General features: G+C 39.8%; 3 protein-coding genes and 1 long non-coding RNA gene across 4 annotated transcripts in view; 3 read left to right on the plus strand and 1 right to left on the minus strand.

Moving 5' to 3' along the window:
• Positions 1–9,609: 9,609 nt before the first annotated feature.
• Positions 9,610–14,148, plus strand: LOC308092261 (nuclear factor 7, brain-like). Its single transcript, XM_080438109.1, has 4 exons — positions 9,610–10,281; positions 10,619–12,182; positions 12,225–13,145; positions 13,620–14,148. Exons 1-2 carry the CDS (start codon positions 9,924–9,926, stop codon positions 11,716–11,718), a joined length of 1,458 nt encoding a protein of 485 aa, XP_080294235.1. The 5' UTR covers positions 9,610–9,923; the 3' UTR covers positions 11,719–12,182; positions 12,225–13,145; positions 13,620–14,148.
• Positions 14,149–25,407: 11,259 nt separating this feature from the next.
• Positions 25,408–32,192, minus strand: LOC308092262 (uncharacterized protein; the record flags this gene model as incomplete). Its single annotated transcript, XM_080438110.1, has 10 exons — positions 25,408–25,542; positions 25,913–26,011; positions 26,380–26,439; positions 26,719–26,760; positions 27,055–27,114; positions 28,363–28,452; positions 28,659–28,718; positions 29,074–29,241; positions 31,785–31,922; positions 32,165–32,192. The coding sequence occupies 10 exons, from the start codon at positions 32,190–32,192 to the stop codon at positions 25,451–25,453; spliced, it is 837 nt and encodes a 278-aa protein (XP_080294236.1). The 3' UTR covers positions 25,408–25,450.
• Positions 32,193–54,167: 21,975 nt separating this feature from the next.
• LOC308092088 lies at positions 54,168–57,207 on the plus strand. The gene is made up of 3 exons (XR_013933770.1): positions 54,168–54,304; positions 55,254–55,388; positions 56,222–57,207. It is a non-coding gene; the product is annotated as an uncharacterized lncRNA (long non-coding RNA).
• Positions 57,208–62,092: 4,885 nt separating this feature from the next.
• Positions 62,093–72,089, plus strand: part of LOC308092263 (uncharacterized protein) — a gene marked incomplete at its 5' end in the record, with an annotated part of 14,276 nt that continues 4,279 nt past the window's right edge. Inside the window, 2 exons of the mRNA XM_080438111.1 lie at positions 62,093–62,346; positions 64,655–64,837. Of these exons, the coding sequence (XP_080294237.1) occupies positions 62,093–62,346; positions 64,655–64,837 (437 nt within the window). The remainder of the gene's footprint in view (positions 62,347–64,654; positions 64,838–72,089) is intronic.

A 72,089-nucleotide genomic window follows, 5' to 3' on the forward strand; every position in this document is an offset into this window, starting at 1 on the left:
TCAGATGAAGAGTGAAGATCAGCCATACGCACAGAAGTCTGCGTTGGGTTGGAGCATTGTAGGCTATAAGAAGAATGCAATGTGTCGACAAGGAAGATAAGTTGGTGGTGAGTCCTCGTATCATCACAAAGCAAGTTATGTCAGTTAAGTTAAAAAAGTAAAGGCCACTGCAAGGCACAAAAGTCGTGCAAAAGAAGCAAAAGGCATGAAACAAGATCCAATGAAGCTGAAGAAAGAAAAGTTGCTGCAATCCATGATGTTCAACACACGCGCACACACACACACACACAGTTTGAGTAAAAGGAAAAAAAAGATGATGTAACTAAGTTTTTGTTTACTACAATGTGCTAAGTGTGAGAGTCACACAAAGTATGACTGGTGGGAGTGTTACTGCTGGCATCAGGTCAGTGCTTTTATTTTGTGTATTTGTTCTTCTAGTGATATGTCTCTTGGGGGCGCTCTAAGTGTGTTCTATGTGTTGGAGGTTTTCAATTAGGTGTCACTTGTTACAGCTGTGGTTTTGTAATCAAGTTTTGTTTGCTGACACCTGTTGTGGTTGAGAGGGGAGCAGCAGTCTCATTCCACTGTGGGAGAGCAGCCAGGAGGAGAGTCTAACAGAAAGAAAGAAATTAAAGTAAAATAGAAGAAAGTAAAGCAAAGTAAATTAAAAGAATGTAAAGAAGAGAAAAGCAAAGGTTCCACGGAAAAGACTGAAGTATCCAAGTCGACCCCCCCCCCATTCGTGTGCAAGCAGGCAAAGTGGTCAGTAATTGTTGTTATTCTTATTGTGAAAGTCACACTTTTTATGTGAATTGTCAGAATGCCCAAATTGATGTTTTGTTTTTGTCTTTTCTGTATGTACTGTCAGTTCTACGTTGTTTTGAAGTGAATAAACACCAGTAAAAGGAACCCTGAGTCTTACATGCGTCGGATGGGAGGCACAAGTATATTGTATAGTGTCAAACACAGTGCTGGGATGGGCAACAATTCATCAAAAATGATGGTTGGCTTAGAAATACAAATACAAAATATCCCAATATATTTATCAATATAAATTACAGTATTGTAATGATGGTTTCAGACTGGAAGGATTAGTAATGATTAAGTCTGCAAAAGGGTCTGAAATTTTTCAGCACATTCCTGGAAAAGTTCCTAAATTTTCAGAAGGAACTTGGGAATAATGTGAATTTGCTAAATGTGCAACATTTCTAAATGAAATGATACCTTTTAATAATTAACTTATTGAAATGCACATACAAAGCAATAGGTCTCATGGCATTTTTTGGTTAAAAGTACAGTATGTCCATTTAAAGGGAAAACATCACCGATATTCAACCTATACCATAAATCCCATTTAGCGAAGAAATAGCGCCACCAGGAGACCGTTTTTTTTTTAACACTTAATATTACAGATTTTGTCCAAACAACACGCAAATTGAAATCGATACATATTTATCTCTATAGTCATGCGATCAAAAAGGATCTGTTTGATTTTTCATAATCCATCCTGTTCTGATTGGCTAAGATTGGCATGTAAGGTTTGCAGGAGTGGCTTGTTTTGAACAAAATGCCTCAAATCATAAAGTCAGCGTCCAAATGCCGTGAAACATGTTATAGCGCCACAAGGACGTCCGATTATTCTTCTTAATTCTTAACAAATTATTGTCTCCGCCAGGCCGAAAGGCATGGCGAGAGAGTATGTTTTACCCTCCGTCCGTGTGTCCGTCCGTCCGTCCGTCCGTCCGTCTGTCACCAGCTAATCTCCGCCACCGTTGGCTTGATCGCAGCGAAACTGTGCACACACACTCCCTGGATGCCAATTCCGAACTTCTGCCCCAAATTTTTCACATGGGCCTTTTATAGCGTCACCAGGAGGCCAATTTGTGCAAAACATATTTTTTGACAGTACTCCTACAGATTTAGTCCAAAAATCTCGCAAATCGGTACACAGTATCTCTACAGTCATTAAACAAAACTTGTCATTCAGATTTTTCATATTCCATCCTGATTGGCTAAAAATGGCTTCCAAAGTTTGCAGGAGTGCTCCATTTTCAACAAAATGCCTCAAATCATGAACACAGCATGCAATTTCGGTGAAATTTTGCACGCATATTTCCACTATGCCGAGGAAGAAATATCGCTTTAAAATGTTCAAATCAGCCTCATGGTGGCGCTATAACAGGCCGATTCATGTTTTTACCTATAACTGCACCGATCTGTGTAAAACTTTGTATGCGCACTCCCTAGAGGTCAAGGAAAAACCTTTGCCCTGCATTTTTCCCATCTGCCTTTTATAGCGCCACCAGGAGGCCGACTTATGTAAAACACATTTCTTTATATTACTCCTTCCGATTTTATCCAAATTTCACGCAAATCGGTACACATGATCTCCATAGTCATGTGATCAAGACGGATGTTTGATTTTTCATATTCCATCCTCATTGGCTAAGATTGACATCTAAAGTTTGCAGTAGTCGCTTGTTTTGAACAAAATTCCGCAAATCATGAACGCACCGTCCGATTGCGGTCAAACTTTGCACGTACATTCACACTATGTTGAGGAACAAATGCCACCCTTTTAACATTGGCCTGTTATAGCGCCACCAGCAGGTCTAATTTAGCAAAAAAAAAATTGCACAAAATGCCTCAAACCATGAATGCAGTGTCCGATTGCCGTGCAAGGCCTAAGAACAAATGGTACCCTTTAAACATTGGCCTATTATAGCGCCACCAGGAGGCCACAATAACCTACCTGACCTGGCGGAGACCTGTGCTCCGAGGAGCACTTTTTCTAGTTTGATATGAGTCCTACAGATTTTATCCAAACATCACGCAAATCGGTACACATTATCTCTATAGCCATGTGATCAAGACGGATCTGTCTGAATTTTTCATAATCCATCCTGATTGGCGGGGGCTGGCCCACAATAACCTACCTGACCTGGCAGAGACCTATGGTCCGATGTGCACCTTTTCTAGTTTAAGTATAATATAGGCAGGGTTTAAGAAGTGGTTCCAGTTCCAGTTAGTTTCACACATAGTTCCAGTGAGTTAGGTCGAGACTAGGGATGGGAAGATATGAAATGTTCATGTCACGATTATTGTGAGCAAAATAATTGCGATTTACGATATTATCACGATGTAAATATGCTTAAAAATCTTAAAATGCCACTTTGTATATCTTAGATATCTTAGAAGGGGGGGGGGTGAAGATGAAGAAGATTAGATATTCTAGAAAGACAGGAACTAACCATGTCCTTGTTTATGACTCTTAACAGCTGCTGGGTAGAAGCTCTTCCTGAGCATCGAGCCTCAAACTCTTACCAGTCCACAAACACTCCGTTTCCAAGGTGTTGTTGCTTTTCTACATCTCTGCATATCTGTCTGCGTGTCCTTATCTCGATGTGCCCAAATATGGATGACTGATGTCATAGTACTGGTGTCATAGTACTGACAAAACACATCTTATTATTAGCACATTTCAGATTATAGATTTAGCTAAAGTGGCCATTCACTTTGAGTAACGCCATTAGCTATTCCATAATAATGATGTCATCTAGGAATGACATCACACCATCGTCATCACATTCAACATAATTGTCCTTTTAAATGTTTTTATTCTACTTCCCAACACAACACCATTCAGAAACTGTTAGCAACACGTTGCCCTGCCTTCTAACCTCTTCTGTAAATTAGTTGCACTGATTCACAGTGGTGCTGGTGTGTGAAATGTTTCACTGGACGATACATCTGAAAGGAGGACATAGGCTTTCCTGCTGGCCGGCTGCTGTGGCAGTCGGACACAAGCTGTACTCTTTTGAAGGTTACAATCACGGTTGCAACCACAATGATTATATCGATGTCCACATCTTCAACACATTGTCTTTACGCTGGATGAAGTTGACCACAGTGAAAACTGGAGGAGGAGAACATCACCTTGAGGTTCCCTGCGTGCGCGCGGGCCACACAGCTGTTCTGGTAGAAGATATTGTCTACATCTGGGGGGGATATCCTTACTGTAACGTGCTTCGTTCATTTGATGTTGACAACCACAGATGGTCCAAACCCAATATTTCTGATACCGTTCCAGAAGGGAGGTGCCACCACTCAGCCTGTGTCTTGAGGAAGGTCATGTATATTTATGGAGGAATCACCCAGCTGACTGGACGCACTAATGACATCTACAAGTTGGACACAACCACAATGGTCTGGTCTTTAATTAACACCAGAGGCACTCCACCAACTGTTTCATCATATCCCTCTGCAACCATCATCGGGACAAAGATGTTTGTATTTGGGGGCAGGGGGGTCCAGGGGTACGTCTACAACAACATCAGTGTGTTTGACACAGAGACCAACTGCTGGCTGAGCACACCTTCTCCACAGCTTCTTTCAGAAGGACGCGCGGGTCATTCAGCCTTTACCTACAATGGAGAGCTGTACATATTTGGTGGCAGCAACTCAAAGCAATTATTCAATGATCTGTGGAAATTCAATCCACAGATCCTCTCGTGGAAGAAGGTTGAGCCCAAAGGGAAAGCCCCATGTGGTAGGAATTTGATGGGCTGTTGCATGGTGGGAGATCGTATCATCCTCGTTGGAGGATACAACATACCGGTTGACCTACATATCTTAGATTTAAATCCTAATCTGAAGATGTTATGCAAGCAAGCAGTTATTCAGTACGGTGTGGAGCAGTCTGAACTCACACATGACATCAGGTGGGAACTGGCGGCCATGACTACCAAAAATAACTGAAACCATAACATAGCCCTATAAAAAGAGAAACAAACTGTGATCCCATTTAAAAAAAATATATAATAATAATAATAAATAAATAAAAAATAATAAACAAACAAATGGCAACGGGGTCAAAGCATATCAGAGAAAGATGATGAAGAGGAAGATGATGGCCCTCAGGAGAAAATGCAGACGAAGAGGAAACATAAAAACATCATGTGGTTCACAGTGACATGTGTAGACCAAGGACCAGTGGAGATTATATCCAGAGCTAAGTGGATGATGTCGGAAGACGGATTCTCATCTGGAACTGTTACCTCTGCGACCCTCTGGATAAGTGGATGAAGAGGGATGGCTGGATGGATGATGGATGGATAAGTGGGTGGATGGATGGATTCACCAAATTAACACGTTGCCTGCCATGGACGCATAAAGTCGTTCTATTATCAAATTATAGTTTTTTTGAAAATTCCACAAGGGGCACCCTAACACAGCTTTGGGATGATCCATCGTCACTCAGAGAATAAATATGTGGATGTGACGTCATTCCAAAAAACTTCACATCCATCCACCCTGACTATGCGATTTTTAGAAAAACACTCCTAACTCAGTTTCTTTTTTTTTGCATTGAAAACCACCCGTTTTCAACGGGCCATAGCCCCAAAATGGCCGATCGGCGTTGGAATGTTATTGTTCCAATGGACACACGGATCCCTCCGCCTCCTCACAGGGCCTTTTTTTTGTACACAATCTGGCTTCCACTGCGTTTCAAAGATCGTCGGATTAAGGTAATTACGCTGGCAAAGGGATAAAAAAAACTATGTTTAACATCTTGGCAGGTAATGTTAAGACTAGAGAGAGGGGCGTGTCTGCTAAAATTAATATATATATATAATATCTAAATACTGAATCAAGCAACTGTCCGGGCTGCTCCCAAAAGCCTGATAATTTTCGCGATAATTATAGTACCCTGCGATACCGTTATCATGGACGTTTTTTATCGCGATATCCGATAATATCGTATATCGTCCCATGCCTAGTCGAGACCACAAACATTTCACACACAGACCGACGGGTCCTCGTAGCCCCGCACGCAACAAAGAAACCCTCTGTTCTGCCTCGGTCTTGTCTGTGGGTAGGCAGCCTAGCCTACTGATCATTCCCACCAAGTTTCATGAAAATTCATCTGTTCTCAAGTTATTTTGTAATGTACACAGACAAAATTTGTACATATTTTATTTTATTTTAATTGTATTAAGGCTCTGGCAACAGATATACGCTATGTATGCAAATGTGTTCAGAAACACTATTCAGTAGCTTTTTTCTTAGCTTGTTTCTCTCTCTTATGGCTTTCACTAGGTGGGTTTCGAGACCTTTGTTGAAGCGCTTGGCGAGTTTCATCCTACATTTATGTAGTTCAGAACACTTTTTGTTTCTGACTTACTGACCTTGGTAGGTAATTTCTTCATTTCTATAAAGTGCTATACAGCAGGGCAAGGGGAATGTATAAAGTGACTAAGAGACCAGTGGTGGAAAGTAACTAAGTACGTACTTGTACTCAAGTACCGTACTTAAGTACAATTTTGAGGTACTGTACTTTCACTTTACTGGAGTATTTCCAATTTGCAATACTTTTACTTCTAATCCACTACATCGCAGAGGCAATTTTTGTACTTTTTACTCCACTACAGTTACTTGAAAACTTTGTATATCTACGAGAGTCTTAGCGACCATCCCCCAGAGTGCCCTGGACTTTCACCAGTAAAGCCCGTACTTCTCCGTACAAAAAAAAAGAAAAAAAGGTGTTTACCCGGTTGCCCCAAATGTTAACTAGGTGTCCGGAGTCTTTGTGCAATGTATTAGTCCGTATTTTTCAATAAAGAAGTGTTTTACTCCCGTCTGTGGCCGATTCTGTCGGAAGTTTCCAATGGGTGGTAGTGACGGGGCGCACCCGGTGAAAGTCGGAATTACACTCACAGGAAGTAAACGAGGGGGGGAAATGGCGTTCGGCCACAGACGGGATTAAAACACTGCTTTATTGAACAATATGGACTAATACACTGCACAAATATACTCCGGACACCTAGTTAACATTTTGGGCAAGCGGGTAAGCACCTTACATTTTATCCAGTCTGACGTTTGCTTTCGTATCTATGATATCTATGATACGAAAAGCAAAAGTCAGACTGGATAAAATAGCCTAATACATCTATGATTGTCTTGATCCAAGGCTAAACTAGCCCTAGAATGGCTAATATAAACATTGACATTGTGTGATCATTTTAATCACAAAACGCAATGCACCTGTTGTTGACAGGTACATTGTGTATACACGTTGACGTGTGTTTACATCAGTGGTTCTCATTCTACTCAAACGTTTTCTATTCGTGGCAAGGACCCCCAAAATTATATGTATTTGGCTGAGGACCCCCATCTCAAAATCATTCGGACCACCAGAAGCAAAGATTTGAGTTAAAAATGTTTACTTTAAAAAATATATATATAAGTTCAAATATGTGCACAGATGTTCACGATAAAAAAAAACAGATCTACAAGCTCATAGCGGGGCACCAGGTGACACGCTATGAGCTTGTAGATCTGCTATTGTTGAATAGCCAAAGTATAAAATATGTGATCATATTTGAACTGGGGGACCCCCCAAGCTCACACCTGGCGTTGTGAGCTTGTAGATCGTCTATTTTCACAATTTCTTGCCTCTATCTTTGGTAATATTTGACAATTTGGCCAATATTTGACAGTTTTTATAGCATAGTTTGTTGATTACTTTTGATGCAGTAATATGCTTATTTATTTATTTATTTTAGAGGTATTAAAAAGGTCTTCAAAGCTCTTAAATTGTCACTTTAGAAATGTGCGGATACCACATGTACACTGTACGCTATATTCTGTATGTTGACTTGGTTTGTTTACTGTTGAGTGAGAAAACAACCTGGGAACCCCCCAAAGTAATTTGGGGACCCCCAGTTTGGGAACCACTGTCATAGATGACTCATGTCACAGGCTGGCAACATGATGTCTGAGATCCACATTGGAGCCACGCTGTTCCCACGCGGATCCCCAGATCCACATGATTCCATTTGTTAGTGCATCACAATTTTAAGGACTTGATTGTATTGAGTAAAATTGTTTTGTCTTCTAAATCTTAAAATATAGAATCACTACATTGGATGAAGTAATTTCCAATGAAATTATAGATCTGTAAAATAAATTGTACTTGAAGGAAAGATGTTTAATTTAAATAAAGGTGAAACAAGTTCAGTTAACATAACATCACATAACACTTATCTGTACCTGATATACAGTATAACGTTTCATATTATGTTAGTTAGCAGAGTTTGACATTTTAACAAACCACTAACTACTAGGCTTGAGGTAAACTACACAAAATGTAATTGACACAAGGAATCAGCATGCTTTATCATAGCCCTTCACCTCCATTAACCCATGCATTTTCTTTCGGACAAACCAATACACATACACATGTGTATTTGTAATCTCTCAAGACTAATCACACCCAGTGTGAAGAGAGCGGTGCCTTTCATGAGTTCATTTCATTAAGCTATTTTTTTTAGCTTAGACTGCTTTAAAATAACTTTATATTGGCAGAAACATCTTATTTTAATTCTCTTAAGTTACTTTTAAGTACTTAAAGTAGGTTTACTCAAATTGTAGATCGGTCGTTTTAGTGTGTGTGTGTGTGTGTGTGTGTGTGTGTGTGTGTGTGGGGGGGGGGGGGGGGCGCACGAGTGAATGTGCGTGTGCAAGTATTTGTACTCAATTTAGTAACTTTCAAGTGCTTTGACTTAAATTAGTTACTTTTTACAGACTTTGATGACTTTAAAGTATTTTTACTCATTTTAAGTACTTTAAAATGTTTTACTGACTTTTACGTGTTTTTACTTATTTTAACATTTATTTATTTGTGTGTGTGTGTGCGTGTGTGTGTGTGTTGCACTCCTGTTTGCATATAATTAGTGTAACTGGTTGAATCTTTGTGTTGCAATCAGCCGCAGCTGTTGAGGCCAGACACAAACATGTTGAGGCCGTCCGCAAACATATGGACGGACGGACGGACGGACGGACAGACAGACAAAGTCAGTCCTTGGAGTGGCTAGCACCACTCAAAAATAATAACCGAATGGGTTTCCTTATTGGTGTATTTGTAATGAGAGATACAGGGTGCTGTGGTACTTTCAGGAAATGCTTGTATGTACTGTACTGTTCCTTTAAGAGGCGCCGAGGCAGTTGAGGGGAGATAGAGGAAGAGAGACAGGTTTAACTTGTGTGTGTGTGTGTGTGTGTGTGTGTACTTGTATTACTATACTTGTGAGGGTCAAATGTCCCCACAAGTATTGTAGCGTTTGAGAAATACACAATGTGAGGACCATTTTCCTTGTCCTCCCAAAAGAAAAGGATAGTTGTATTGTTAAGACTTTTTTTTAAGAGTTAGTTTAACAATTCAGGAAAATGTTCAGATTGGGGTTAGGTTTAAGGGTTGGAGTTATGCCTGTTTCATAATGTCATGCACCAAAAGAATTGCAGCATGTAGATCGACTTATTTTTTGGCTTTAGGGCTAGGTTTAAAAATACAAAGACAGCATTCCTAAAAAATGTTGAAGTCCTCACAAGTAATGCTAGTAACACGAGAGAGAGAGAGAGAGAGAGAGAGAGAGAGAGAGAGAGAGAGAGAGAGAGAGAGAGAGAGAGAGAGAGAGAGAGAGAGAGAGAGAGAGAGAGAGAGAGAGAGAGAGAGAGAGAGAGAGAGAGAGAGAGAGAGAGAGAGAGAGAGAGAGAGAGAGAGAGAGAGAGAGAAAAAAAACTTGGCAAGCCAGTGCCAGACTTGTCTGATAAGAGTTACCTTCAGATCAAACAAAGATCTTCCAGTAAGAGACAATATTATATAGCTCAATGGGGAGGATTATAGCTCAACGGGGTGGACAGACTTGTCACTCTTTCCACAGCTACAGGAGGGAATTACTGACCCAGACCACTTGAACCATGCTGCATGCTGGCTGTCAGCTGAATGGACTTTAACAAAGACGACAGCATTCAAAGTGAAAGTAAACTTTCAGGAAACGTTCGAGAGGAGGGAGTGTCACCACGACTCACTGACTGATTTCCTGTATTGAGTGTTTGTACTTGTAGCTTCACTCAGGGACAAAATGGCTTCTACGTCGTCTCTCTCAGAAGAGGATTTTTGCTGCCCTGTGTGTCACGACATCTTTAAGGATCCTGTTGTCCTGTCATGCAGCCACAGCTTCTGTAAAACCTGCCTGAGGGAATGGTGGAGAGAGAAGAAAATGAAGGAATGTCCGGTTTGTAAGAAAATGCATCCAAGAGGTCGTCCACCCTGTAACCTGGCTCTGAAGCGCCTGTGTGAGGCCTTCATGCAGGAGAGACTTCAGAGAGCTTCAAAACGTAAGAGAACTTCAAAAAGGTCTGAGGCTGATCTTTGCAGTCTGCACGCCGAGAAACTCAAACTCTTCTGTCAGGAAGATCAACAGCCAGTGTGCGTCGTAAGTAAGTAAGTAAGTAAATTTTATTTATAAAGCACCTTTCGAAACAGTGTTACAAAGTGCTGTACAATGGAACATAAAATACATACAATTAACAAGATAACAACAGGGTATTATAGTACAAAAAAAAAATTGTGAAAAGTACAAAACAGCAAGGATAAAAACAAAAGCATTGACCTATGTGAGTCAGGTCTTCAAATGACAAAGTGCTTACGAAACAAAAGTGTTTTAAGCATTCTCTTAAAACAATCAACCGACTCAGCATTTTTTAATGCCAGGGGAAGGGCGTTCCACAGTGTGGGAGCAACTACTGCAAAGGCCCTGTCACCCTTTGTTTTTAGATTGGACGCGGGTATCTTCAAAAGTCGTGTGTCGAGAGTCTAAGAAACACACCAGTCACAGATTCAGACCCGTCGATGAAGCTGCTCTGGACCTCAAGGAGGGAGTCCAGAAATCACATAGGGATTTACAGGAGAAACTGAAGGTCTTTACTAAAGTTAAAACATATTGTGATCAAACGGCAGAACACATTAAGGTCCAGGCCTGGCGCACAGAGGTGCAGATGAAGGAGCAGTTTAGGAAGCTTCATCAGTTTCTACAAAAGGAAGAGGAGGCCAGCGTCGCTGCACTGAGGGAGGAAGAGCAGCAGAAGAGTCAGACGATGAAGGAGAAGATCGACGGTCTGGACAGAGACATATTAACTCTTTCAGACACCATCGGAGCCATAGAGGAGGAGCTGAGAGCTGAACACGTCTCATTCCTGCAGAACTACAAGACCACAGTGGAAAGACTCCAGTTCACACTGCAGGACCCACAGGTGGTCTCGGGAGCAATGATAGACGTGACCAAACACCTGGGCAACCTGGCCTTCAGAGTCTGGGACAAGATGAAGGACATCGTCTCCTACACTCCTGTCATTCTGGACCCCAACACCGCCCATCCGGAATACGTCCTGTCCTCCGATCTGACCAGTGTGAGACGTGGAGAGAGACAGCAGCTTCCCGACAACCCGGAGAGGTTCGACTGCTGTCCCTGTGTCCTGGGTTCCGAGGGCTTCAACTCAGGGACTCACGTCTGGGACGTCGAGGTCGGAGACAACACCTACTGGATACTAGGCGTGTTGTCAGAGGCCTTTCAGAGGAAGGGAAACAGACTGGGTCAATTCTGGAGAATATCTTTGCGCCAAGGTAAATACACAGCATACTCCACGATGGGGTCAGACGCCGACCTCTCAGTGGACTGGAAACCCCAGAGGATCCGAGTCCAGCTGGACTGGAGCGAAGGAAAGCTGTCATTCTCTGATCCTGACACTGACACACACATACACGCCTTCACACACACATTCACTGACACACTCTTTCCCTACATCATCACTCCTCATACTCTCCCCCTGAAGATGTTACCAAGGAAGGTCTCTGTTACTGTGGAACAACTTAGTTAGACATCAGTGGTGGAAAGAGTACTCAAATTTCTTTACCCAAGTAAACGTACAGGTATCAATACCGCAATGTAGAATTACTCTGTCACAAGTAAAAGTCTGGTATAAAAAATGTACTTGAGTAAAAGTACAAAAGTATTGGCATCGAAATGTACTTAAAGTACCAATAGTAAAAGTACTCATTATGCAGAATGTCACAAAAATCTTTTGAAAATAGCAGGCTATTTTCAAATGGCCGAAATGTATATAGGGCTGAAGTGGTTACTGAATGTTTTGTAATAATAATCAAAATCTACAAAGTAACTAGTAACTAAAGTTTTCAAATAATTGTAGTGGAGTAAAAGTACAATATTTGCCTCTGAGATGTAGTGGAGTAAAAGTAAAAGTAGTACAGTATAGTAAAAATACCTCAAAACTGTACTTAAGTACAGTAATTGAGTAAATGTACTTAGTTACTTTACACCACTGTTAGACATGATTATGAGGAGGAGGAGGAGGAGGAGGAGGAGGAGGAGGAGGAGGAGGAGGAGGAGGAGGAGGATTGATGTCAAGACATTGTCAATCAATCATGAAGAAACTGAACAATAGACACAAGCAAGCCAGACGTTAGGAGTTATGGACAGGGGGATGATACAAATTTTGCCCCTCATCCACACACACTCCAGCACCACCACCCATCCTTATTTCTAATACCAGCACGGACAATTTCAAATAAGCTCTTGTTCATTAGTCAAGTACACATGACTGTGTGTGTGTGTGTGTGTGTGTGTGTGTGTGTGTGTGTGTGTGTGTGTGTGTGTGTGTGTGTGTGTGTGTGTGTGTGTGTGTGTGTGTGTGTGTGTGTGTGTGTGTGTGTGTGTGTGTGTGTGTGTGTGTGTGTGTGTGTGTGTGTGTGTGTGTGTGCGTGTGTGTGTGCCGTGAAAACTGTCACGAGAAATGCATTAAACTTGTAGGGTTGTTCTACTGTAATTGTAGGAGTTGAGGCATTCAATTTAGTTTGACTCGATTCCACAGATAAGTATTGTGAAAATAACTGTGAGGCGTTGTGAGCTTGTAAATCTACTATTTTCAAAACTTTCTTATATTATTTGACAATTTGGCCAATGTTTGACCAGTTTTTATGGTACAGTTTGTTGATTACTTTTGATGCATTAATGGTCTTTTACTTTTTTTTCCTTAATTGTTTTTCTTTACGTATTAAATAGGCCTTAAAAGTCCTTAAATTGACACTTCACTGTCATCTGGGGACCGTCTCAAAATCATTTCGGGTGTCGGGGTCCCGACCCACAGGTTGAGAACCATTGGCCTATGCAACCACACAAATTAAGTAATTTTAAATTACCTTGATTCTGTGATAGGGGTTGCTGACTGGACCAGATTATTAATTGACATTTCCGGATTGGCTTGTATATAAAAAAATCACACCCTGTGTGAAGTGGGCGGTGTCTTCCTAGCTAACCACAATACTGAATGGAGTCAACCAATATATATGCTTTGATCTGAAAGAGCCACTTAGTGTCAGCATGTGTCTTGCTAGCTAATCACAATACTGAATGGAGTCGATCAATCATGTACAAAAGATAAATACATTTATCTTTTGTAAAACACACTTTATGATGGACAAAACCATAACTTAAAAAAAACAATAACTTGGTTTTTTTTAAGTTATGGTTGCTTATATAGGGCTATGCACATGTGTCATGTGACACTGGCCAATCACATAGGGCTATGCACATGTGTCATGTGACACTGGCCAATCACAGTCCTGAATAGATTGTGATTGGCCAATCACAGCGCAGGATAATTCTACAAACTTTTAGGGCCGGTTTCACTGCCCAAGATATTTGTACATTTTTCCAAATCTCACTTATAGGGGCGGTTTCACCGCCCAAAAATAAAAAAAGGATAAAAGAAGAATACAGGTCAACAATGGAAACGCAATGATATGAAAAACACTTTTAATACTGTTAAAAATCAAATGCATAAATGACTCTCTCTCTCTCTCTCTCTCTCTCTCTCTCTCTCTCTCTCTCTCTCTCTCTCTCTCTCTCTCTCTCTCTCTCTCTCTCTCTCTCCATCCCTTCTTAGTTGTGTGTGGATCTGGTTTCATGTATTCTAAAAGAGAGAAAAGTATAATGTGAAAAATACAATCTACTGTAAAATATCTTATGGGTAATAAAATGTTATTTTATTACGGAATATTTTAGGATTCTGTAACCTAAATAATTACAATTACATGTCCTTAAAACACAGTGTTGTTGTGGGTGGGGTATTTGTCTGCTTCATCTAGGAAAGATGCAAGCAAATGCTAGTGTTAATCAGTTTCCATGAATGTATTGATTAATTGATTACATAGGACCACAATGGAAACAAGTCCCTAGCACTTGTTTGTGTTATCCCTTTAGCCTTAATGCCTGATTATGCTGTTTACATTTCTGACTAATAAAGTATTCAATCAATCAATCAATCAATCAATCAAATAAACCATCTCCATCAGTTGTTAGTCAACATCTTCAGTTGATGTTTTTGTTCATTTTCAAAGAAATATTAATCGATGTTAAAGTGTATTGTATTAAATGTTAGTTAAAAGTGTTGAAATACTATAACATTAAAATATTGGGTAAATTTCATTTTTTTCCATTTAACTTCTATTCAATATTATTATTATAATTATTATTAAGTAATCCAGACCCATACTTCATACTCCCGTGGCGGTATGCACCTGCAGTAAAAGCAATGGTTGCAACACGCCATAATTCATGGGTCTTCAACAGGGGGTCCGGGACCCCTAGGGGGTCGTCAGAATGACTACAGGGGGGCCACCAAATATTTGTGTGAAAATAGCCCATCTACAAGCTTAGGCGTTGTGAGGTTGTAGATCGGCTAAAGAAGGTTGGCGTAGAGCAGGGGTGTCGAACTCATTTTGGGGTCCGGGCCACATTGGTCAAATGGTGACCCTTGTTGAACCTTGAACCTTGAACCTTGTATATCACTTTTTTTTATGTATTAAGAAGAATAGCTACTTTAATTATTTACATTAAAAACAAACAATGCAATTTGTAAGGAGCCCCAATAAACCATTTTAAGTAGAATAATTCAATTTGAAGTTAAACAATACCTGGTAATGTGTGTGGGTGGTTAGGTAACGATTACCATGTTTTAAGCCACGTTTTCACTACAGTGCCAGAATTTGTCCAGCAAAATACTTAGATTTATAGAACAACAGTGGTGTAAAGTAACTGATTACATTTACTCAAGTACTGTACTACTAATTTTTTTTTACTTTACTAGAGTATTTCCAATTTCCAGTACTTTTACTTCTACTCCACTACATCTCAGTCACTGCTATAACTACAGTATATCAAATTCTTGATAAAAAAACGAATATAGGAAACACTTCGCCGAATGGCTGGAAATTATTATTTAAAAAAAAATATATATAAATGTTTTTAAATATTATTTTGTACCATTGCTGTCATGGCTATGCCTCTGTTGTAGAGCTACATGATTATATTATAACACTTATCATAACTATAATCCATATTTATTTGTGTAGAATTATTTATTTACTATTGTGTAGTAATATAATACAACGTCTCAAAACATTAGCATGCCATACAGTTGAATTATTGCAAATTAAATAAATATGATTTCAAGAAATTAAAACTAATATTGAATAGCCTAACAAAAGGCAATATAATGTCTGCAGTTTAGTTAGGGAATTTTAACAAGATGTTTGGACCATCTGTGAAAAAATTTACTACCAATAGCTTTCTTCACCAATGTGTTCTTATAGGTGTCTAGAATCACCTCTCAATTAATTTAAACCCAAGTCCTCGTGGAAAATCCTGGAGAGCCAATCAAAGATAAGGAGCCCAGAGGGCTTGGGTGAAAAATATGAAAAGAAATAAAAGTCTTGTGAGGTGTCTAACTAGGGGTTTTCAGGGGTGCTAAATCCATTCCAACCATTATTTTTGAGTAAAAATGTCTCCCTGGCCATCTAATATTGGTATATTGGTTATTGTTCGTGTATAATCAGTGTATAATCAATGGTAGGGGATTGGGGTGTTATTGAATTGATTCTATTCTGAAAAATAAAATAAGAAAATATTGCTAAACACTTGATAAGAGTGTACACCTACTGTGCACATGCTCAGTGGGATACACTGTCTGCATGTGGGGAAGGAGCGGGAGTGTTGCATCCTGGAAAATATTTCTGGACGATTTTAAGGTACGGTAGTTTATCTACTTTTTGGCATTTATTTTCCTCTGCTGGCAAAACTTTTGATTACTGTGAATTTAGATGTCAATTTTCTCTAGCCTATTGCTTACATTGAACAACCATTAGTTAAACAATCATGACACTTGTCTTTTAGTAGACAACATGGAAGAGGATTCTGTAGCTTGTGGCTTAAGGTGCTTCATCTGTGGTGGTCCTGAGACTGAGATTCAAAAGCTCTCAAAAGTCACCCAAAAAGGCTATGCACAGATTTTGTCTTATTCTGAGAGTGTGGATGATGCCGCATTAATCAGAAGACTACATGAGGACTGGAAAAACTGAGATGATCCCAAACTAAGATACCATTTGGAATGCAAAACCGAGCTATACAGTCGTGCAAGAAGTATATCCACTGGATATCGTACGTTTTTTTTTCATTGTGATGAAAGTTGCCACTTGCAGATTTCAATCCTATTCTATGTTGTGAGTGACATCATAATTTAATAAAAACTTTAAACATAATCTATTCTTTAGAGCAAGATGAGCAAGACCAACGGCCAGACAGGAAGAAAAGACGCAGGGCATTGTCTGGGTCAAGTAGTTCAAGTGTTAGCTGGCACACTTGATCTACCATAATACTTGCATCCTTTGCAATGAAGGTATCAATGTTGGCACATTGAAAATAAACCCTGGTAAGTCTTTTGTATGTAAGATTCAAATGAATTTTGATAATTGTTTTTCTTGCTCCTCATTGTAGGCTTCCACTCAAAGTAAAATAATGTAATCATGCACATACTGTATGTGGCTACCTTTTATCCAGACAGAGCTCGGCAGTATCGTGCACCTGATAATGTCTACCAGGACCAACTGAAAAGGAGTTTGATGCAGAGAGCAAAGCGACGAGGTGATGACTGGGGACGTGAAGTCGCTGGTCGCCTGTCTGGTATTATAGATTTGGTGGCAGAAGAGGCAGTATATCATATTCGATGAAGAAGAGACTTTGAGAACCCTGTTACAAAGTCTAAGGTAACATTATATGGATACACAATACAGCTGTACAATACAACTCACATTTCTTATCCTTTATTAGTCCCCCTCATTCCTGGACCCATATCAATCTTGCAGAATAAATGATGAATGAAGTCAAAGGTTTCACTATTAAAAATTATATTTCTTCCCTCAGGATAAGAAATGTGAGTTGTATTGTACAGCTGTATTGTGTATCCATATAATGTTACCTCAGACTTTGTAACAGGGTTCTCAAAGTCTCTTCTGCATCGAATATGATATACTGCCTCTTCTGCCACCAGGCGACCAGCGACTTCAAGTCCCCAGTCATCACCTCGTCGCCACATACAGTATGTGCATGATTAAATTATTTTACTTTGAGTGGAAGCCTACAATGAGGTAACCTCACTCCGTCAAATGGAAGAAGCTTGCGACACACATTTTGTTTCACAGCGTACTTGCATCTGAGACTCCGGCCGCAGAATCGATGACAGACGGAGTTTCATTTTTTCAAGCTACTAGGCAGGTGATTGGATGATCCCGCCCCTAGCAGCCGCTGATTGGTTCGGATGCGCAGCAGTTCGGGCAGCTTTACTCTGTGAGCAATCCCAGACCCTCCTTCCTGAAACCAAATGCAAATGAGATTTCCGGAGGGAGGGGGGGTTTACCAGGCTAACAATGAGGAGCAAGAAAAACAATTATCAAAATTCATTTGAATCTTACATACAAAAGACTTACCAGGGTTTATTTTCAATGTGCCAACATTGATACCTTCATTGCAAAGGATGCAAGTATTATGGTAGATCAAGTGTGCCAGCTAGCACTTGAACTAATAGATTATGTTTAAAGTTTGTATTAAATTATGATGTCACTCACAACATAGAATAGGATTGAAATCTGTGGCAACTTTCATCACAGTGAAAAAAACGTACGATTTCCAGTGGATATACCTCTTGCACGACTGTATAGCTCGGTTTTGCATTCCAAATGGTATCTTAGTTTGGGGTCATCTCAGTTTTTCCAGTCCTCATGTATGTCTTCTGATTAATGCTGCATCATCCACACTCTCAGAATAAGACAAAATCTGTGCATAGCCTTTTTGGGTGACTTTTGAGAGCTTTTGAATCTCAGTCTCAGATGAAGCACCTTAAGCCACAAGCTACAGAATCCTCTTCCATGTTGTCTACTAAAAGACAAGTGTCATGATTGTTTAACTAATGGTTGTAAGCAATAGGCTAGAGAAAATTGACATCTAAATTCACAGTAATCAAAAGTTTTGCCAGCAGAGGAAAATAAATGCCAAAAAGTAGATAAACTACCGTACCTTAAAATCGTCCAGACATATTTGCCAGGATGCAACACTCCCGCTCCTTCCCCACATGCAGACAGTGTATCCCACTGAGCATGTGCACAGTAGGTGTACACTCTTATCAAGTGTTTAGCAATATTTTATTATTTTATTTTTCAGAATAGAATCAATTCAACAACACCCCAATCCCCTACCATTGATTATACACTGATTATACACTAACAATAACCAATATACCAATATTAGATTAGCCTGGTAAACCCTCCCTCCAGAAATCTCATTTGTATTTTATTTCAGGAGTGAGTCTGGCATGAGGGCCTGTTTGGCTTTTTGGCTGTGGGCTGGAGCTGGGTGGGAGTAATGTAGCTTTGATGTCCAAGTGGCCCTTTGATGTCCAATTAAGCCACTTTAGGCTGCAGTGATTATCACCAGGAGTAATTGGTTTGTCTCTGATGTTAACGAGCAGCTTGTATGAAAGGTGTATTGATTAATGATGTGTGAACCACTCGGGTTCCACCTGATTGGCCTACCTCCGCTGTCAATCACAAAACAATGAGCGAGGACGCTGATTGGAGAGTCCATTTGGTGGACGAGCAAGAAACGCCCAGATAAGCCTTCAGGCCAGACTCACTCCTGAAATCAAATGGAAATGAGAATTCCGGAGGGAGGGGCTTTACCAGGCTAATATTAGATGGCCAGGGAGACATTTTTACTCAAAAATAATGGTTGGAATGGATTCAGCACCCCTGAAAACCCCTAGTTAGACACCTCACAAGTTAATTTTAGACTTTATATTTTTCACCCAAGCCCTCTGGGCTCCTTAACTTTGATTGGCTCTCCAGGATTTTCCACGAGGATTTGCAGCCGCTCTACTCCTCCAGTATACTTCTCCATACAACAGTGTTTTATCGGATTTGTGATGCTGTTGAAAAATAGTTCTCTCCAGGTAGAGTTGAATGAACGGCATGTTTGACGACGTAAGAGAGGCCATGGTGATGGTATGTATGCTGTATGCTAATAATAATAATAATAATAATAAACTTTATTTGTATAGCACCTTTCATGACATGAAATGCAGCTCAAAGTGCTTTACAGAGCAAGAATACAATTACAGTTAGAACCAATTTAACAATAAAGCAAACAAAAATAAAATAAAATAAAATAAAAGCAAAGGCATAAAACAACATTAAAATAGGCAATACAGTGAGGAATTAAAAATCAACCAAAGAATCAGCTAAAAGCAAGAGTGAAGTAATAGGTCTTGAGCTGTGCTTTAAAGCTATCGACAGAGGCTGCCTGTCTTAAGTGTAATGGGAGTTTATTCCACACTGTCGGTCCGTAAAAGCAGAATGCTGCTTCACCGTATTTTTTATATGTCATTGTAGGCACCTCGAGCAGGTCAGCACTTGAAGACCTGAGGGCCCGGTTTGGAACATATCTCTCTAGGCAGTCAGAGAGGTAGGAAGGTGCCAGACCATTTAGAGCTTTATAAACTATTAAAATAATTTTAAAATCAATCCTAAAAACAACCGGGAGCCAGTGTAGTGAAGCTAGAACTGGAGTTATATGTTCTCTCATCCTAGTTTTAGTTAAAATTCTGGCTGCCGCATTTTGAACAAGTTGTAATCTGTCAGTTGTTTTCTTTGGCAGGCCAGAGTAGAGTGCGTTGCAGTAATCAAGCCGAGAGAAAACAAAAGCGTGGATCAGCGTTTTTGCATCGTCTAACGACAGATAGTCTCTAATTCGCGCAATATTTCTAAGATGAAAGAAAGCAATCTTGGTGACATGATTAATGTGTGTATTAAAATTCAATTCAGAATTGATAATAACCCCCAGGTTCTTTACTGTGGTGTTACTTTCTACAGCCAGGTTACCAAGTCTACTTGTTATTGATTCTCTCTGCTCACTGGAGCCAATTATGAGAACTTCTGTTTTATCCTCATTTAGCTTAAGAAAGTTCTCACTCATCCAGCATTTTATACTGGACAGACAGGTCAACAATGGGTCTAGAGCGCAGGTGTCGTCTGGAGCTACTGAAAGATACAGCTGGGTATCATCAGCATAGAAATGGAAGTTCACTGACCTTGGCTGTGGCTTCACGGCTTGGCCATTGTTCTCATAGAACAAGTTTGTCCAGTATTCAAACCCAGCCTCAGTGCAGCTGGCAGCGTTTTTATTTTTATTTATTTTTCTCTCTCGTTTTTTTTTCCATTAAAAGGTAGTATTAAATGGCATTTTCTAGCGGGCCAGATTTGACGAAACACCAGTTTGACACCACTGGTTTACATGATATTAGCTAAAGTACAAACTCACCAAATATGACACCATAGCAGCATGGGCCCACAAATACCATACCATGCCATACACACCCCATACCATACCATAAATCTGAACGCAATGCTATTAAAATTATTTCCATCATAATGGCCAGTATGGGGACTATGCAAAACCATTACAGAGTATATATAAAACAATTGTTGCAAGCAACCATTTCAGCAGCTTAATGATCATAGATCAGCAGTTGAGGCGATAAGCAATTATGTGTAATATTAATTATCCTGAGCCAGGATCAAACCCCAGTACATTAATTATGAATTCAAACAGAATATGATTAGATTTTTATTTCAAAATCCACAAACAAAAGTGCAGAACTCTCTCTCTCTCTCTCTCTCTCTCTCTCTCTCTCTCTTCTCTCTTCTCTCTACGTCACACATTACCCATAATAATAATTTTAATATTATAATTAAGACTTACCTTTAGAAGAATGACTTCTTCTACTGCCATCAGAGAGAGTGCAGACAGCCGCTGCTGGCCCATAGTTGTCCGTAGTTCATTCTTCACTCTTTTAAGAATGTGTGCATATACACATTGTACCAGTGGTGAATTGTAAACAGTTTTATTTTTGTTTGTTTTTTAAAGAATTGCCTTAATCATGTGGTGTCCTCATTGGCTGGTGCCCTGGGGTACTCACCCCCTACGGCCTATGGACGATCCGGCCCTGGTATAATCAGCTGGGGCAGTGTGGGCGGGCGCAGGTCATTTGTTGAGGGGCAAAAGGCCAAACTGAGGGGCAACGGCGACCATGGCCTCCATCATAAAATTCCTGCCCTGTGTTCACCGCTTCTTTCCATAATTATCATTTGTTGACTAAATTGTGGAACGCACACCAGAGCAGTGTTCAGTTCACTGAACGACCACTTGAGGTCAGGGTTGCTCTAAAAGTAGCCGCCCTATTATGGAAGATAATATTGGACTTTATTATCTGCAAAGATTTTTGTTGGTCAGTCGTATTTATCCATCTGTCACTCGTATATTGGGTGACATCACAAATATTATCCATTGTTCACTCGTATTTATCCATCTTTCACTTGTATATTCGGGCACCTCACAGTATTTTGTAGTGTGGTCACAAAAAAAAAAAAGATTTGTAAATATAAAATTGACCTCTGTAATTACGAGAGTTTTTTTTACATTCGTGGTTCACTTTTTACAAGTGGACCACGAATTTCACACTTGCGCAATAATGTCCAATTCCTACCTCTCCAACTCTGTAATTTATACATTGCAAATCAACGTTATGGCTGTAAGTGGAAAATGAATTCACAAATGTTTTTACTGTTTTGGTAGTGTTTTCTGGTCTTTGCAAAAAAAATAAAATAATTGTAAATATAAAATTGACCTCTGTAATTGCGAGTTGTTATAATTTCACATTTGTCGTTCGCTTTTTACAACTGAAGCGCTAAATTCACATATGCGCAATAATGTCCAATTCCTACCTCTCCAACTTTGTAATTTATACCTTGCAAATCAACGTTATATCTTGTAACCGGGCAAAAAATGCACACATGTTTTCCGTGGTTCACCTGTGTTTTGTAGATCCTGCAAATGAATGTGTGCATATCCACAAACATAAATAACTTCTCTGTAAGCACGGCATCTGATTTACACGGTTGCGGATCCTATTTCTACACTTGTGACACTTCTTTTGAGCTTGTGGCCACGTGACATTTGTGACGCATTTTTGTCCAGTGTGAGGCTAGCGTCATGTGTAGAACCTGAACGTCGCTTGCAAAAGCAGTATGTCGCGTGTGTGTAACCCCCACCCCCCCTCCTCCTCCCTCCGGGTGCATTTATGACACAATCCAGCAGATGGGGCAATTTCCCCAATTTTAAATACGTTTTTTAAAATCATTAGGCCTACAGCAGCTGAGAAGACTTTCCTTCTTAAATCAATAACTGTTTAGTTTTTTCTCTGCTTGAATAAATTAGTTATCATTCTGACCACCACTTAGGGGTTTTTAATCGAAGCAGTGGATGAGCAGTTCAGTTCTTAAATCCCTGGCTTATAGGCCTAAATGCACTATAATTGCCCTCTATAATTATTAAGCTAATTCACTTATTAATTCATAAGAATGCTAGTTCTTTAGTTTTGTTTCGGTTACATTAAAATTTTAATGTATTTTAAATGGTCAAATGACACCAACTTGCAATGTGAACTATGAATACAATTAAGAAAATAATTATTTCTTAATTTTCAATTGTATTAAGGCATTTCATTATACCTGTAAACCCATTTTGTAACTGTAAATCTCATTCGGATTCTAAAAAGTTGTTCTTAATATACTCCAACTCCATACGAATCTGTATCAACCAAGCAAAAAAGTAAATTTGTTCTGCATCAGAAAACAAGTACACCACATGCCTCTATTACCATACACAGCAGGAAGAAATGTATGAATCTCAGGTAATATTTACTTTGTGCACCACAGTTTACTTCATAAAGCAGAGTGAATTGTATTTTTGTGGTATGAATTGTATAAATGTTGTAAACCCTTACGTCATACAGTAGCCTACTTACATTAAAGTAAGGACAAGTTGAGTTGAAAATGAATTTATTATTAGTACCAGACCTATCTATGGCTAGTTTGACCAATTCCAATACTATTTAATTAGCCAAGCTTGTAGAACCTCTCTCTCTCTCTCTGGTTCTGAAGAACGGCATGAAGATGTAATGGCAGCAGAACAGATGGAGACTGTTGCCGATGTCTCGCTGGTTCTTCCTCCAAGGTGTGCAGAATGTCATGGAACCACCGGCTTCGAATGCTATAAGCCTTACTGTAGTGACCTGCCTTTGCCAGGAGTTTGACGGAACAGGATCTTTGCCTTTCTTGAGCAGAGGTGATTCTTGACACTATTTGGGAGTTTGGGAATTGGGACCCAACCTGACAGACTGAATGAGCCCCCTGGAAGCACTTTACCACCTAAAACTAAGCTTGTAGATCTGCCATTTTCCCTGAATCACCTATAATGACTAACATGACTAAATTAATGTGGATTCATGTGGTTAATTCTCTGAGCTTTATTGTGCATTTTACCTGTTCATAAACTTTGCCTATGTGTGAACTTTTTTTGATGCTGGGGTTAAAGTGGTTAACAGTATGTATAAGTCAGACCAAATGTATCTAGACCCTTTGACCTTTGGGCCTGGGTCTGGGCCCTAGGAGTCCCTTCCACTTCAGCCTGTGTGTGGAAGTCACACCTACCCTCCCTTTCCAGCTCAGTTTCTTCATAGCAACTGTAGAATCCATTCTCCTAAATGGCTGTGAATGCTTTTCACTTGAGGTCTCAGTTCTGCCCAACAGAAGCCCCTGGATGTGTGCTAAACATTAATGCTATTGAACATGGTGTACAAAACATCAACTCGGATGAGCATGCTAGCATGCTCGGATGAGCATGAGCCAGCAAGCTTCTGAATTCTAGGCCACAAGACCTTTAATTTGGGGCACTGAGCCTGTCCACTGGAACTCAGGGTCTGGTGGGTGATGGTTCATGTTGAGTCAGCATGCACTCACAACAGGATGAGACCGGCCCAGTTGTTCAGTTTATTATAGAAAGATTGGGAATATATATACTGTTGTACTGGACATGACATGACAAGAGACAGATATTGTGCACAGGCGTCAGCGAGTTCAGAGAATGCCATGAATGATTTATGAGTTTTATTGTGTCAAATAGATAGTCTCAGACCAATATTCATAATAACCATAACAAGTGAGTGAGAAGTTAGTTGGCAGGACATTGAGCCTGGCTGGTCACCCAGTTGCGACAGAGTAAAATGGTAGTCAATCCAAGAACAAAACAATGTGTGAGGGCTTGGTTGTGGTCACTTTGTCTTGATGACAGCTTAAGGTGCTCCTCAACCCTATTAGCTCATCGTGGGGTTCTTCAGAATTGCAGTCATTGCATCCATCCACCTCCACATAACCCAGCTAACCTCAATTCTGGACCTCAGCTATTGAGTATATATTAAACATATGAAATCTGTTAAATGTGTTTACCATACCCCAATATTAAACCAACTCAGTCTATCACTCCCATGTACAGAATATATAATGGTGTAATCCAAAATTTTCATCTGACATCTGACATTACATTGTCCCCATTAGGTGCATTAAAAAAAATTTAGGCCCCACACATTGGTATGGGTATTTAAGCTTCATGTGTTGCTTGTTACCTTATACATTGTATAAAAATCTTTCCCCCCCCCACCTATGAATATGCTTCATAATTTCACTTGGTCTATACCCGCATAATAATCTCAATACTTTGCTTTTGCATGCTGTAACAATGCATTTGGGACATTTAACTATTTTAAAAGAATTTCCAACACGGTACTTCACACAATTCCATTTAATGGAGAACAATGAAAAACAACTATTAACGATTACAAATATTCAAAGATCAAACACAAAATAATAGACTAGGGCTTTAACATCAGTGGTGGGAAAAGTGCTGACATTTTGTACTCGGTTAAAAGTACCACATCAATACCACAGTGTAGAACTCTGTCACTAGTAAAAGTCCCGATATTCAAAAATTACAAAAGTATCGGCATCAAAATATACTTAAGTAGTACAAGTAAAAGTACTCAGTATGTGGATTTCACAAGTTTTGAAAAAGTATACAAATCTGCCATTTTCAAAATAGCTACAGCTGAAGTGGTTAATGTATGTTTTGTAATAATAATCCAAATCTACAAAGTAACTAGTAAATCTAAATTTCAAATAATTGCAGTGGAGTAAGTACAATATCTGTCCCTGACATGTAGTGAAGTAGAAGTATAAAAAATTGGAAATACTCCAGTTAAGTAAAAGCACCTCGAAATTGTACTCAAGTACAAGTAAATGTACTTAGTAACTTCACCACTGTTCAACTTTTTTTTTTTTCAACATGTTTCTTAGTTTTTCGAACACGCTGTCTGCCATCTGCTCCTCCCCCGAGGCAACTGGATCTGAAAGACATAAGAATATGGAAGCGCATGACTTAAGTTAAAAAAGTCAAAAGAAATATCTGCAGGCAACTCTTCTTACAAATTCTTATCAATGCGAAAAAGAATCCTCATCTATATATGCATGTGCTGATGGTTACTCAGAATAGTATATCGTCAGACACCTGGATTAAATGGCTACCGACTATAGACATGATAAATGACATATTTAACCCATTAAGGCATGAACTGGCCTAGGAAGCCACAAATCGATTGATTGATCATTATAATAAACATGCTGTGAAAATGCACATGGCTCAACCATCTGATCACTTTATAAGGTGTCTTTTGAATTGGACTCATAGAAATAAGTCCAAATGGTTTAAGGACTGACCTGTGAAAGCTGTTGGCACTGAGGATGCTGGCTTCGGCTTCTTTATTGGTTTTTCAGAGTGATTCTGCTTGCGCTTTCTCTTCTTTCTGGTTTCTGGATCTGAAAGATAGATAAAAGATGTGTAAGAATATGAAATGGAATACGTGACTGATTTGAAATGTGATAAACACATTATGCAAACTATGCTGTGGCAACCTCATTAATATAAGTAAATGGAAACTGCATTTTCATGTGTATTAAACAATTAATTTTAAATCCTTTTTATTGTACTAAAATAAGTAGACCAGAGGTAGGATCAATTCATTCAGGCATTATTGGTTTTCCTTGCCATTGAAGATGGAAATATAAGAAAAGTATAGACCATTTACCAATTGTTCTATTAATTTGCTAATACAACTTAAATTAAGGATAACGTTTGTTTCCGTACAAGAACACATAATTACTGTATCTGAATACTCAATACTGACCATCCACAGCTTGCACCCTCGCTACAGTTGAGGTCTCCAGCTCTGAAGAACACTGACCGCCTGGAATGACAAAGATCAGACACTTGATTTTGAATGTATAATAACAAGTCAAGTACATAAGGAGACAATGAATTAAAAAAAAAACATAAATACATTGCAGAAGAGAATGGAAACACAGTAGGGCTTATAAGAAGTTCCCACCTACAAATGAAGTATTCAGTAATCACAGTTTAATTTAACATACTGTAAGACAAGACAAACAACTACCAAGTTTGCATTTCAGTTTGGATGCTATTGCACAGTCAGATGCACTTAAATGTTTCCATATTGAATACTGACCATCCACAGCTGATGGCACGGTAGCAATGCTGGCCTCATTACCTGGAAAGAGGAAGATCAGACTCTTACATGTAGAACTACATCTGACAGACATACACTGTGCTAATTCAGAAAGTAACTTTGTTAATATCCAACTGTACATTTGTCAGCGATCGAGAATATTCAGCTGCAAAACCTCAATCACATCAAATAATCTTTATAGAACACACAAACCACCGATACTTAAGTTGGTTGGCCAGGGTAATCTCTGTATTTATTGCCCTCTACACGAAATCCCCCAGAAGAGGAATGCTAGGGTTCAAGTGGTTAAAGGGGTGCCACACAAAATAAACATACCATGTAACACAACAAGGTCGTATGTTCCTTCATCCAGTTGCTCCAAATCAAGAGGTGAACCTATTCCAGATAACACAAATTCTTAACATGTTAGAACATTTTTTTTTCTCTGTATGTGTTTACATTTGATACAATAAAATACAAGACAATGCAAAAAGACACAACATATAGAGTTAGAACACCCTATGTAACCACAATATATGTTTTCTGTGCCCGTGTGCGTATATGTGTGCGTGCATGAGACATGCGCGAGGGAATAATGATGGTATACAGTCTGAAAAAAACCTAGACTACAGCACTGAATCAATACATAATATTCCTCAACACAGCATGAAAAGTGGGAATATTATACAAGTCACAAACATATTACTATTTCCCATCTTGGTAGTCTTAACGAAATCCTAAATGCATCGTTATGCAATTTTTTCTAATTTAAGATACACTGTTGTTGTATGGGGGTACAATATGACCAGAATAAAAACAATCATAACACTCTTTTTGGAGTTATACTTATGTCATACTGCACACCATAGCAGGAGCACATTCTCAGTAGTTATTGCAAACCAGTAGTAGAGGGAAACATGACAAAATCATCAACATAGGCCAGATGATTAAGAGGCATATTATCTCCCACCTACACTTGTTTAGCCGTTTTGACAGATCATACATATAAAGATTGAAAAGTGCAGGTGACAAAATGCCTCGTCTCACCCCATTAGACACTAGGAAAGGTACATATTTACTCATACCCCATCTACCTTGCCTGGTTTGATGTGTATACTATTATCATGTGCGATACGTCCCTGTTGTGGTTTGGCAAATAACTAACAGCAAATTGGTTAAAATGCCTATAATGCTTTCCCAGGTCCCAGTAGTGTGTTCACATACATGCCTTGTTTTGACCATATAGTATTCATATGAAAACTAGCCTGATGAGCTAACTCTTGATATGGCTCACACAAGATCCCAATAGCAGACAGCCTCTCTCACACCTCTGCGCTTTGAATGTTTGGAAATATTAAGCTGTACATGCTGCTCTAGCCCTCTGCAGCCACCTGCATACCCCAGGTTTTATGTGTTTGCAATGCGCAATGAAAATTGAACACCAGGACACAGAGGCCAATATTAAACTAAGCAGTACATTGTAACACTGGAAAAGCCAGAAGCACATTATGCATTTTTACTTAAATGACAAATTATCTGATCATTCCAAACAATAGACATCAGTGTATAATGCTTCTGTTGATGATAAACATAAACCAGTATAGAGACATGTATAGACATGATAAATGACTCTTTAAGACTGACCGTCCATCCCTGTGAGCTCTACCATGGTGTCCCCTGTGAGCTCTACCACGGTGTCCGGTTGCTCAACTGGCTCCTCAGCGCTTTCCATATCTACAAAGACAAAGGCCATAACTTTTTCACCACAATATGTGACCAATTATGACAGACACACTTAACAAATAAACACGCATACCACACACAAATGTGAAAATACTGCATCCGCTTACAGCAGCAGATGCATGTTACACATAGCAAAATTCTAACATCACCTAAATCAACCTAGTATAGACATGGTAAATGACTACATAAACACTGACCGTTGACTGGTGTCGGCAGTGCCATAGCAGATTCAGGAGATTCCTCGGCACACTGGTTTACTACAAAGACAAAGAGTTTTTTCACCACTGCAATATAGACTTAAGACGTTTTCACTAATGCAATGCAGAAATAATTCTGACGCAGACACACCAACAAGTCAACTAAAACACCACTTATAAATGTGAAATTACTGAAACAGCAATGTCTCCTCGGCTCCTTTTTTTTAAACCAACGTGGCAACTTTTTCCTTCTTGCCAGTTATGGTGCAGAAGGACAGTAGTGCTATGCCAATGATAAACATTCTGTGAAATGTGTACCCAGATGTGCAGAAAAACCTTACGTAAGCATAAGGCGGTACTATAGTTTGTTTCAGGGTTGAAGTTTATGAAGTCTGTAAATTTCAAGATTACTTACCTATTTCAAAAGATACATTTTCTGCAGCGTTCAAAATCTTCCGCATCTGGTCCGCTCCATAATTGTTGGGCTTTTTCAGTTCTAGGCCAACAGGAAGTCCAGTCACTTTCAGGTACATGCCTTCCTTGGCTTTCCTGTAGGGTACTGAACCCTCACCCCCGGCGTCCTCTAAATGACACAGACACCATATCAAAATGTAAACATTAACATACACAATATTCTGCATATAAACAATGGCAGATAACCACTCAGACAGACGATGGTATAATGGCTCTTTGATTGGTGACTGCATTCAAACAGTCTTCTACAGAAAGAAAAAAAACAGTAACTAGCACCAAAATACATTAAAGATGGCAGTGCAAGTGCATCTACTGTCCAATCCGGCGCAATGTCTGTTCCAAATAACTTTGAGAGTCCGTTACTTGACCCTACCACACACCAGGGTCTAAGGAGTAAGACCACCTCCTGCAGATGTGCTGGTTTGATTAACTCCACCATACTGATCGCTTAAAATAACTAAACCATACAGATTGGTTAACATAATGACTTTATAAAGAGGTAGTTCACTCAAAAACAAAAATCAATTTATAAACTCCAACTCTGCATGTGTGGCTCAACCAGAGCTCAGTCACACGCTGTGCTAGGCGTGTTCTTCGCTCATGCATCTGATCACTGAACTGGTTTATAGAAGCTATTGTCTTTTGCTATGGTTATATTCCTACACTGTAAACATAATGACACAGAAATTAGAAAGATACAGTACATATAAGCTGAAATTTGGAGTTAAACATATTTTTTATACGGTTTCACTTTCATCAAGTTTGATCCCTGTTTGCTTGCAACGCATTAAACACGGGAAGAGCTTTGGCTTCTATAATCGCTGTAAAGGATGGGGCTATACACTAACCAAAACTCTGAGCGCATTAAGCGCAATCTCAGGATAAGTAAATGATTAATTCAAAGTTGTATTTGGGTGAACAACTCCTTTTAAATAAATCCTTGCTGTATATACATACTTAGGGCGCGCTCCCACCAAGAGTTGGCTGGCCGCTGTTAAACGCAGGTTGTGCGCGGCCACAGTTTTTTGCAGCCAGCGGATTCTAAAAAACGGGAGTGTCGCGCCTGTCACTCACTTTCAGGACCCACTGCCTGCTGCCTTGAGCACCATGTTGCTTCCTGAGTCTTGAGACAGTCCGCCTTCCACTCACCCGATTGGACAGAGGGAGAAAATCGGCTCCTGCCTCCAGCACTTTTATGCTTAGTCGCGGAGAGCAGATAAACGCAAGGTCTGCGCGACTAGCGGAAAAATCTGCTCTTGCGTGAATCAACGCATTTGCATTGACAATGCATTGGCAGATTCTGCAAACAGCGGCCAGCCAACTCTTGGTGGGAGCGCGCCCTTACTGTATTTTTGTTTGAAAAGTGCCGTCACCTTCTTTGTGAGTTCACCCTTGTCTAGTTTGGGGCAGGAAGGATTTGAAGCTGAGAAGCTATCTCCTAGGAAATGCAATGGAGAAGAAAGAGAAATAAGAAATCTAGTAACTCCCCCATAATGTCTGGTTCATCTGTGAGAATGTATGTCTCTACCAACCTTTACAATACACAGCAAAATCATTGGATATGCCGGTTGAGTTGATGAAACCCTTGCCTCCCTCGCTAGAGCTCTCATGTACAACAAGTATATTGTTTTGAGGGTCAAATGCCAGCACCACAATCTCCACACCCACCGCATTCAGCCCGGACACCTTTAATCAAATTTTGAACAAAAGAAAACAGGGCTGGTCAAAATGCCTTAAACCAACATAAGTATTACACCGATTGAGGTTACTGACAACCTTAGCATAGGTTTGAAATAACCCCTGGCTTATAATATAAATTCTGTTTATATATGTATTGCGTGTAAAATGAAACATATGTATTATGTGTACAAATGAAACAACTCCACAATATAATGTGCGTGCATTTGCATAAAAATTACTTTGTTCAGCAACTAACTGATGATGTGATAAAGCCAAATTATGACAATTAACCACTTAAATGCCATTCATTGTTGAGTAGAGTCCCTCAGGGAAATGTGCTCATTACTTTTTAGATCCTTCTAACAGACAAATTGTGGTGGAAATATTACCCCTCCCCAACATTGTTTGGCAGAGGTAATTACATCACCATGTCCTATTGAATAGCCAGATTAGCAAAGATCTCTACCTAGTGATTTGTCTGGTGACATATATGTCAATGTAAGGCCTAAAATTGGGTGGAAACAATTTGGAACCAAAAAATGCATTGCAGAACCAAGGAAACGAGTTTAGGGTGTCTGAAAATAACGTTGTTGTCCAAAATCTGTTACATTTCAGCACAAGGAAAAAGAACTGTGGTCTGATGGATCCAAACAAAGTTGCCTTTAGTTATAAGCTCATTAAAACTTTTCATTGATTAAATATTTATGAAACCCAACCCACAGACCAAAAAAATGTTTGGGAATTAAACAAATGGCGAAGATAGCCAATCTACAAGCTAATTTTGCATGACATTATTGTATGATTAGGAAAGTAGGAAATGTTTTAAAGAGATAAAATTAAAAAAGGAAATGCAAGTGAAGTCCTAGCCTATTCAAAGAATGTATATTTCCCCAGACGTATCAGTAAGCGGAGATCTGTTATGTTGATTCCAAACCTCTAAGTCGATCTGCTTCAGGTGCCTGTTAATTTTACGGTGCCTGTCTGTAGGGCTAAGGGGCTTTGGGGGCGCTGGAGCGTTTACAGCTGCAGCGCTCTGCCGGTATGTGCTCTGTGTGGCATCATCTAAGGATGACCACTTAGAGGCCGCCTCTTTCAAACTATTGCTAGTGCCTGAGAATGGAGGGAAAAAGCACATTTATGGGTGTCTACGGAGCGTTAGTTTGACATGTTAGTACATGACAGTGAAGTCATGATAGTTTGACAGACAGAAGCATGACAGAGAAGTCTGAACAAAAGTAGATTTGAACACGGACAAGATAACTAAGAAATATGGGAAAAACGACAGGGAGCAGTTCAATGTACTTATCAGTACGATGAACAAATGGCTAGAGATTTATAGGGCTGGGCAATACTGTATCTGTTATCTATCCTAAGTTTCATGCTTACTGCAGTTGCTACTATGACACCTGAATTTACTCTAGATATTGTTACATTAAGATTATTGTAATATTATGATTTGTCATAAGTGCCATCTTCCTGGTCACCCCCAAAATGACTTTTTTACCCTATCATTTACACACCTCATGAAGCCTTGAATTCATGGATATGTTTTAGTTTTTGTCGCATTCCTAAGCCAATAATTTGATGACCGGCGGAGACTCAATGTAGACTCTTTGAGATTCCACCGGTCATCACATTATTGGCTTAGGAATGTGGCAAAAAATCTCCATGTATTCAAGGCTCCATTGGGTGAGTAATCGATAGAAGAAAAATTTGGTGGGTGAACTATCCCTTTAAAGGCTGTATTTAGTAGTTTAGTAGTAGTAGTTTGTATTTATCCAATTTATTTCATATATTTAGATTCACACGATAATTTAAAAAGGTGATTTTGTTTTATTGCCCAGCCCTACAAGAGCATGAATGCAAGGTGTGCATCTTCAACAATAATTAAACAAGCACACTTTTTTATAAATCATAAAGTTCGGAAATGCAGACAAAAGCTTTATTCCTCAATCCCTAAGATTAACAGTCCCTAAAAAAGTTAATGATAATTCTAAATGGTTTATGATACGCTGCAATACACCTGACACTTAAAAGGCTTATTCTCTCACCAGTGCTTAATTCCTCCCCAACAAATCTGTTGTACCCCGAGCTGCCTTTTGTAAAAAGCAATTTGTGCTTTGGGGGCCGGGGGGCCCTAGAACCTGAGTGAGGTCTTATGCCTCTTTTGTGATTTCCAATCCAGGTCTGAAAAGACACACACAACAATAATTAAGGCAAGTTAATACTGATTACGATTCCATATCAAAATATACAACAGGTGAAACAGTGAGGTTACACAGAGTAAATGTGAAGAAAGTAGGTGAAGAAACGGGTGCAAGCAGGTTGGAATGTGTGGATTCTTTGAGAGGAGGGATAATGAATATATTGGTAGAAGGATGCTGAGGTTAACTGCCAGTCAGGGGGTCTAGAGAAGAAAACCAAAGTTGAACTTGAGATTTATGGATGTAGTGAAATAGGACAAAAGAGGGGGTGGAGGATAGGGTGAAATGGAAAGTGAAATTGAAAAGTGAAATTCCCTGCGGCGACCCCTGAAGGGAACAGCCGAAAGGAAAAAAAGAAGACGACAGTTGGGAACGCACAATTTATATGTAATGTTATCTTATGTAATCTCAAAGGAAACTTACTCGTATTGCTCCAATCTCTAACCCAGTCCTCCGAGCTGCATCTCGAATCAAGGCATCATTTGAAGCTGAAGTCATCCCAGCTTCAAACGATGACCTCAAGACCGCCTTCTGCTCCCCTGAAAAGGAGGTTCTACTCCCTAATGGCATAATCAAGACCACACACACACACACACACACACACACACACACACACACACACACACACACACACACACACACACACACACACACACACACACACACACACACGTACTGAATAAGAGTGTTAACGCACCCCCCAGGGTTTTTTACTTGGTCCCATCCTTGCAAGCTTGGCCATATCAAAGTAACTGAAAATAGCTGATATGACATGACACATAATGTAGACACCTATTTTTTGATGCAGGACATGCTTGATGACTTGCTGGCTTCTATGGAATCCAAATCACTAAAATAACTCAGTCACGGTGACTGAGAACTTTAATCTATGTGATTAAAGGAGTAGTTCACCCCAAAAAATTACTTATTTTCTATCAATTATTATTAGGAATGCTAGAAAAAAAATCCATGAATTCAAGGCTTCATGGGGTGTGTAATTGATAGAAAATAAGTACTTTTTGGGGTAAACTACTCCTAGAAGGGGACTGCACATTTTACATGCATCTGGGCAATAAAACAGTCTAATCCCATTACACTTTCATGACATGACTGGAAATACACTATATAAACAATCCCATAGGTCTTACCTTTACCTGCCATATTGGGCCTAAAACATAGAAAATAGATGCTTAGATTACATGTTTCTGTTTTTATTGCACAGATTAGAAAGATAGTAATCTTTTTCGTTAAACATACTGATGTGAGAAGTATGCAGGGTCAGTCATAATTAAACAATTACATCTTAATCACCTTCTCTCTGACAGAAGATGGTGCAGTCAAGTAAAGTTCTACAACCGTTAATGTAAAGCAAAACAATCTTGTGGAAATGTAGCCTTAGATCATGACTGTATATGTATTTAAATTTATCGAATCTGACTTTTTTTGCCCTGGAATGGCACCAGTAAAGCCCGTATTTCTCCAGACATCTACAAATGTAAAATCTAACCCGCTTGCCCCAAATGTTAACTAGGTCCGGAGTATTTGTGCAATGTATTCGTCCATATTTTTCAATAAAAAAAGTGTTTTAATCCCGTCTGTGGTCGAACGCAATTCCCCCCCCTCGTTTACTTCCCGTTTACATTGACTGTAATTCTGGCTTTCACCAGATGCGTCCCCTAAATACCGCACATTGAACATTTACGACAGAATCGGCCACAGACGGGATTAAAACACGTCTTTATTGAAAAATATTGACTAATACATTGCATAAATACTCCGGACAACTAGTTAACATTTGGGACAAGCGGGTAAGCACCTTAGAATGTGCATTTGTACATGTTTGGAGAAATACGGGTTTTACTGGTGAAATTACAGGGAACACTGGGGAGTGGTCGCTAAGACTCTAGTAGAAAGTCAAAACTTTCTACTAGTAAAAGTCAGACTCGATAAAATACATCTACGAGACTTGATCTAAGGCTAGAGGAAATACATTTGAATACATTCTTACATATAACTTAAAACTACATAAAACAATTCCACTGTTAAACTTTAAATTTGTACCAACCTGTCGGTCGAGCGCAGTGATGAGCTGTGGATTCATCCAAAACACCACACGGCTGAATTACATTAGTCTGTAATGTAACAAATTAGTAACAATAGTCTGATTATCAGACATTGATCAAAGATCCTGTCTAGAACGGAAACGGAAACAGTCTGTGTATACCAACGTATGTGTGCGTGTAAAGGGACGGATGTAATAGGCGGGTTTAGTAAATAGGACCTATACCCATGGCTAGTGCAGAAAGCTGTTGACCAATTAGAATCGTCCGCTCGTTACTATGGGAACTAAAACGGTAAAGCGTGCGTCAAACTTACAGTATTTATATATATAAATGAGATATAACTGTGTGTCTTCATGTTATATACACATTATGTTGAATTAATTGTGTTGCAATGCCATTTGGGACCTGATTGCTGATTTTCTAAAGACATCCTGCTGAACAATGGGATCATAGGTCCGCGGAACATGGGAGCGTTGCTAACAGCAACCTGCTCGCGCTAATAATAATAAAATGAATAACGTAACCCTAACGATCTAAACATCATTATACATTTACAGAAAGAGGACTGAAGGCATAAAATACATTCTCACTAGGAAAGTAATCAGAACAAAATACAATGCAGGAACTTTTGTAAAATATAGTTTTATTTTTCGCTGCAAAAAAAAGGCAATAGTCACGTGACTTGTCTGATAAAGCGAATCAATCAGACGATAACGACCTACCGTATTTGTTTACAATTGCAGTAGCCGGCATACTGCGTTGACAAGCCATCATCAACCCACAGAATGACTAGAAATCACCTACTGAGTCCCGTTGGTAGGCGGTAGCTCACCTACTTAGACCAATCAAAGGTCTGATTGAACGTGATAATCTCCCATTCAGTGCATTGATAGCATCCGAAACGGGTGGCCTGGGGCATTTTGATTGATTTGATGGGTTCAGTTTCTGCCATATTGCTTTTACCTGTCCATGCATCAAAATAAAACTGGACTAACAGGAAACCTGGGCCCTCGCTAACATGGAGGAGCATGTTACTTTCCAGAATGTAGCAGATCTACATGCTCAAAGATTTGCTACTTTTGATGCTTTTGTGTGACGCTGTAGTAAGTAAAAAAGAAAAAATATATATATATATATATGTATATATATAGGTTCTACAAGCTTGGCTAATTAAATAGTATTCGAATTGGTCTAACTAGCCATAGATAGGTCTGGTACTAATAATAAATTCATTTTCAACTCAACTTGTCCTTACTTTAATGTAAGTAGGCTACTGTATGACGTAAGGGTTTACAACATTTATACAATTTATACCACAAAAATACAATTCACTCTGCTTTATGAAGTAAACTGTGGTGCACAAAGTAAATATTACCTGAGATTCATACATTTCTCCCTGCTGTGTATGGTAATAGAGGCATGTGGTGTACTTGTTTTCTGATGCAGAACAAATTTACTTTTTTGCTTGGTTGATACAGATTCGTATGGAGTTGGAGTATATTAAGAACAACTTTTTAGAATCCGAATGAGATTTACAGTTACAAAATGGGTTTACAGGTATAATGAAATGCCTTAATACAATTGAAAATTAAGAAATAATTATTTTCTTAATTGTATTCATAGTTCACATTGCAAGTTGGTGTCATTTGACCATTTAAAATACATTAAAATTTTAATGTAACCGAAACAAAACTAAAGAACTAGCATTCTTATGAATTAATAAGTGAATTAGCTTAATAATTATAGAGGGCAATTATAGTGCATTTAGGCCTATAAGCCAGGGATTTAAGAACTGAACTGCTCATCCACTGCTTCGATTAAAAACCCCTAAGTGGTGGTCAGAATGATAACTAATTTATTCAAGCAGAGAAAAAACTAAACAGTTATTGATTTAAGAAGGAAAGTCTTCTCAGCTGCTGTAGGCCTAATGATTTTAAAAAACGTATTTAAAATTGGGGAAATTGCCCCATCTGCTGGATTGTGTCATAAATGCACCCGGAGGGAGGAGGAGGGGGGGTGGGGGTTACACACACGCGACATACTGTTTTTGCAAGCGACGTTCAGGTTCTACACATGACGCTAGCCTCACACTGGACAAAAATGCGTCACAAATGTCACGTGGCCACAAGCTCAAAAGAAGTGTCACAAGTGTAGAAATAGGATCCGCAACCGTGTAAATCAGATGCCGTGCTTACAGAGAAGTTATTTATGTTTGTGGATATGCACACATTCATTTGCAGGATCTACAAAACACAGGTGAACCACGGAAAACATGTGTGCATTTTTTGCCCGGTTACAAGATATAACGTTGATTTGCAAGGTATAAATTACAAAGTTGGAGAGGTAGGAATTGGACATTATTGCGCATATGTGAATTTAGCGCTTCAGTTGTAAAAAGCGAACGACAAATGTGAAATTATAACAACTCGCAATTACAGAGGTCAATTTTATATTTACAATTATTTTTATTTTTTTGCAAAGACCAGAAAACACTACCAAAACAGTAAAAACATTTGTGAATTCATTTTCCACTTACAAGCCATAACGTTGATTTGCAATGTATAAATTACAGAGTTGGAGAGGTAGGAATTGGACATTATTGCGCAAGTGTGAAATTCGTGGTCCACTTGTAAAAAGTGAACCACGAATGTAAAAAAAACTCTCGTAATTACAGAGGTCAATTTTATATTTACAAATCTTTTTTTTTTTTGTGACCACACTACAAAATACTGTGAGGTGCCCGAATATACAAGTGAAAGATGGATAAATACGAGTGAACAATGGATAATATTTGTGATGTCACCCAATATACGAGTGACAGATGGATAAATACGAGTGAACAATGGATAATATTTGTGATGTCACCCAATATACGAGTGAGAGATACAAAAATCTTTGCAGATAATAAAGTCCAATATTATCTTCCATACCCTTTGCCTTGTGGTGTCCTGAAGCCTTGTAATTTATACTTTTGAATACCTGAGTATTTTTAAAAGCAAGTACTCCAGTTCTTTAACTGAAATACAAATTTGACAGAGCAACTTTCACTTGTAGTTCAGTAATATTTACCAGGAGTTTAAATTCTTTGTCCAACACTGGTCCTATTGCTATGGATTATAAGAAATATTTTCACTTAATTGTGACATTTGAATATAAATCTTGAATCTTGTACATGCTGTTTATATAAATAGAAAAGTAATAATAACAATTTATTATTTATTTATTTAATTTAAATTGAAACAATGTTTTTGCATGTTTTTGTAATGCATTGATATTAAAAAAGAAAATGTAAGGTGTACTTTTGAATACTTCAGTATTTACTTGAGCAAAGAGGCTACCTTTTCCGAAACTGAAGATCATATTATTCAAATGTTTAACGGACCCATTAAGACTTGAGGCCGATTATACAAATGCCTTCTAAATCAGTAGTTCTCAAACCTTTTCTTCCCCCAAATTGATATATATTTGGCCGCGGACCACCATCTGAAAATGTTTTGTGGCAGGGACCCCCAGGAGAGAATAGAATTTGTGTTTAGAAAAAACTAAAGTAGGCTATGCAGCATTTTTCAAACACTTTCGAGATTTTTAAAAAATCCCCCCAAAAAAGCTCAGCGTGTGGCACAAAAGTGACACGTTGTGAGCTTGTAGATCTGCTATTCCTGCTTTCTGCTTTCCTGGTTTTAATGGGTTAAAGTATCTAGAATATTCCATTCCTTGAGAGTCCATTGACTCCTGTCTCTTCAGCAGCAGGTTACCAATCATTTCCTCTCATTGGCTCACTTGACTGTCACTGTCACACATTATCGTCCGATTGTGCAAAATACCACATTTTCCCCATCTTTTCAAGATTATGCTGGGGACCTGACCTGGAGCCCCCTCAAGGACCCCTGGTAACACAGGTTACTATAATATGGTAGATTTGATAGCCTGCATGGCAAGTAGCCTATTAAAACATGTTTTTGTTTTAAGAATAAAGATTTAACCAAACAAATGTCACTCACCGACCAAGATATACCGATAACTGAATTTGATCGTGTTTTATGTATGTGTGCATTGTCACGTAAAGTGAATAATAAAGCTAGCTGGTCTTGTATGCCAAGTCTGCTATGTGCATGCACGCAACGGTGTGTGTGAGTTGTGGTTGAATGGCACAAGGAAATAAACCAATCTTGTAAAGGGTGGGCATTAGGGGAATCTCGGCACAATTCTTTGGGGAAGACTGGGCACTAAAGAAGTGTGTGCACCAGGAAGAGTGGGCACCAGGCCTCGGAAGACTGGACATTAGGGAAATGTGGGCACCAATACAGAGTGGGCCTAACCCAAACCTTAATCCTAAACCTAACCTCAGTAAAACTATGCCTAAACCTTAGCCTCGCGTGGCAAGACAATATCACACGAAATCTGCTGAGGGCAATTCTTTTTTGCAATGGCACATTCGTCTGGAACCAGGCTACCTAAACCTAACCTTAACCTAGAACTATTCCTACTAAACTAATCTAATTTGTCTGAAAATGTTTTGGAAAGGGGAGAAAATTATAATAATCAGAATGTAGTTAATCCGGTAATACGCATGCCAGACTTCAAAGTATTCCTGTTTTAGAGCCTGGATTTCCTCTAGTCCCCACTCTTCCGAGGTCTGGCGCCCACTCTGTTTTGGTGCCCACATTTCCCTAGGGCCTACTCTTCCGAGGCCTGGTGCCCACTCTGTTTTGGTGCCCAGTTTTCCCTAGTTCCCAGAATGTTTTGGTGCCCACCCTTCGTGTTACCAAATGAATGTGTGTGCGTTCCACTATTTAGTCAGCTAATGATATGGAAAGTAAGCGGTGAACCGTTGCCCCTCAGTTTGGTCTTCTGCCCCTCACAAAATGACCTGCCTAGAGGCCACTGTGTTCTTAAAGCCCCGCCCACACTGTCCCAGCTGATTGCACCATTTTCTCCTCTGCCTCTTTATTGTCAATAAAGGCCAGTGTCTTTTGTTAAGATTCTGAACTCCCCCTTACTCCCTATACCCATCTTCCAATGAGTCCAGTGACTAAAGTCATGGGCTGAGTATGTGTGAACTACTGTACATGTATTAAAATAATAATAATAAATCAAATTAAAAGATTTATTTTCTTCAACTGAAAATCATTGTTTTATTTTATTTGAAATTTGAAATTTACAACAACAAAGCCCAAATGGCCTTCCCCCTAAAATTATAAAATTCCAGGCCAGGGTGAACCACATAATAACGCTGTCTTCCTTCACAGACAGCACTTTATTTGGATCATCCAGAATAGATACAGTTTGTGTCTAAACTGGGATAAGTTTAGCCTGGGACCAGACGAATCTGCCAGTGCAAAAAAAAAATTGCACTCGCTGATTTGGGTTTGGCACCGCTCCATTGTGAATCAATTTCCTGCTCCAGAAGTCTGGGGTGACCAATCAGGGCCTAATATTCAAATATGGGAGACTGTGATTGGTAGTTGGTTGTAGGTCTAACCAATTGTGTCCAGAGCCATTGTTTAGATCCCGCCCCCTTGGAAAAAAAACGTCCTCATAGAAGCACCAGACTCATATCCACGCAGTGAGATTAGTGATGTGTCGGTCATGATCGATTGGCTCATAAGAACTAGTTCTTTGCCGTGAGCGTGAACGAATACGTTCATGACTCGAAACCGTTGCGTTCACGGGTTCGTTCATGCCCCGCCCCCCGATCCGCAGGGTCGCACACACACACACACACACACACACACACACACACACACACACACACACACACACACACACACACACACACACAGGAGGACGGGAGCCTCAGCGTGCTTCCCGCGACATACAGGCGGACATGCATTGCAAATTTTGTGGATCGAAATGAAGCACTGCTGTTGTGTTGTTAGTGTTGTATTCATTGTTCCTGTATAAAAGACCGGTGGTGACCAGATAGCACGACATTTAACTATGAAAGAAATACAGACAACTAATGATTGTCAGGTCACGGACAATTAACACGTTTCAGAATGAATGCAAGATGCAATCTGCACAGCCAACCACATAGTTTAGCCAAAATAATAATAGTAACCAGAATGAATAAAATGTTTGAAAATAGCAGATCTACAAGCTCACAATGCGTAGTGAGCTTGTAGATATAAAATAGGGCTAAAGTGGTAAATGTATGTTTTATAATGTAATGTAATGTAACAAGTAACTAAAGTTTTCAAATAATTGTAGTGGAGTAAAAGTACAATATTTGCCTCTGAGATGTAGTTGAGTAGAAGTAAAAATACTAATAATTGAAAATACTCAAGTAAAGTAAAAACACTTTATTTATTTATTATTTATTTATATTTATTATTAATTTAAATATATTACTTCTACACATTTTATTACAAAGAAGATGGTGCAATTAGATCGTGAATGACAGTGCTGTGTTTCTGTACAGAGTAGACTGTGCAGTCATGTCAGTGTAGTCAGTGGGATCAGATGCACACAGTTTCATGCAGTTAGCGTAGCGCATCGCATACGCTCCGCCGGGACCTGAAGCGGAACTGAACGAGAACGTGAACGAATCATTTGAACGAGTCTTTGCCGTGAACTGAACGAGAATCATTCGTTCACCGAAATGAACTGTTTTTCCCATCACTAAGTGAGATAGTCTGGCTGCGTGAGGCTAGGATAAGTTTGCTTTGCAGCAGTGGTGGATACAGAACATGCCCAGTAGTAGACAAAGTCCTACTCAGTGTTTGAGTCACTCTTAATTATGACTCAAAGTGAAAGTTTCTCAGTATTTGAGTCACTCTTGGTCATATACTGTATGACTCAAAGTGAAAGTTGCTCAGTCCAATAAGTACCTTCTTTTAAAAAATATTCAAAGTACAAATTTTCTTTATAATAGCTTTATAATAGCTGTATAGAAAATTATACATTTGTTCAATTTTTTTGTGAGACATTTTCATTTTCAAAAAGGTTCAAAAATAGTTGTGTTTTCAAGCCAAAAAAATGTTTTATATAGCCCTCGATGACAGCTGTCTTCAAAGTTGATCGGGATCGACCGATATGGGTTTTTCATGTTCAATAACGTCGCCGATACCGATTAGTAGTGATCAAAGAGGCCGATAGCCAATATTAAGAGCCAATTAAAACATTAATTAATTAAATTGTTTTTTTTTATTGTCAAAATGTACAGTAACACAAAACAGCGTTCTTTAAAACATTTAAAGGACAACTTTGTTTTTTTACAACCAAGGTTTATATTTTAGCTTGTAATTAAAGTAAATAAAAGATGAGTGTTCTTTTTTTTTTCATTTACTGCTTTCTATAGTTTTAGCAATTTTCGCGATATTTTTTACAGAGGGCGGGGGCATTCTGTCCGGTGGCTAAATATGCCTTTTTTACACAATAAAAAAGGTCCTGCGGTATTTGATGGCCAGATGTGAGTTATTGGGGGCTAGAAGAGCTACTGTAAATAATAATAAAGAAAACACCGGGTTATTGTGTTAAAAAAAGACATATTTAGCTTATTAAAATCAATTCTAATAACCCTACAACTGTGCCTCAGAAAAGGGATTATCTTTGCTATGACTGATGATCCCTGGGTTTGTTCAAGTGTTGGTCTGAGGCAGCTCTTCAGTGAAGGCTTTCTCCATCACTTTCAGGATAGACTTGCGAAATACATCCTTGAAATCCTGACCCATGAACAGTACAACACTGGGTTAAGGCAGCTGTTGAGACATGCCAGGCTGACAGCTATGGGTAACCCAATGATGATCACATTATGCAGCGTTTCACTGTGATATGTTACCAAGATATTCACCAACTGAATCTGATCTATGATGTGAAAGGGGGCCCAGCAAAGGAAAAAAGTGGTGATAACAGCTGCTATGATTCTGAAGGGGCGACCTGAGTGGCTGGCCAGAGACTGATTCCTTCTGAGCCGGTAGATGATCACAGAATAGCAGGAGACGATGACGGTGAAAGGGACCACGAATCCCACGAGGAAGCGAGTGATGATCATGGCCCCAAGTCGAAACTTAAACAACTGCTTCACTGCAGGTGGACTGTAGTCATCGGTGAGTGCTCTCTGCTCTGCTCTGCTCTGCTCTGCTCTGCTCTGCTCTGCTCTGCTCTGCTGCTTCCGTGTGCGCGGCTCTGCTGCAGCACCGCAACCTCAGAGTGCCTTGTATGCCTTATTGTTTAGTTATTTGTATTGTCCGTGTGCCTATATGTCGTTACATGTTATGATATACAAGATGAGAGCAGTAGAAATAGCTCTGCTGATCCTATGGACTATCAACTCCTGCTTGTCGGTCGAACAGACTCAACTCAACACAAACATCTGGCGTGAGGACGGCGCGACCAAGATCGCCTGTGTCACTGTGTACAGCCGAGCTGCACTGCTGGCATTACGGCCGCCGGAGCCGAACACAACGGCAAACCAGGGCCAGGAAGAGCTGCACAATCAGCAAAAACCATTGCTGACTGTGTGCACGGACTGCAACTGCAGTATCCAGAGGCACCAGCAATCGTGCTTGGAGACTTAAATCAGTGCTATCTGGACACCGTGTTGCCGGGATTTGAACAGTATGTTAAGGATGCGACGAGGAAAAATAACATTCTGGACAAGTGTTATGTGAACATTCCAAACGCATATGTTGCCGCGGTTGGGCCGCCTATATTGACCTCTGATCATAATGTTGTGTGCATGACTCCAGTTTATAAGTCAAAACTGAAGAGAGGAAAGCTGGAGAAGAAAGTAGTTAGGACATGGACAAATGAAAGCAAGGAACAACTAAAAGCATGCCTGGACTGTACAGATTGGGACACCTTTAGAGATGGTTCATTGGACGAAATAACCACTGTTACAAATGATTATATAAATTTTTGTGTACAGCTGGTTGTTCCTACAAAGGAAATTCAAATCTATCCGAACAATAAATCATATGTGACCAAGGCCATAAAAGATGTAATAAATGAACGGAAAATAGCCTTCATAAACAAAGACTTCGGTGCACTTAAATTGACAGAAAGAAAGCTAAAAACAAAAATGAGGCAGGCAAAATTGACACATAGACAACATCTAGAGGATGCGTTCAAAGCCAAAAATCACAAAAAGGCGTGGGATACTATGAAATCCATGACAGGAATGTCATCCCCAACCAAACCTATTGTGACAGATAATGAACTTGGCTTTTCTATTGACCTAAATACTTTCTTTGCCAGATCCGAATCATTAGGCGATTCCTCTAAGTGCACTGAAATACTTAAGGCTGTAACACCTGCCCCCTCAGACAGAATTATCATCACTGAAGAGGATGTCAGAAAAGTGTTTTGGTGTACTAACACAAGGAAAGCCAATGGGCCGGAGAGTGCAGTGCTTTTCTCCTCAAAAACTTCGCATCTGAGTTGGCTCCTGTGTGGCAACCAATATTTCAAACCTCTGTAGACACACACATAATTCCTCTGTGTTGGAAAACCTCACACATAAAACCACTACCCAAAATCCAATGTCCAAAAGAACATAAGGATTATAGACCCATAGCTCTCACTTCAGTGATCATGAAATCACTGGAAAGAATACTGTTGCAACATCTTGTAAGTATAACTAAAGACAAATTCGACCCCTGTCAGTTTGCTTATAAGAAAGGTTGCGGTACAGAGGATGCGGTTGTCACACTGGTCCACTTCATTACAAAACACCTAGATAAGTCTAATAAGAATCATGCAAGGGTGCTGTTCTTAGACTTCTCTTCAGCTTTCAATACAATACAGTCTGATATTCTGGTGTCAAAGATGGTACAGTTGGAACTGAATCCATACTTAATTCACTGGTATGCTTCCTTCCTTACTAACAGAGTACAGAGGGTGAAAGTGAACAGAACCCTCTCCGCAGCATTAACTACTAATGTTGGTGCTCCCCAGGGTTGTGTAAGCTCAGCTGTACTTTTCACCCTTTATACTGACAGCTGTCGTACTGAGGAATGTCTGTCTGAATGTCGCACTGACAAACCAGACCAATACATTCTAAAGTACTCTGATGATACAGTTTTGATTTATCTTTTGGATAGTTCCAGTGATCCTGGACTGCACCAACACAGAGTAAACTAGAAAAAGTGCTCCTCGGAGCACAGGTCTCCGCCAGGTCAGGTTAGTTATTGTGGCCTCCTGGTGGCGCTATAATAGGGCAATGTGAAAAGGGTGGCATTTCTTCCTCGGCCTAGTGGGAATGTGCGTGCAAATTTTCACGGAAATCGCACGCCACGTTCATGATTTCAGACATTTTGTTCAAAACGGACCAATCCTGCAAACTTTGGAATTCAACCTTAGCCAATCAGGATGGAATATGAAATATCGGACAGATGCGTCTTGATCACATGACTATAGAGATACTGTGTACCGATTTGCGTGATGTTTGGATAAAATCTGAAGGATTAATATCCAAAAATGTATTTGACATAAGTCGGCCTCCTGGTGGCGCTGTAAAAAGCAGATGTGAAAAATGCAGTGCAGATGTTTTTCCTTGGCCTCTAGAGAGTAGGCGTGCAAAGTTTCACGCAGATCGGTGCAGTTATAGTTAAAGAGGTGGTGCCATGTTTTTGCACTTTTTCTGTTTTTCATGTGTCTATGAGGTTGATAGAACTTCATTAAGCCCCCCGGTGGTGTTTTTATGGTGTTTTATGTCTTCTCTGACTATTTGGATTTTTTTCCTGGAGGCTGAAACCTTGAGGGTCAAATGTGCCAATAGAGAAACAGCGCTTTAGTGACATCACAAAGCCCACACCTCCCCCTCATTATCATAACACAACAGGTGTGGGCATGAGGAGGAGGAGGGACTAGGACAGGTGGGTGGTGCTAAGGTGGTGGAGGAGGTGCTAAGGTGAGAACCAGGTATACTTAATGCACTGGTGGGTGTGTCTACATAAAAACAACATTTTAACACTTACTGTACACTTTTTTTTTGTTGAAAAAAATCCTTACATAATAATAATACCTTATGATCAGGTTTTAGGGTTGAAAAATATCATGGCACTCCAACTTTAAAAATGCAAATAGGCCTGTTATAGCGCCACCATGAGGCTGATGTGAAAAGTTTTAAGTGCCATTTCTTCCTCGGCCTAGTGGGAATGTGCGTGTGCAATTTTATGGAAATGGCAAGCTGCGTTCATGATTTGAGGCAGTTTGTTGAAAACGGACCAATCCTGCAAACTTTGGATGGTAACCTTAGCCAATGAGGATGGAATATGGGAAAGCGGACAGATCAGGGTTGATCACATGACTATAGAGATACTGTGTACCGATTTGCATGAGGTTTGGTTAAAAACTGTAGGAGTAATGGGAAAAAATGGGTTTTGCACAAATCGGCCTCCTGGTGGCGCTATAACAGGCCCATGTGAAAAATTTGAGGCAGAGGTTCTGAATTGGCATCCAGGGAGTGTGTGTGCACAGTTTCGCAACGACCGGGCCAACGGTGCCGGAGATTTGGTGGTAACACACAGACAGGACACACGGACGGACGGACACACACACGGACACACGGACGGACGGACGGACAGGGGCGAAAACATACTCTCTCGCCATGCCTTTCGGCCTGGCGGAGACAATAAGGTGGTGGAGTGGAGTGATAACAACGCTCTTATCATTATCACAAAAAAGTCAGAGGAGATTGTTTTTGGTGCCCCACTAGAGATACACAGATCCCCCATTACTATTCATAGTGAACAGATCAACCAGGTATGTTCGTATACATACCTAGGAGTAGTAATTGACCACCTTCTGTCATGGAAAGACCAGATTGAATCAGTGGGTAAGAAGACAAAGCAAAGAGTCTATTTCCTTCGCCGCCTGAGATCTTTTGGTGCTAGTAGACAGATTCTTCTTTTGTTTTTCACTTCTGTTATTATGAGTGTTCTTCAGTACTGTAGTACCACCTGGTATGGATGTATGTCTGTAGCCTTAAAGTCACAACTGCTGCAGCAACTGAACATTTGTTCAAAGATTGTTGGACAACCACTTCAGAGGCTCTATACATCTACGTATAATGACAGTATGATAAGGTTGGCAAGGAATATCACTTCAAACACTAGCCATGCTTTGTATGGAGAATATAGGTTGCTGCCTTCAGGAAGGAGATACAGTGTTCCTACATACAATAAGGTCAAACTGAAGAGGTCCTTTGTCCATCAGACGACATTGAGGCTTAATCAGGAGTTGTAGGCTTTGTATGTCTTTATGTATGTATTTTGTTTTGTTTTCTTGTGTCATGTCAAATGTGTGTACTGTTTATTGTTGCATACATGGCTGCTGGGTCGCAAGACAAATTTCAGTGTGAACTGACAATAAAGTATTATCGTATCGTATAGTTGTCGAAGCACCAGATGATGTCCTTATCATGGAAGGAGGGCTGTGTGTCCCGAAAGATGCAGTAAGGGGAGCTGAGAGCCAAGGCCAGTACCCAGACACCCAGACTCACACAAGACGCCTTTCTGACACTGCGGTGGTTCTTGGCCCGCACTGGCCACACCACACATATACATACATCTGTCAAATCTGATGACCATCAGAGTGTAGACGCTGGCATACATGTTTAAGTGTAGAACGGTAGGGTTCAGTTTGCACATAAATTTGCCAAAGGGCCAGTGGTTGTCCAGAGCTGTTTCTGTGATTTTCAGGGGCAGGAACGCTGTGAAGAGGAAGCCGGCCAGTGGTGAAAAAAGTACTCAAATGTTTTACTTAGGTAAAAGTATCAATACTGCAATGTAGAAATAATGTAAAACAAGTAAAAGTCCGGTAAACTAAATTTACTTGAGTAAAAGTACAAAGGTATTGGTATCAACTATCTAAATATACTTTAAGTGCAAAAGTAAAAGTACACATTATGCAGAATGTCCCATTTCCAAGTTCCAAGTTTTCAAATGTATAAAAATCTTTTGAAAATAGCTCACAATGCGTCGCGATGCGATGCATTATGAGCTTGTAGATCTGCTATTTTCAAAAAGCCAAAGTTTAAATAGGGCTGAAGTGGTTAATGTATGTTTCGTAATAATAATCAAAATCTACAAAGTAACTAGTAACTAAAGTTTTCAAATAATTGTAGTGGAGTACAAGTACAATGTTTGTCTCTGAGATGTAATGGAGTAGAAGTAAAAGTATAGAAATTTTAAAATACTCCAGTAAATTAAAAGTACCTCATAATTGTACTTAAGTAAAGTACTTGAGTAAATGTACTTAGTTACTTTACACCACTGGATATTTATGTTACAATAAGTGTTAAATAGCTATTATTCCTTATTCTGACTGTTTAGATAAATAAAAGAAGAATAAATACCAGTTTCAATGTGTTGAACCAGAGAAGTGACTTCTTCAAACATGTAGTCAGTGAATGCTGAGGAACTCTTATCTCTAATAAGGTGTGATGAAATGTCTGACATCACGTCAGCCATACGCAGGGGGAGGGATGGAAGGAGAAATGACAGTAACTATTAAACTATTTTGTGCAAATCCATTTAAAAGCATTTGTTTTCCTGCTGGATTATTCACTTTTCATATTTCAAACTTAAGATAACAGTTTTAGCAATACATATGAACCTATTGTTACATTCTAGGCTTCTGGAAAGCTACTGACTGAATATTCAATTTTCTCTGATTTGAGGTATAGTGCAGTATTATGGCTTCAGAAACAGTAATTTCTAAGATAGAAAGGTAATCTTGGGCTCAAATTGAAGCTTATGAATGTGGGTTTTCTATATACAAGAGAGGTAGTTATATTCACCATAAAGTGTTGGAAAATAATCATATTTGATGAGAATTTGTCAAGCGGACAGCTTTTCTTTTTGTGTTTCTGGAGATGTTGTGATTTTGAAATACAATGGTAGCAAGCACCAGAATCCTATTTTGCTACTTATCCCTATGTGTCAGGATACTCCATGCCAAATTTCATTTGTAAGACAAATTATATACAAATTATATTATTTTTGTAAATTAATACTTCCATTAACATAATTTCGCCAGAAACATCTACCAAAAAAGGGGTTTGGGGGCCCCTGAGACCAAACGGCCCCGAGTTGGGGGTGTTCGGTATGAACTTGTTGTGATGGCCCAAGGTATATGCTAACAGGAAATGATAGTGAAAAAAAGTTAGCAGAGAACATCCTGAGGGCTGGGCCTGGCTCCCGGACTATTGCTATGTACACAGCAAACGTTCGTCAGAGCTTCCTGTGTTATTCCTGTAAGTTAAGGATCACACAGTGGTTTGTCTGAAAGTTCCCTTCTTCACCACCACTGAGCAATTTTTGCAGAATACTGCAGCACTTGATGTATTTTAATCTACAGCCCAAATAAACAGAAAGAGGGCCAGGGCGTCACCCTATTGGACTCCTGCAAGGATCTCAAACTTTTTAGTCTCACCATTGTGGGTCAGAACCTTTATTCATTCATTTTCATGGACACGGAGGCCATGTTGCTATTAAGTCAATGAAGTCAATGAAGTGCCACCCCGGTTGCCACGGCAACGGGATGGCACTTTCAATGTTAAATTCCAAAATGGCTGCCGTGTGAATATGGTCTATGAAGCAGAAAACCAGAGCAGTGTTCAGTTCACTGAACGACCACCTGAGGTCAGTGTTGCTCTGCGGTCACTGCTCGCCCTCCTTTGCCTTGTGATGTCCTGAAGCCAAGGTCAGCACATAATTGGGCCTTCATGGTGACCTCAGCTAGGGTGAAGCCTCAATCATGTAGGAGCTACGGGACGTCCCCGTGATAGTGAAGGTAAGCAACGACGGGTAGGCTATTGTAGACATTGAAGTGCTTCACACACATTTAAATGTCAAAGTTTAACTGAGATGCAAAAAAAACAACAAAACTGTTTGCATTAACCACTTTAACCACTCAAGCCCCAGAGCCCTCTATGTCTGTCTACTGTAGAGGAATTCATGGATATGTTTTTGTTTTTGTTGCATTCCTAAGCCAATAATTTGATGACCGGCAGCGGTTCCGGTAGGAGACACACAGAGTCTCCTTTGTATCTCCTACCGGAACCGTTGCCTAGCGTTCCACTGGTCATCAAATGATTGGCTTTAATAGGGGAATGCGACAAAAACAAAATAATATCCATGAATTCAAGTCTCTATGGGGTGACTAATCGATTGGGTGAACTATCCCTTTAAGTCAGTCCTGCTTTAAGTGTTAACTGTCTCTCTATGGGTCTGCCGTTGGTCATCCATATCAGCCAATGGGGGGCGAGGTTCTTGCCTGACGTCACTCTACAGAGCCTTGTGATTGGCTGGATGTGATATATAAAGAGTTGAACTTCTGGTTGCTGCAGTTTGTTTGAGAGGGACCATAGAGAGGAACAGACAGACAGACAGAAGTTAAAACATTATGTTACCTGGTTGGGAAACCTTGAAGTTGATTAAATGTCTGTTTAATTCACCTTTACGCTAACAGTGTAAGTCATTGTAGCTGTTCGTCCTACGACGGAAAGAAACGAGAGGGAGAGAAAAACGGCAGATCTACAAGCTCTCAACGCGACGCATTGCTAGGCGCTGTGATCTTGTAGATCTACTAAAACTCCCCCTGAGTATGTCATGGCTGGTTGTAAACTGACGATGGAGAAACGTTTGTAGGTAAATAAAACGAAGGGATAAACGTTAAAATGTGTATTGTGTGGTTGTCTGGTTGCAACGGTTCGTTAGTGATTGAACTAAAGACTTTATGGTTGGATTTAAATTGTACACTAATGGCTGTGCTGGATTTAAATTAAACATGGATAATGATGCGTTATATTTACATTCTACACTATTGGGTGTGTTGGATTTAGATTTGATGACTTGTCAAAGCACATGGACACGCCTTAATGATCGAATTCAGGTCTGATTATGATGTACCGTGATGTTCAAATCATGTATACTTTGCGTTGCTTAAACAAAATAAGAAATTGGTCTTATTTGAAAAACGGCCAATTTAACAAGTACCCACTGTGTATATCCAGTGTGCTTAGTGCTTGTACTGTAATATTATGAAATGACCTGCTGTTTCTACACTGCTGTAGTTTTATAAACAAACCAGAAAACAAACGGTTTCATCCCCTTTTAAGCCCTACATACAAAAGTGTTCAGTAGCAGATCTGCAAGCCCACAATATTGCGTTGCATCAATTATTTTCATACACAGTATATGTTGCAGCGCGTCACTGCCGTGCTATGAGCTTATATATTTGCTATGTTTGAATAGCCAAAGAATAAAATATGGCTGAAGGCGATCGAGCAGAAGGCCTACCGTATGTTATCTGGGTAGGTTTTTAAACCTTTTTGGTGTCTTATATACAAGAAATAAAGTTGATTGTTTTTAAAGGTGCTGTTGTAACTGATGTGATTTTGTTCAAATAAATGCTGGTCTTGGATATTTCAGATAAAAGCAAAGGTTTACATATTGTGTTTAATTGTTTAGGAATCAGCGCTAGTGTGGAGGGCTCCTTTCATACTGTTTCATAAATGACACATTAGGACATAAAAAAATATTCAGTCGTGACATTTTATTTTTGCTTTAATCCATACGTCAGAGTTTACACTACTTTTTATCATCAACAAATGCAAAACACTTTGCAATGTACAAAGGAGAAAAAGACAATTATTTTTTACAGGTTTCTTTCAGTTTTGAAAGAAACCTGTGATTCACATCCTTTATTGGATGGTGTCAGCGAACCAGCGAACTCCACCAAGGGGGGGGGTGGAGTTAGCTGGTTTTGCTGACTCCAGGCTCCACACCCTTTTGACCTCAACATCATTGTGAGCTTGGAGGTCCATTCAGCTGTTATCAATGATGAACAAAACCTCCCAACTCCTCCTAAACCAACATTTTTTGTTTTGTTTTTTAATTTCCTATAAAATGAACATTTTGGAGTTAGTTGGTTTCTGCCCGACAGCAGAGATATATTGTTTGCAGAGTAGTAGAACGTTTCCCCCCCCCCCCCCCCCATGTTTGTTCTAAATGTGGGGGTACCAGATCATGGCTGCTCCCTCTAGTGGCTGTGGGTGTCACTCACTATGGAGAAGTAGTTGGTCAGGTATGAGGGTATTGAGGGCACTGTCCCTTTGCCTATCTTAAAGGAATAGTTCACCCAAGAAATTACTTATTTTGATTATGATAAATTTCTCATGGACATTGTTTTTTGTTGTTGCATTCCTAAGCCAATAATTTGACCGTGTGTATTTCAGTTAGGAGACGCAAAGAGTCTGCTTTGTGTCTCCTACCGGATACATTAGCCGGTAGGAGACGGTAAAATTATTGGCTTAGGAATGAGACAAAAAAAAATCCATGAATTCAAGGCTTCATAGGGTGTGTAATTGATAGAAAATAAGTATTTCTTTGGGTTAACTACTCCTTTAAATGCCAATCCTGAGCAGTTAATGGTGAAGTCAAATGTCATGATGGTGGTGTCAGCCCTAGTGAACGCTTCCTCTCCACGTTCTCCCCACAGAGCATCGTCCATGTCGGGTGTCCACCACGCTGCCCAAAGCCGTGGTGAAGATCTCTGCTGGCGACAGGCGCTCTGCCAAGGCAGCCAGGCCTCCACAGCTGGTGGCTGTTGTAGAGCCACAGCCCTCCCCCGGCCGTACGGCCACCAACGTGGCCTCCCCCGGCCGATGAGGCCCGCCAGCGGCATGGTGTTCCTGAATGACACCGGGGTCTCAGCCAACGCTGTGGCCGACCTCAGCTCCTCTTCCATGCTCAGGTTAATCTGGACAGTCAGTCTCCTGGCACTCTGCTGACATATAGCGTGGACCAGCTGTAGGGCTGGGGTCAGCGAAAGGTTTTCTAGCTTGAGTGTAGTAATCCTAGGAGGGGTCACAAAGTCTTCAGCATGGGGGGCTGTGTTGAGAGATGTAGTGTTATTTGGCTTGGAAGCTGATGACCGGGGGAGCTTCCTCACTGTCCCCCCCCCCCCCCCCCCCCCACCTGGCCGCTAGGAAGCTGATGACCTGGAGAAGACCGGGGAAGCTTCCTCACAGCCCGCCCCCCCCCTGCCCCCCCCCAGAATCCATTTCATAGAGCAGAATTAAAGTTCTAAAATAATTGTAGGGGAATAGAAAATACAAGGTCTCAAAGTCGGACAGTCGCTGGATCATCATCCTGAATAGAAAAGTTCAATATTTGCCTCTGCAATGTAGTGGAGTAGAAATATCAAGTATTATAAAATGTACATACTCAAGTAGAGTAAAAGTAGCTCAAAACAGTAGTTGAGTAAATATAATACAATATAAATGTAACGGTAAAACAGACGGTGGTGTTTACCACTGGTGTTTACCACTGGTCAGCATGGCCATTATTAGTTATCACAATTCATAAAGATAAGTTCAGTGATCAGCTGAGAGACACAAGGCCATTGGCAGCTTGGGGTGGAATCTGAACACAGATATTTGAGAGGACATGACAAAGTGTTTGCTCTCACTTTTGCGTACGAGGGACCTCTCGTACGCCTCTCGGACGGCTTTGTTGCAAGGAAAGCAGTGATTTGCTGTAATGTAACAGTCAGGCTGCAGTCTGGTCCCTCTGGTACATCCCTGCCCGCAATGTCCCTGTGGATACGGGACCAGAACTCACTTATCTGTACTAGACAGTGGGCGCTGCCCATGAACCAATGGAGAAACCTCTTATCTCCATATTTTAATTTGTGGGTCTGCTTGCTTTGTCATGTTTAAGTTTTATTTAACCATTTCTAAATGGTATTTAGAAAATGGACTGTTTTCCGAATTTCATTTATCAAATATAAAATTCAAATGGCCGAAAAATACACGGACCCTTTCTTGGGTTTAAAATCCTCTTAGCTGACCTTGTATTGAACTAGTATTCGATCAATCCGTCACAAAACAATTGGCGATTAAAGGATTACGTTGCACTCGGCTGACACATATAGTATGGCGCAGGTGCTTGACACTGCTTATAAATGGCCCCCCTGAAGGAGATCTCAGACGTGCTGGTGGACCCCCGGACCAAGAAGAGGTACCGGAAGGGCCGGTTCATGGGCATTGGGGGCTTCTCCATGTGCTACGAGATCACCAACATGAAAACAAGCCAGGTGTTCACCTGCAAGATCGTGGCCAAGTCCGTGATCCTGAAGCCGCACCAGATGAAGAAAGATGGCCTCGGAGATCACCATACACAAGAGCCTGGACAACCCGAACATCGTGGGCTTCCACGGCTCCTTCGAGGATGACAACTTCATGTTCTTGGTCCTGGAGATCTGCAGACGGAGAGTATGATATTTGTGTTTATAGCCTTTGTTTATAGCCTTGGATCAAGAGTCAAGACTGTCATAGATGTATTTTATCGAGTCTTGACTTGTATCATGGATATGCAAATGTAAAACGATACAATGCATCTATGATAGTCTTGATCCAAGACTAATTTGTTTACATTTTATATCTAATAATCACACTTAAGGAGTTTTCTCCCTATGGGCTTTTAAGGCTATTGCATTTTCATTTGTCTCTGCTTTGTTACTGTTGTCCTGCTTGGCTGCCGTTATAGTCATTTCCTGTCTGTTTGAATTATTGTCCCAATAATATATTGCATTATAGCTCATGGTTTGTATCAAGTTTAGCCTTTGATCAAGAATCATCAATGTATTTTATCGAGTCTGACTTTTACTTTCGTATCTGCAAATGTCCGAATCGAAAACATTATATCTATGAATCATAGATATGATAGTCTTCATCCAAGGCTATGTCAAGTTAAGACTCCAGACATGAAAAATGTCCAACATTTTCAAAACAATTGAAGATGTAAAAAAAATAATAGCTGATGTGTATATATGGTGGGTCCCCGGACCCCACTTTGCGAATCCCTTTATTGGTCCGTGGACCCCCGTAACTCTTGAGAGTTACCGGGGTCCATTTGGTTCAATCTGTACACTTCTCAGAGTTACAGCCCCATGAGGGTCCATTTCTGGTTCCTCACTAACAAATGATTTATCTGGGGACCCCCTTAAGGACCGCTGGGGGTCCCCGGACCCCTCTTTGAGATCCCCTGTTGTAGCCTACTGTAGTCTATTTTCATTTATTTAAAGCCTGCTGGCTATGTTTTTAAAATGGCTTCACTGGGCAAACCCCAATCTTCATTGTGATTTATTGGGTTTGTAAATTCCATGTCCTCTGAGGGTTATAATAATAATGATGCCAACATTGTCTTGTGTTCTATCTACAGTCTCTGAACCAGAGGCACGTTACTTCATGATGCAACTGCTGAACGGCTGCCCGTATCTCCACAACCACAGAGTAATCACTGAAGAAGATTTTTCCCAGTTTCAGATCTCTATGGATGACTTGATGGTCAAAATAGGTAAGTTAATTGCATGCTGTGACACATCCAGGGCCACACATAGATTGCTACTAATGATATTTATCTCCCATATTTATTTCAAGAACAATCTATCTTTATTTATAGTTATTACTTTCTGATTATTGTATTTTATTTTTTGACACTGGGTGTATAGATAGGAGAAAAAAGAAAACGTTGCAAGAAAATAAGAAATGAAATGCAAATATCAAATGTAAACCTGAAATTATCTTGCAATAAAAGTATTAAAAATAAATAAAAACAATGTCCAGTGGTGTAAAGTAACTAAGTACATTTACTTAAGTACTGTACTTAAGTACACTTTTGAGGATTTTTTACTTTACTGAAGTATTACTTCTACTCCACTACAGCTCAGAGGCAAATATTGTACTTTTACTCTACTACAATGATTTGAAAACTTTAGTTAGTTTGTAGATTTGGATTATTATTACAAAACATGGATTAACCACTTCAGCCCTATATACACATTTGGGCCATTTGAAAATAGCTGATCTACAAGCTCACAATGCATCGAGATGCAACGCATTGTGAGTACTTTTTCCACCACTGATAATGACACAACTACACACTGTAGCAATCACAAATGCCACATGCACAACAAACCTGTTTGTCCTCTAACACCCCAAGTCGCAAAAGGAATTGTTTCCAATAATACTAATGAAGTTGTAAAAAAGGAATTGTTTCCAATAATACTAATGAAGTTGTAAAAAAGGAATTGTTTCCAATAATACTAATGAAGTTGTAAACATGGACTCATATCAATGACATGAGTCAGGAAAAAAAAACTAACGTGAATCTTTATCTCTCTCCACAAGGGGACTTTGGTCTGGCAACTAAGATCGAGTATGATGGCGAGAGGAAGAAGACCTTGTGTGGAACACCCAACTACGTCGACCCTGAAGTGCTTTACAAGCAGGGCCACAGCTTCGAAGTAGACGCCTGGGCACTCGCTGTGTGGCATTATCAAACACTGGTTCTCAAATTGGGGTCCAGGGACCCCTAGGGGTCCTTGAGGGGGGGTTCCAGTGGGGGTCCCCAGCAAAACTGTTGACATTTAGGAACCAAACGGACCTTTACAGGCTGTATGCGGGTCCGTAACTCGGGGAGTTACAAACTTATGGCGGTCCGTGGCCTAATCACCCATACCAAATTGGCGGTCATGGAAGTGATAATAATTTAAGCCTAATGTATTATTATAACCCTAACCATTATCAAAAGTAATGTTGATTTGAAAGTTATTGTCATATTGTGGTTATTACCCTTTACTGACACCTGCTGGCAAGATTGCTACCTGTAATAGTAACTAGAGGGCATCTGGAGTACAATTGATCTCAACAGATTTATTTTTTCTTAAAAAACAGAAGTGTGTGTGTGTCCAAAGTATTCTTGCCCGACTCGGTGCTGCATGTCCTGGCTCCCTGTCGAGCAGGAGGAAAGAGGAGAGCGATATGGATGTCCCGTCGCACAGCCTGTCCCCTTCTCGGACACCAGTGGACTCTCGTTGTAGGCAGCGTCTCACTTGCACCACCTTAAGATTGTCATTAAGCATGCAGGAGCAGTGCCCTCAGTCTCCACAGAGCCTGAGCTTTGATAATGCCTTGCTGGAGCCTCCTCTGACGCTTGAGGAGAAGGAATGTCTTGGCGGCACGCTGGATCATGACGGAGGCAGCATGGCGGCGATGGGCTAACCAGCGCCTGACAGCTCTGAGCGATCACTACTTTCCTCCTCTCCGCCAGGAAACGTGTCCTCTCTTGCCTTGCTCGCACCAGCCTGGATGACGACAGTAGCAGACCTCATGGTTCTGTACCTCTGCATCTGCTCATAAATGTTATATAAATATGGATATTATATATATACATATATTCTATACATTTGTTATGCATTATTATATATAAATTAATTATATATTATATTCATTATTGCAATAAAATTATATATTATATATTATAATATGTAATATAATGTATATTATATAATATAATATGTATTAATGATGATTATATTATAATGTTGTACTATAGTATATGATATAACATATAAACTAGAAGGTACTGTTCCTGAAGAAACAGTGTGGGATCGCTAAGAATGTTGCTGGTATTGAGTATTGATAGTGTTAGTAGTGTTGAAGGTTTGAAAGGTTCTAAAGGTTTGAAAGGTTCTAAAGGTTTGAAAGGTTCTAAAGGGTTGAAAGGTTCTAAAGGTTTGAAAAGTTTTAAAGGTTTTAAAGGTTCTAAAGGTTTGAAAGGTTTAAGAGGTTCTAAAGGTTTGAAAGGTTCTAAAGGTTCTAAAGGTTTGAAAGGTTTGAAAGGTTCTAAAGGTTTGAAAGGTTTGAAAGGTTTAAGAGGTTCTAAAGGTTTAAGAGGTTCTAAAGGTTTGAACGGTTCTAAAGGGTATTTACTTTAAATTATTTTTAGTCACTTTATTTACTTTAAAGTATTTTTTTCTAATTTTTACAACTTTTAAGTATTTTTACTATTTTTTTCAACTTTTAAGTATTTTTACTCATTTTGAGTACTTTTAAGTATTTTTACTCAATATAAGTACTCTTAAGTATTTTTACTCAAGGTATTTACTTTAAAGTATTTTTAGTCACTTTATTTACTTTAAAGTAGCTTTTACTAATTTTTACAACTTTTAAGTATTTGTACTTTTTTTTATCAACTTTTAAGTATTTTTACTATTTAAAAAGTGAAATATCTCTAAAAGTACAAATTATTTCAAAAATTCAAATGGTAGCCAATATGTCCTAAGTAGGCTGAACGTTATAGAGTTGGAACGGAGTTTCTATCTAAAAGTATGAATTTCTCCATTGAAATGAATGGGAGTTTTTTAGAAGTAAAAAGTGAAATATCTCTAAAAGTACAAATGATTTCAAAAATTCAAATGGTAGCCGATATGTCCTAAGTAGGCCGAACGTTGTAGAGTTGGAATGGAGTTTGTAGCTAAAAGTATGAAGGACTAGTTAGCCATCAAAAAACGGTGGGAATATAGTATATAATAACTAGAAGGTACTGTTCCTGAAGAAACAGTGTGGGATCGCTAAGAATGTTGCTGGTGTTGAGTATTGATAGTGTTAGTAGTGTTATAGGTTTGAAAGGTTCTAAAGGTTTGAAAGGTTCTAAAGGTTTGAAAGGTTTGAAAGGTTTGAAAGGTTTGAAAGGTTCTAAAGGTTTGAGAGGTTCTAAAGGGTATTTACTTTAAATTATTTTTAGTCACTTTATTTACTTTAAAGTATTTTTTACTAATTTTTACAACTTTTAAGTATTTTTACTATTTTTTTCAACTTTTAAGTATTTTTACTCATGTTGAGTACTTTTAAGTATTTTTACTCAGTATAAGTACTCTTAAGTATTTTTAATCAAGGTACTTACTTTAAAGTATTTTTAGTCACTTTATTTACTTTAAAGTAGCTTTTACTAATTTTTACAACTTTTAAGTATTTTTACTCTTTTTATCAACTTTTAAGTATTTTTACTATTTTTTTCAACTTTTAAGTATTTTTACTCATTTTGAGTACTTTTAAGTATTTTTACTCAATATAAGTACTCTTAAGTATTTTTACTCAAGGTATTTACTTTAAAGTATTTTTAGTCACTTTATTTACTTTAAAGTAGCTTTTACTAATTTTTACAACTTTTAAGTATTTTTACTCTTTTTATCAACTTTTAAGTATTTTTACTATTTAAAAAGTGAAATATCTCTAAAAGTACAAATTATTTCAAAAATTCTAATGGTAGCCAATATGTCCTAAGTAGGCTGAACGTTATAGAGTTGGAACGGAGTTTCTAGCTAAAAGTATGAATTTCTCCATTGAAATGAATGGGAGTTTTTTAGAAGTAAAAAGTGAAATATCTCTAAAAGTACAAATGATTTCAAAAATTCAAATGGTAGCCGATATGTCCTGAGTAGGCCGAACGTTGAAGAGTTGGAACGGAGTTTGTAGCTAAAAGTATGAAGGACTAGTTAGCCGTCAAAAAACGGGCGGAATATAGTATATAAATAGTGGCAATAACATTAGTGTGATCGCTTTAGCGATCCCACAATAATAAATAGTGGCAATAACATTAGTGTGATCGCTTTAGCGATCCCACAATTATATCATATTTATATCATTTCAAATGTAGAATGGCCATAAATGAGCCATCTTTTGAACGTCCTTCCTGGCCAGCTGAGCCTCCAGTTCTGTGATTTGGTGATTGGCTGCTTCCAGTCTCTGAGTCTGCTGGGCCGCGCTTTCCCTGAGACTCAATCGAACCCTGATTCCCCGTTACCCGTGGTCACCATGGTAAGCACGTAGCGTACCATCGAAAGTTGATAGGGCAGACCTCGCCGCCGCGGAGGGCGGGCGATCTGCCAGAGTTTATCCAGAGTCACCAAAAGAGCCATAAACCCCATCTCTACTGCCTATGGAGAAAGCTTCTGACCACCACTTGGATCTTCACTTGGAAACGAGACAGAAAAGGACTTAAATGCAAATGTATATTTTATTCATTAAAATAATGTAAAACCGCGGTGTGACAAGGTTGAAACGGGGGTTTTCTTATTTTTTGTAATATCTATTTTATTGATGCTTAATGTATAATTATTGCGCACTTAAACCATCATCTTATTATTTTCTGTATAACATTAATTGCTCTGTGTTGTATCTACGAATGTTTTCCCCTGGTCCCTTAGTCCATTTTACCCTTGAACACTGACTGGCTCTAGGTGACCAGACCACGATGTCACGCCCAAGGGACACGGTCATGGCCAATGTCACCAGACGTTCTGTCACCGAGGACAAATGAAAGAGGCGAGAGGTGTGGTTTAGCAGGTATAAAGGTGGAGGCGGGACCGTTTGAAGGAGAGCAGAGCACCAAGAGAGAGCAAGACCTGTCAGTAGGAGAAGGACAGCAGAGGGGAAGGTTGTGCAGAGAACCACGGAGCAAGGGTGGAGAACAAGTGAGTGTAGACACACCAGCCACCTAGGAATTTGGAAGCCGAAGTGTGCCTACTCCGAGGATAAGAAGTAGTAGAAGCGATTGAACCGAAGGAGAGGAAGAGGCGAGACCAGTGGCGTCAGTTCAGTAAAAGCTAGGGTATGGCAGGGTTAACTATCGGCCGAAAAAAAATTTGGGGGCCCCTTTTTGGGGGGGCCCTTTTTCGGCCGCACGGCTTGTCTGCTGCGGGGGTTGCTGTGTCAGTCTTTTTACCAAAAAATGCATGCAGAGAGGTCTGCTTCCTTTTCATTTTAACTCACTGTTCACAAGTAAATAAAACAGCCTGTCTGCTATTGAAAAAACGCGCCTCTGCTGCTTGCTAATTAACAATAATGCATTGCACCTGTGTTGAACCTGGGATTCCCAGGCTGGGCCTGGGAATATACCATTTGACAAGATAGGGGAGATACAAGCAGTTGTGAAGAATGAAATACCCTGTGAAAGCAATCATTTTGCATTGGTAGTTATTTTACTGAAATTTAATAACAGAATAATCAACGCAGATAGACAGAGACATTCATGGATTTATTTTTTATTAAAAAAAAGAAAGAAAAAAATATATTATATATATATATATATATATATATATATTTTTTTATATATATATATATATATATATATTTTTTTTTTTCTTTTTTTTTTTGGAGCCAGGGTATGGCAGGCTATGGCAGCTGCCATACCCTGGCTCCAAAAAAAAAAAGAAAAAAAAAATATATATTTTCTCTGGGCGAGACCAGACCATAAAAGGAGATGACCATATGAGACCAGACCATAAAAGGAGCGAGGAAACGGAGAAAGTGGCGATAAACGTTGCAGGCGCAACTAACTCAGCGCCAGGTGTAAAAGCCTGGCTGGCGAGTGAGTATTCGAACGACGCAACGTTACATCCTTGTATAACCACTGACTGAACACTACGCTGTATAGCCTACTGTAAATGCACAGATGAACTGGTCCAAGTTTCTATAATTGCAGACGGAAAGAAAGAAGACAAAGAAGGCTGGCCTAAATCCTCTTCCCATACACCCCCATATATGGACATACGACATAAACCCCTTGAACAAACCGTGTTGAGTATCCAAGCACTTTATTGGCACCGCACTTTACTTTTAAAGTATTTGTTGCAAACCCCTGCTAAAGTAAACCCCCTTTGATAAAGTGAACCTTGCGTATTTTGCACAACTTTATAATTGATTTTATAGTTGTTTAATTGCTGTGTTTTAGTTATAGGCCATAGGTAGTTAGGTATTTTTATTAGTTAGTGTTTATTTTGAATGGTTTTAAGGCGCAGATGCCAATGTATTAGGGACCAAATAAACTGTACTTACCTTTTTGATACAAACCGTCTCTGTGTCCAGTTCCTCATGGGATTTTCAAGTGTTGTTGTTCTCAAACCAAGTATTCTAAAACTTACCAGTATTGACCCGAACCTGTGAAAGCCTAAAAGGAAAAAGTGTGTACATAGGGGACCTTCCTCTTTACAAAAGGTGGCGTAGTCATTAAGCAGTACTATTCAAACTGAATTCACAATAGTTACGCACCCTGCACTTTAAACTGTGCATTGATATTTTATTATTGTGAATTTGATACGAATAATTTATTGAAAGGAAAAGTGTGCTATATCTACAAGATATTGGCAAGTCAAATGTGATACATATCGGCCCTGTTCACAGCGGCATAACAGGAGGCCTACCCAGCCATATAAAAATATGGCTGGTTGTTTCATTAGTCCATGTCATCGGAAGCTGATTCTGCCTAGTGGCATCGAACCGCTCAGTGCCTTCACGGTCCTCATTAGAGGCTTCATTGACATCTTCCTCAATCTCAATCTGAACCCTAACACGAGCAGCTCTGGTCTCATTGCGCAGATCCAAGAGATGTACACACAGGAACGACGGGTACGACATCACAACTTTCTCGTTGAGGACGGTGTTGGACATGTCAGCTGTGTTTATCATGGCAGGTACGCCACCCAGGAAAGGGACGGCACTATCAATCTGATATCAATCAAGTCTTTTGAGTAAACCCAACCTTATGGGGAAACTAGTTTTAAAAGGTGTCTTTTATGTTTATCTTTTTGATGGTTATTGTTTAAAAAAAAGTTTTATTTTTTATCCCACGATTTTGTAACCCTTTTTCACCCGGTGACAATTATCTAAGTGATCCTTGGCGCTACACTCCCCCCGCCAGCCATGGGAGCCCAGAGCCGAGCTCATGCCTCCTTCAATGCATGAGAGCCAACTGACCTTATCACCTGACAGGGGGGAGTTTCCCCGGTAGGACGCAGTGCGTGGAAGGAACACGTTATTCCAACCGGCTGTCATGGGGGAGGCGGTATAGGGACCAGGATTACTGCCTGTTTTTGTGAGGGTATTAACTACCCTAGGAGACACGGGGAAAACATGCAAACTCCACACAGAGTAGGCCCTTTCGCCAACCCCACCTAGGGTATGGGCGCTGCTGACGCGGAGGAGAAGACACGCCCCCAGCGTCCCCGGCGTGAATCGAACCCAGGACCTTCTAGCTGTGAGGCGACAGCGCTACCGACTGCGCCCGGTTATTGACTTTTAAAGATTCATGTCTTTGTTAATAAATATTCTGTATGTCTAATCCTGTTTCAGTGAGTGTGTACTGGTTGAACATGAAACGGACCTATTATACTAATTTAACATGAATTTTATTAAAGCCTACTCATCACACAAGAGTGTCACACAAAAGGTTGTGAAAATAGCCGATCTACAAGCACACAACGCCTCGCCATGCGAGCTAGTAGATGGACTATTTTCACTACTTTAAAATTTTTAAAAAAATTAGAACTGTTTGACATACAAGGTTTCCACCCGACAGCGACATCTTACTGGGAAATCCTGAGTGTTGGAAGTTACTTTAAATGTTTTGATTTAAATGGTTATTTAGTTGCATTACTACTTTCTGTGCAGATATTCTTAAAGAATAAGCTCAGTTGCAATGGTGGAAAGTAACTTTTACTCGAGTACTGTTCTTGAGTACACATTTTAAGTATCTACTTTACTGGAGTATTTTACATTTTCAATACTTTTACTGAACTACATCTCAGAGGCAAATATTGTACTTGTACTCCACTATAATTATTTGAAACCTCTTTTTGATTATTATAAACCATACATTAACCACTTCACTTCACTTATACGTACTGTATGTGATGATTGAAAAACCAGTCAGATGATTTACGCTTCTGTCCCTATCAGTACAAAACTCGGATGGAGTCGACTGAAGGTGACTTCGCAACACTCTGCGTGGCTCAAGTCACCTTCAGAGGGCGCGCCTCCGTTGGTGAAACCGAATGCTCCTTTTTCAATGAGATTGGTACTGTGACACATATATTACTTACTTAAAGGGGTAGTTCACCCCCAAAATAACTTTTTTTCTATTGATTACTGACCATCTGGAGCCTTGAATTCATAGATATTTTTTTGTTTTTGTCACATTCCTAAGCCAATAATTTGATTATAATAAATTTAGCCCCATTGATTCCGGTAGGAGACACAAATGCATTTGTGTCTCCTACCGGAATCAATGGGGCTAAATTGATTATAATCAAATAATAAAGGAAGGAATGCGACAAAAACAAATAAATATCCATGAATTCAAGGCTCCATGGGGTGAGTAATCAATAGAAAAAAAGTTATTTGGGGGGTGAACTACCCCTTTAATTACTTCATCTTCGTTCCCTGTGGAACATAAGGCTTTGACTATCTGCTTCATCTGGTCCTGTCCTGTGCAGCATGCCTCGCCCCATGTTACGTTTGCCTATATATATATATATACTATATCTCTGCTGTCCGGCAGAAACCAGCCAACTCCCAAATGTTTATTTTTCAGGAAATGAAAAAAACAAAACAAAAATGGAGTTGGGAGGTTTTGTTTATCATTGATAAGAACAGCTGAATGGACCTCCAAGCTCACAATGAGGTTGGAGGTCAAAAGGGGGTGGAGCCTGGAGTCAGCTAAACCAGCTAACTCCACCCCCTTTGCTGGAGTTAGCTGGTTTAGCCAAAAGTTTGAGGATCCAATGGAGTTAGCTGGTTTTGTCAGAAGCACTTTTTAATACTTTTCATTGGTTCAATAACTATATCGAACCAATGATATAACTATATCGTTCTCCATTGTATTTGTTGTAATAGTTGGTGTGCACTCTCTCCTCCACTTGACTTAGAACGATTTTAAAAACTATACTTATAGTGCTGCTCAGTGTGTAGGCCCTTAAGTGTTGCTTATACACCCCTACCCAGGAAGCAGCTGGGGGAGTATCAACGGGAGCTGCGTCAGGATGAGGATCGCTTCATGGCCGACTTCGCGCTCAGCGTGCGGCAGTTTGACCTGCTGCTGGACAAGATCTCGGCGGACATCTACCGACGAGACACGTGCTGGCGCGAAGCCATCGACCCGGCCGAGCGGCTCGCCATCTGTTTACGGTGACTCAACTTGGTTCTCAGTGTGTGGGGTTCCCAGTGGTGTAAAGTAACTAAGTACATTTACTCAAGTACTGTACTTAAGTATAATGTTGAGGTATTTGTACTTTACTCATTTCTAATTTCCAATACTTTTACTTCTACTCCCCTACATCTCAGAGGCAAATATTGTACTTTTACTCCACTACAATTATTTGAAAACTTTAGTTTCTAGTTACTTTTCAGATATAAGTTATGATATTATGAAACCACTTTTTATTTATTTTATATTTTATACCTAGGCTAGCCGATCTACAAGCTCACAACACGCCGCATCGCGACGCGTTGTGAGCTTGTAGATCGGCTATTCTCAAACATTTTAGTACTTTTACTTTTGGTACATTTTGATGCCAATACTTTTGTACTTTTACTCAAGTAATTTTTGTATTCTAGACTTTTACTTGTAACAGAGTATTTCTGTATTGCAGTATTGATACTTTTACTTACTGTAAGTAAAGCATTTGAGTACTTTTTCCACCACTGAATGTGGGGTTTGATGGTCCATTGTGGAACCTTGGGCCGTCAACCTTTACTTTATAGAGTGCAGTCAGAAGACAGGCCTTGATAGCCACAGCGTTGATATACTGAATGTAATAGATAAGAACTTCAGAATTCTCCAGGCGCTCAACCGAACGCTTGTTTGCATGCAGACTTAGATGTGGAGCGAATTGCCTTCGTGATATATCAGGTCGTATTGTTTTAATATCATTAATTTGCTGTTCTTTTATTCACATAGTATAGAGGGAATCTCCCTTGTTTGTCAATAAAGATGCCTTGCGCATGTAAAAGGTAATTTCTGTGTATGTCGTCTATAAACTGGACTTTAGGGTTTATTGAACCAAGAGTGACAGGACTGTCACGGCACATCAGCTGGTGACCCCGACCGTGACCCTGTCCAGTCCAGACGACCGCTGGATCCATAAGATCCAAATAACAATTCGCCCATACACTATGTGCTACAATTCCTTGGGGCCCCAGGAAGGGTACACACGGTGCTATATGTGAATTGTATTATACCAAATTTAGGTCAATTATTAAAGACAATGTGTAAATATGATTGCATACATGTGAAGTCACCACTGAACAGCAGATTGAATGACCTTTGTGTTTAATACTTAGGCTCTGTACTCCCCATACCCCAGTTTGCCCCGTCAGCGTGGCTGGGTGGACCGAGTTGATTCTCGTTACACTGTCTCTCTGTATTCTATGATCTTATAGTTTACTGAGACACTACACTGTTTCTCTGTATTCTATGATCCTATAGTTTACTGAGACACTACACTGTCTCTCTGTATTCTATGACCCTATAGTTTACTGACACACTACACTGGTTGAGTTTGCACGGCTCTCTATTCAGCTAACCACGCCGGGTCCATAAGAGAAGATAGCGTGCAGCCTAAGTTGTCTCGTCATATGTCGTTGTTTGTATTTGTTTGTTTGTTTGTTTTGTCTTGTATGTAACGAACAAGGTTTAGACTTAAAGTGGAGTCTTGAAAAAAAATGTACACTGCGACCGAGTGAAGGTTTAGACTTAACGTGGAGTCTTGAAAAAAATGTACACTGCGACCGAGTGAAGGTTTAGACTTAAAGTGGAGTCTTGAAAAAAAATGTACACTGCGACCGAGTGAAGGTTTAGACTTAAAGTGGAGTCTTAAAAAAAATGTACACTGCGACCGAGTGAAGGTTTAGACTTAACGTGGAGTCTTGAAAAAAATGTACACTGCGACCGAGTGAAGGTTTAGACTTAAAGTGGAGTCTTGAAAAAAATGTACACTGCGACCGAGTGAAGGTTTAGACTTAAAGTGGAGTCTTAAAAAAAAAATGTACACTGCGACCGAGTGAAGGTTTAGACTTAACGTGGAGTCTTGAAAAAAATGTACACTGCGACCGAGTGAAGGTTTAGACTTAAAGTGGAGTCTTGAAAAAAATGTACACTGCGACCGAGTGAAGGTTTAGACTTAAAGTGGAGTCTTAAAAAAAAATGTACACTGCGACCGAGTGAAGGTTTAGACTTAACGTGGAGTCTTGAAAAAAATGTACACTGCGACCGAGTGAAGGTTTAGACTTAAAGTGGAGTCTTGAAAAAAATGTACACTGCGACCGAGTGAAGGTTTAGACTTAAAGTGGAGTCTTTAAAAAAATATACACTGCGACCGAGTGAAGGTTTAGACTTAACGTGGAGTCTTGAAAAAAATGTACACTGCGACCGAGTGAAGGTTTAGACTTACAGTGAAGTCTTGAAAAAAATATACACTGCGACCGTTTGTTTGTTTGTTTTGTCTTGTATGTAACAAAGTTGGGATATTGTGTCATTGTTAAGTGTACATGTTTGTATCTACTGTAAGCAGGAGGTGTGCTGCACACAGACTGCTGGTCCGTTCTGTATATGTTCGTTACGCCACCGGACACATCCCCAACTGGTTTTTACACTGAACGCCTGACAAGTGGTGACTGACCGTGTGACTGCTGCAGCTGTATGTGTGTCCCACTTTGGGGTAAGTGTTGGAGGTGAATGCTTTGGAAATTGTGAGCGTATGAATGACAGGCGCACCCATTTTATACATTAGGGCCGTGGTTCAACATATTTCATATGTGCCCCTCGATCGTTGCCGTTCCTGGGTCCATATATGTAATTGGGTTGGGGTGGCCTTGTAGAGTACTACTGATTCTGGTTACTGTGGTGCATTCACAAGTGCATGGCTGCGTACCATTTTGAGTCTGACTCAGTGGGGCACAGTGGTTTACTTCTGAGTGAGCGGCGTGAAGGCCTGAGGACTGAGACACTAGGGGAATATTTTCCAGGGGGAGGAGAAAGAGAAAGAAACTCAGATATACCCCACATTCACGTAAGGTGCATCCAAGACACCTACTACTGTTCTTTTTTGCTGGATTAAAAAATGTGAGTTATATTGAAGCCTATACCCCTGAGAATTTACATACTGCAGTGATCTAACGTCATTAATTAACGTATTTAAAATAAGATGAATAAATAAACAGTGGCCACCAGCTTCACATAGAGGGAGAGAAATAGTCTTCCTTCAATCTATTAAAATAGACAGTTGAAAGAATGGGGGGGAAGGAAGGCGCTGTGACCTTCACCCATTACCAGATGCCTGTAGCAGTGGCACACACACACTGATAAGATTCCCACAACACTGTCAGTGGAAAAGGAAAACAATTTTTTTTTTTTTTTCATGAGAATGCTCCCAGCTAAAATGTAGTCATGGACAGTGGAAGTAAATCTGGTTGAAATTAGTGACCCAACATAAGTGTGTAGATCAACTAAATTCTCTGTAGAATAATAAAATAAATGCAGACATATTGTACTGTGACCAAGCCCGCTTATATCCTTAATACTTCTACAAGCTTGTAGATCTGCTATTGTTGTTGCAGTTATGAACAGTCTGAAATGTGCGATAACTATTTAGTAATCCCAGAAATTAAGGACACTGATAACTAGGGAAGGCCACCCTTAGATTAGATGATTGGAGTCAGTTTTAAAAAATAAAATAAAAAAGCGAGGTCAGAAGAGAGTAGAAATATGACGTTCAAATAAATTAGTTTCTTCAGATAATTCTGCAGAAATATAGAGAAAACAGTAGCTTGCATACAATAATATTCAAATTAATCTGTATGTTTAGGTATGGGGCAACTAAATTGTGTAATTATATTTTCACTCAAATCAATTAAGTGGTACAAAAAGTCAGTGTATGAGTGAGTGACATAACTAATTATAACTTTAATAATAATAATCATAATAATAATAATAATAACAATAATACGTTTAAGAATGTAAGTGGGCAGAAAGCCCAAACGCTTGTAGTGTGAACTCTTAATTCCTTGTTTCATTAGCACGGCCAAGCTGCATAACATATACTGTAGTGGAGAGTGACATTTTGGAGTGCAGTGATCATAAAACATTAGTTGTTATAGACCAAACATGGCTTGCACGCGCACATGAAGGCCAAGAGCAGAACAGAGGCCTTACTGACATCACATGCACCATAGCGAGATTTGCCACACAGACTGCAGTATCAAAATACATTCAAGTGCCACAGACACAGTGCCTGTAGGTAATCCATACACTAAGTGACATATTCCCAAAATGGACCTTCACAGAAGTTAGAGATGTATTGATTCCACATTCGACGCTAACTTACAGCATGAGTGGCAGAGGTTCACTTCCAGCTGTGACCTGATGGGACATGGAACTGTACTGTGTGCGCTACAAGTGAAACACCACAACATAAACCATCGTTCTGGACATGACGTAGAGGGCCAGCAATAGATACAAGCTGTGACGTGGTTGAGACTCACTTCTGATGACACCTACGGGGAACAGACACCAAGCCTTGGGGAAGCTTGGGTTACTCAGACTTTGAATGTTTCAGAGACTTTACACTAGTTCACTACCATGCTATGGTCACGGACACATGACCTCTCGTCTCTTCAGCCAATGGAATATACGCAGCCGGGGTTGACCTCTTGCCCACTCTCTGTTGTTGTAGCCTCGACATGTGCAAATACATACATTTCTATCGATCTGGAGAGGACACAAAACGATTTACGTTTATAGATACAATAGCGAGGGAGACACACACACCAGAGCTATTAGTGCTTGGTCGTATCGTTATCTAAAACATAATTCGTTCTGTTATGAACTTACACAACAATATGACTAAAACAATTACAGAGTGAACTTTAATAATGTAATAAGTGAGAAAAACAACCCTGTTGAGGGAGGTCCAATGGACTTAATTGACAAGTGACAAACTCTTGGAATTATTGCTAAATAGAATGCCACATTCAAACTATATTGTTCTCAAAGTAATCTAAGTATGCAAGGCCTGTTGTTTTTCAGTTTTTCTAAAGCTGAAACTATGAAGGCACATGTAACGACTAATTAAGTTATAAGTGTGAACATATTATATTTGTTCAAAACCAAAGACAAGACTTAAGTGAAAAATTAAGGGAGGACATTAAGATGATTTTAGTGGCGAGCGGCTCTAAGTTTTTCCATATCGACACTGTGCAGTAGATGTCCTTTCTTATCAAGATGTTTACAGTTCAGCTGTTTCACCCAATTCAGTGGCTGTGTCAACAAGACAGGCACAGATGAACGAGACTGAAGTGCACAAGGGAACCTCAGAGTTGTGATAATAATTAAGTATAAGTGATTGAAATGAGAATTATTGCCTAGTGATAGCTAAAATAGGGCTTAAATAGAGTTAAGTGTTTTATGTTTTTATGTTACGTGAATAATAACATTATTTAAGCGAAGAGGTTTGCATTCCAACATTAGAAGTGATAGATTTTTTTGGAGCGATAAATTGATCACACTGTGGCAGGGTGGACAGGGTGAACCATAGCAAGATAAGTTTATAGCAGAAACACTAGATATCATACCTACTGGGGACATTTAGGCCCTTACAAGATACCAAAATATCTTATAAGTGTATCTAAATTTGTTACGTGAATTGAAAGGTAGTTGATTTCTGTTGCAGTTGAGTTAAGTGGTTGTCAAGAGACTCACGAGCACGTTGGGTGATGCCTAGCAGAACATTTATGACCACGGGGGTAGCTGCACGGTCCATGGCCTCAGAAGGGTGCACACTTCGGGGCTGTGCGCGTGTTGGCTCCTTTTGTGCTCTGGCTTGATTTGATTCACATACAGCGAAGTGAGGTGTTTGTGTGTGCTGCTCAAAATATCTCCCCCTTATGGTAATGGTCAGTGCGTTTGGTGTACATTATGAGAACATGCCGGGTTTTGGGTGCAGAGTGGATGTCAAGTGATTTCATACATTGCTGACATTTGCTTTACAGTTTATTGCCAGTTGCGGTGGGCTGACTGAAACCTACACTAGTGTCAAAAGAATGCATACTTTACATCATCGATTTTGGTGCTAGATGTATCCAATTACCTTGCTCATCATTGACCTAACGTTTATTTCAATTACCATGTGACCACTGATTGACCAAGGTGTGATTAAGGTTATGTGATTTTGCTGTCATTAACCTTCCATTTCTCTGAAACAGGTCATGGGTTGCAGAAGAGAAGTGTACAATTTTGTACAGCCCGAGGATAATGTCAATTGACCTGTGCATAAAGCACAGGAAAGTTGTTTTGTTGTGTTTCCAATTACATTTTGTGTATGGTATGTGTTGTTGTGTATGTCAAAAAGGGTAAAGGAGGGTGGCACCCTGGCCTCTGCACATTCCTATGCTGTGTGCCCTGCCGGGTGTCAGGTCAAGGAGGGAAATAATATAATAGCAGATTGATATTGAGATACATAGTATAATGTTAAGTGACTTGTAGAAACTTTCATGTCGAAGTGTTGTAATGTTGCCGTTAATTTTTGTTAAATGGATATGCTTAGACTTATGGCAGAGTGACCAATACAGAGACACTTAAGTGTAAGGAAGGAGAGACAGTGACACGCACACACTCTCATACACAAGCACGCCACAAATTAGATAGTATAATAGTACAAATACAGTCGATAGTCCAGATAGTATAATTAAAGTCCAAAGCATAATACGGGCCAAAGACCTAAGTGAAAGACTTGCCACTAGACAATATTTACTACACAAATTTTTTTTTTATATCAAGGAGGGTGACTACACAATAAATTTGACTAGTACCCATATCACTCTCAGCCAGACAGGAACATACCATTGTTTCATGGGGTTTAATCAGAGTGATTCTTTAGAGACAGATGTAGTATTGAGAGACCAAACAGAGAGATTTTTACACGGCCCGACATCTATGCTGCCCAAGGCCACTGAACGACCCCAGAATACATAATAAGTTTGATTTTGATTTTGATAGTAATGTTGGGGGATGTAATCTGATCGTAGCGATCTCCCTGGCAGCTTTAGGCACATTAAATATGGGCTATCCCAATACACACCACAGAAACATTATATTGCCACCTGGGCCCCAATGCTGAACTTGACGAAGAACACCCCTGCACGATATCTACGCCCGACCTTTGACCTCAAGGAGGGTACGGATCTGACTGGCGCTTGGGGGTTGGGGCCCCTGTGTATAATACGGGGGGCTCCGGTCTCAGGCCCCAGGAGGGTACGGACCCGGGGGGCTCGGGAGTGGGACCTCCGCCTCTTAGCTCATTCAGTGCCAAGTACATTCGTTAATGGCACTGGATGGGTTGGGGGGGGGGCCTAGTCTTGGGCTCTGTCGGAACCTCCTCCTCCG

The sequence above is a fragment of the Gymnoscopelus braueri genome (assembly GCF_963280865.1).
Source record: "Gymnoscopelus braueri genome assembly, chromosome: 9".
Lineage (NCBI taxonomy): Eukaryota > Metazoa > Chordata > Actinopteri > Myctophiformes > Myctophidae > Gymnoscopelus > Gymnoscopelus braueri.

Bases quoted from the DNA above. Each gene is read 5' to 3' on its own strand.
- LOC308092261 (XM_080438109.1), top strand. From the start codon at position 9,924: ATGGCTTCTACGTCGTCTCTCTCAGAAGAGGATTTTTGCTGCCCTGTG. The intron at 10,282-10,618 runs GTAAGTAAGTAA...CTTTGTTTTTAG, and splicing joins ACAGCCAGTGTGCGTCGTAA to ATTGGACGCGGGTATCTTCA.